At 41.5% G+C, this 72,089-nt stretch overlaps 2 protein-coding genes across 6 annotated transcripts in view; both read left to right on the top strand.

The window, feature by feature from the left end:
* The window catches only part of MINPP1 (multiple inositol-polyphosphate phosphatase 1), a 62,840-nt gene extending 54,404 nt beyond the window's left edge, over positions 1 to 8,436 (top strand). The window contains exon 5 of the mRNA XM_030570175.1: positions 8,216 to 8,436. Coding sequence (XP_030426035.1) covers positions 8,216 to 8,276 — 61 coding nt within the window. The 3' untranslated portion in view covers positions 8,277 to 8,436. The remainder of the gene's footprint in view (positions 1 to 8,215) is intronic.
* Positions 8,437 to 13,754: 5,318 nt separating this feature from the next.
* PAPSS2 (3'-phosphoadenosine 5'-phosphosulfate synthase 2) lies at positions 13,755 to 70,941 on the top strand. Of its 5 annotated transcripts, XM_030568294.1 has the most exons (14): positions 20,944 to 21,006; positions 47,872 to 47,986; positions 48,350 to 48,389; positions 49,637 to 49,872; positions 51,265 to 51,403; positions 55,174 to 55,292; positions 55,416 to 55,529; positions 56,707 to 56,818; positions 57,310 to 57,339; positions 58,396 to 58,601; positions 62,769 to 62,904; positions 67,008 to 67,276; positions 69,883 to 70,112; positions 70,700 to 70,941. In XM_030568294.1, the coding sequence occupies exons 4-14, from the start codon at positions 49,702 to 49,704 to the stop codon at positions 70,869 to 70,871; spliced, it is 1,698 nt and encodes a 565-aa protein (XP_030424154.1). In that variant the 5' UTR covers positions 20,944 to 21,006; positions 47,872 to 47,986; positions 48,350 to 48,389; positions 49,637 to 49,701; the 3' UTR covers positions 70,872 to 70,941. The 5 variants fall into 5 exon arrangements, with proteins under 5 accessions (XP_030424152.1, XP_030424154.1, XP_030424153.1 ...); XM_030568292.1 differs by lacking the exons at positions 20,944 to 21,006; positions 48,350 to 48,389 and adding an exon at positions 13,755 to 14,059; XM_030568293.1 differs by lacking the exon at positions 48,350 to 48,389.
* Positions 70,942 to 72,089: the final 1,148 nt, after the last annotated feature.

Raw genomic sequence — 72,089 nt, 5'->3', positions numbered from 1 at the left:
CTCTGGCACCCCTTCTTAGGATGTTTGGCCCCATGGCTCAGCTGCCATCAGCCCCAAGATGGGTGTTGAACCCTCCTCACAAGCTCTCCACTTACTTACACATGCCCTCCCCAGAGCTCCATCTTTGTGGGTACTCCACTTTACAGTTCAACTCTTCAGGGACGGGAAGGCCCTGACAACTAGGAACACAGAGGCTTGGCAAAGGAACTTCTTGAACACGCTTTACTCTTAAAATGCACAAGATACAGATGTAGGGAAAAACAAACATCTGAACATCCTTTCGTGCCCCTCCCCCAATTGATCTCACCCCTCAGATTGAGGTCCCAGCTCTGTCCTTATTCTGGCTATGTAAAGACTCCCTTGCCTCTATGCAGCAAGTCCTGCTTGCTGCTTTTGGCCCCTTTTGCATACACAATCTCTCTTATAAAGCCAGCCTTGGTCAGAATGCCCAGTATAAGACCCATACACCAGCCATGTTGAGTTCACATGCCCATACACTCTTGTTGAGCAGAGGGTGCTAAAGCAAGTCAACAGGCCTTGGCAGCCGGCCAGTTGACTCTTCCTTTATGTGTTGTCAGAAAGTGAGAAACTCCCCCTCTAGCCTTGTTTATCTACCACGTTAGGCTACACCACGCCAGTTCAAACTCCATCTCGGCACAGGACCCAGCATCATACACAGGTTGGGGGTTCTAATTCTCAGTGAAAGTTCACAGTCAAATGGTGCACACAAAACAAAATGAAATTCATAAGTTGATACAGATCTTTTCCTCAAACTGCCTTCACAGCTTGTGAGTGGGAACCCTAAATATAAAGCTTTCTGTAAGGAAGAGAGTTTTCCCGGTTCCAGGCTCAGAAATGGTGCAGATGAGTAATTGTTCCTTTCCCTGTAGAACAAGTAGTTTCAGATTGTTTTCTTTAACTGTTTTATAATATAATGGGGCTAATAGTTTGCTGCAGCATGAATGTAAATATTGTAAAAGCTGAGTTAGAGAATTCTTGGTACAGCAATGATACAACTGAGACTTAGGAGGTTCTGGTTAAAAAGGACTTTTACTGAAAATGGCTAAATCCTGCAGTCCTTAAGAAAATTTCTCAATGACAGACTGCGTTACTTGTCTGGCTCCCAGGAGTCACCGAGGCTCACAATTAGTTTTCCCTGAGACGTGTGTGGAGGTATAAAAGCAGTGGCTTGGGAGCAGTTACAGATGGACTGCAGGGCTCAGATGACATCTAAAAAAGGCAGAAAGTTTGGTAAGCGTTTTGGTTGTTTGAACTCAAGCCAGGGAAAGGGAATGATTTCATTTGAGCCTGGCATGTACTGTGGAAAGTTGGGGGCTTTTTGGCTGGGCCCTTTTTATGAATCAGGAAGAGAAGGAAAGCCATGTATTTTTTAATTTTGTAGGGAAGGAGGAAAGGGGCCATTCTGGTTCTAGTAAGGAGAACTTGTGATGCTCCTATTGCCTTTGATGGGAACTTTGCCTAAGTAAGGAGTTCAGATTTTATCCCATACAAATAACTTCAGTATCTTACCAGAAACCAAGAAAAAGTATCCAATTAACTATTGTAGACAGTATTTTAGATTGATTAAATGTAACAACAAAATGGTGGAGTGAAACTTAACAAAGCCCCCTTTAAAAAAAAACTATAGTTCTTTCCCTTCTCACCCATCCCTTTATTCTGACTATATAATCCAAAGAATTACTTTAATAATACATTCCTCCTGACAGTACCAAGACTTTCCACTTAATTATGTTAAAAAGCGATAAAACTACAATTTAAAAAGTCTAGCCTTTTTTTAGATGCTTTCCAGTGGACAGAATGGGCATCACATTTGTTGTTTGAATTCCAATTCATTTTCATTTTTACTAGGGAAACCTTCTTACAAATAGACTGAACATACATTACAGCAATAGAGAGAACTAAGGCAGGTCTTTGTAGGACAAAATGCAATCTTTATTTGAAGTTTCTCATGAACTTTTAAGCAAGACTTCTAAACGCAGCAATATCCTGCCATTCTGATACTTTTGTAAAATACCTTCAGCTCAGTGAATTTAACTCAAGTGAAATGTAACCAAATTAGCTGCCTGTGCTATTCTGATCAGAGCCCTAGCAGTACACAGGGGTGAGCAAATCAATAATTACTTGGCTAGGATATACTGCACCTTGATCAGGCTGTGACCTTTCTTCATGTAATGTGGGATAAAGAGGAGTGGCAACGACGTAGTATTATATGCCTCCTCATTCACAGGAACTTTGGTACAGTTCTTTGTTCTTGGCCGCAACTGCTAAAACAATGTGAAAGCCTAGTCAGCTGCATTCAGGAGCAGTCTTCCCTTGGAGATGCACTTTCTCTTCTTGTTTATTCCCTCCTGTTCATTTCTCTGTTCATTTGATATTTTAGTTTTAGAATAAATGGACCAAATACTGTCGCCCTTTTGCCAAGTGGAAGCAGAATTTTACATCATGAAGGTCAGTTTCCCATTTGTAGCAGAAAGCCATGACACCAAGTCAGTTTTTTGGTGTAACTTATTTACAGCTGAACACAAGTCCTGTTTCCTTGAACAGGCTGCCCTCAATCTACTCTGTTTTGCAGAAACCTCAGGTCAGACACTGCTGCCTTGTCCAAAGCAGCTGCGTTGGGCCTCTGTCTCTCTCCAGGAGACATACAAATCTCAAACACAACCAACTGCTTAAGCATACTTTGTGCATTTATTCCTTTTTCTGCCCCCGCACTTTTTGTCTGGGAAAGTCCCAGTCTAAGGCTCTCCTGTTACTGTATGCTCTGGAAAAGGTGACCTGGCTATTGTCCTTTCTTTTACACAGCTGCTATGTAGCACCAAGGAACCTGAGAAATGTCTAACGGCCCTCAAAAGCATCTTTTAGCCCATTCATTATCCCTAATTACTCTTTGGGTGCAGTTACTACAGGGCATCCCTAACCCATTCTATGGATTGTTTCGTCTTGGGTGTTTAAACATCAATGATCCCTAATGCGCAAGCCATGAGCATCATATGTCAAACAAATACAGCTAAAAGCCACATGCAATGCAGATATATAAAGGTCAAACTAAATAACAGCTACTTAATGTCTGCAATTCATCAGAATGGCCATAGTGGGTCAGACCAATGGTCAAATACTAACACATGAATAATGTAATAGATTCTACCTCTACACTGAATTCTGAGTAACCAAATACTTAAAGAAGAAAGAGGCACAACCACAGAATGAACAAAGATGAAACTGAAAAGAATCTACTGGTGTATGTAAGGAAAGATTAGAAACAGGCATTTTCAGAAACCCCACTCTTCTGTCTACTGTACATCGGATAATCAATAGTTTTCCTAACAATTTGATAGATAAAATTGTTGAAGGGTTAAAAGAACAAAATTTACACTAACTTTTCAAATTTAAAAATAAAAAACAGTTTTCAATGAAACACCCTAAACTGTGTGTCCAGGTATGCCAGAAGGACGACAGGGGATATTGGATGTAGTTTAATTCTGGTAACTTTATTCCTAAGTGTCTGGGAGTACCCGGCAGATCAAATTGTACCATGCAGGTAATTCCATATTCATTTACCTATATATACTCATGGGACTGCTGGCAGCCCTCTCCTTTTCCCTTCCCTGCTGTTAGGACCTCACCCCCCTCCTCAAATGAGAGCTAAGGAGGAGTACGAGGGAGGGGGATTTGACTCCCTGCAGTACCAATAGTAAGAGTGTAGAACCACCCCGTTTCCACTCCTTTAAAGAATATTTCTTTTAAATCCTTTACCAAACCATCTTCTCAGTGTATGGCTACACTTGCAGCCGAACAGTGCTGCTGCGGGAGCGCTCCCGCAGCAGTGCTTTGAAGTGCGAGTGTGGTCACAGCGCCAGCACTGGGAGAGAGCTCTCCCAGCGCTGCAGGTACTCCACCTCCCCGTGGGGATTAGCTTACAGCCCTGGGAGCCACAGCTTCCAGCGCTGGGGCACTGTTTACACTGGCGTTTTACAGCGCTGTAACTTGCTGCACTCAGGGGTGTGTTTTTTCACACCCCTGAGCAAGAAAGTTGCAGCGCTGTAAAGCGCCAGTGTAGCCAAGGCCTTAGATTATTGTATCCATTCCCTATGGAGTACCTGCGTTGGACATCCGCCCCAAGCTTACATAATGAGTTGCAACATCATAGCCTAATTCCCCCTTTCATTTTTGACACACTCTTTGAGAAAGAGTTAGGGTTTGGCTACACTTGCAGCTGTACAGCGCTGGGAGTTACAGCTGTCTTCGTACAGCTGTGTAGGGAAATGCTGCAGTGTGGCCACACTGACAGCTACCAGTGCTGCAGTGTGACCACATTTGCAGTGGTGTTGGGAGTGATGCATTATGGACAGCTATCCCAGCGTTCAAGTGCTGCAAGGTGCTTTTCAAAGGGGGGGGGTGGAGTGTGACAGGGAGCATGGGGGAAATTCCGACCACTTCCCCCACCCCCTCTCATTCGCTCTTAAATGCAAATAGCCTTCAGACCAGATAAGCATCTGCTCCAACGGACTCCCTCTCCCCCCAGCTGTGCTCTTTCTCTCCTCAAGCAAACACTAGCTGTGGACATTCCCTGCCTGCCTCTGCTTGAGCAAACAGTAGCTGTGTTTGTTTTTTAGATAAGCAGCTCGGGAGCCCCGAGTTCACAACAAAACAAAGAGAGGCATCATAACAAAACAAAGAGAGTTCTTTAGTTAAAAGCATTATGGGAAAATTCCAGAGGTCAGTTACAGCGTAGTAAGATTAATCACTGTTTACACTGGCACTCCAACTCTTCAGCACCAGCGCTGTTCTCTTTATTCCTCTCGTCCATGTGGAGTGCAACCAGCGCTGTAGCCAGGGAGATACAGCGCGGTATGTGTCTTGCCAGTGTGGATGGGGAGTAAGTTGCACTGCTGTAAAGCCACTACCAGCGCCACAACTCTCCAGTGTAGCCAAGGCCTTGGGGAGGGAAGTGACTGAGGACACAGCAGAGGCCTTGCACACAAACTTGAGAGGTTGTTCCCTACATAGGAAGCATCATTGAAATGGGAACAAAGATGGGCCTGAGAAAAAGGAATAAAGAGGTTAGTGAGGGAAAGCAAAGGAGGGGAGAAAAGACTCTGCCAGGAACAGCATCAGAGATCAGTGCTTTGCTGCAGGGCCTTGAAGGCAAGGCAAGAAGCTTAAACTTAATGGCTGTTTAAGAAGAAAAAGGATGGGGGGAATGCAGTGATGTGATTCTACGTGAATCATTATCAGTGCACTTTTTCATTAACTCTTTTGTGGGGGGAAGGCTCCTTCATGTGTTTGCGAGTCTGGCTGCAATAGCAATAGTTAAATAAGTGTAACTGAGAACCTTGTGAGTTGTCAAGTTAAAGCCTTAACTGCATGAGAGGGTAACATGCATGAGAATGTGTGATAATCAGAGATAGTTGTTTTAACAGAAGAGAGGAGCAAGTCAAGATTTCTGTGATTTCAGGGGGAGGGGCTCTTGTTTTTTAAAAACTGTGTGCTTCTGAATCAGGCCTTGGCTACACTGGCACTTTACAGCGCTGCAACTTTCGCGCTCAGGGATGTGAAAAAACAACCCCCTGAGCACTGCAAGATACAGCGCTGTAAAGCCTCAGCGCTGCAAGCTACACCCATAGAGGATGTGGTTTACGTGCAGCGCTGGGAGAGCTCTCTCCCAGTGCTGGTGCTCTGACCACACTCACACTTCACAGCGCTGCCATGGCAGCGCTTTTAAATTTCAAGGGTAGCCATACCCTCACTCTTAGAAGCAGGAAGGTGGGACAGTATGTGCCCATCCTTGGAAACTGCAAAGAATAATTTAAAAAAAGGCCTGAAAACGTTGATTAGAGTAATTCATAAGTGAGTGGCATAGACCTTCCTTCCACAAACAGACAGGAGACAATTGCTTTTAAAAGGTAACTTGTTTTGCTGCATGCACACGGGACTGTGCTCAAATGGAATTAGCAAAAATATAAAAGCTAATGAATTCTAATCTTGCCTTGGACATATCCTTGCTCTGTGACCCTGGGAAAGACATTGCTCACATGTATTTGTTTCCCCATTTGTAACGTGAGAATAATGCTTTCAGACAGTAAGCACATAGATTAGATGATTATACAATGCTTTGAAAATGCAAAGAACTATATAAGTGCTGCTTATTATTATTAATTATTATTTCATGGCTCTGTTTTATCTATTAATCTGTACTGTGGAGCCTTGGCAAACTATTTTTGAGTATCTAAAGTGTGTGTTTGTTCTTTTCGTAGCAATCACTGGTAGCAACAGGTACTGTTAAGGTTGCAAAATTTCTTTCATTATTACTTTTTCATGAGCTTTTAACTTTCCAAAGAACTGACCTTTTGGGATCAAAGTTTCGATGGGTGGTTTGTACCTCAAAGTTTCGATGGGTGGTTTGGGCTTTTTTGCTTGTTTTTAAATTTGTCCACAATCCTTTTAAGGTATTGTTGAGTTACAGGATATTAGGAAGAATTTTTTTCCCTTATTGTCATTCAAAAGCTCTAATTGCACTGTTCTTGAAAGGGGTTAGAACCAGACCAGCAGAAATTTGAAGTTTGACATGGTCAGCGTCTCTGATAAGATATGTGTGCTTTGCTTAGTTTCTGTTATTTTTTTTAAATTATACTTCATTTAAAAATCTCTTCTGAGCATGTAATTCTGGAAATCTTGTATTTCTGCAGAAGTGTGAATGAAGTTTTCACACACAAATTCAGATATGACTTTTAAAGTATATTTTTTAAAAACAGTGGATGGAAAGTAGGGTTGGTAAGCAGGAAATACAAGCTGGAGCAGTTCATTATCAGAGCTATTGGCATAAGAAGGCATAACGCTGCTGCCAAAGTTATTACATGCATTCAATTGTGGCATAATTATTATAGGAACACATTTCATGTGTACAGTATTTGAACTATAGACAGTGCCATCCTCTGTGACTGGAGGAGCAGGGAGCTACTATAACCAGCATGCCTTGGGACCCCCTCTAGGTCCTTTCTGCCAGCAAGAGCTTGTGAAACCTGGGAGAACATCAACTTTACCTATTTCACTCAAACAGCGTTTCTCTCTGGTGACTCCTCCATTTCCTTTGCCATCTCCTCATAGCCCTTTATATACTGTTTGTCTCCTGCATGATCTTTCCCTCTCCTAAAACTCCAATCAGCAATGACTTCCATGCCCTTTTACCACCAGGAGTGCCTCTCTTAGACCTGTCCTCCCTCCCCACTCACACTTTACTTGGATCTACAATTAACTCCCATCCCCTGCCTGCACATCTCAGAACTGCTGCAGATAGATTGATTCATGAGTGTCCTTTTGTGAATGGCATGGTGATGTTTTCCCTGGGGAACCACAGAATGTGGCTCTCTGTAGCAGGTGTTTTACTAAGTACAAAATTAAAGAAACTCAATAGAGATGAGCCATTTAATAGCAGTTTAAGTGTTCACAGATAACGCCTTCCTCACTTCAAAATTACAGACTATACAAGTCACTTAAATAGTGAAGCCTTTGATCAATGGAAGACTTGATGCTAGATAAACAAGAGTAGAGGGGGAATCACAGCTGTCATTGTTGTGGTAGTGTCAAAGTAATAGAGAGCATTCCCTCATGGTATTAGCTTGCCTGCTACTTGCAGCAGTGGTGGACTTCTGCAGTGTAGCAGTTTCAGGCTGCTGCCTCTATTTGTTTTCCCACTTCACCCACCTGTAGAAAACATCACCTTTGCTTTCACAAATGATGTGCAAAACAGACCAACCAAAAATAGCATAGGAGATGTAGTCAGTAATAATACTGCAACTGCTCTTCGGCTTTGTGCATTCCAAGCTGTGATAATTATTAAGGCAAAACTCTTTCCCTGTGGATATGATCAGGGTGAGGTTTTGTAACCCACAGAAGTGAGGAGATAAGCTTGGTCATAGAGAATCACTGTGGAAGTAGAAATGCTTAATGCCTGTCCTGTAGGGAGAACAGTATACAAGCCAAAGAGGGCAATTTGTGTCTTATGTACTTTTCAAGACCATCCTATGGAAACTGTCCTCTAAACCACTAGGGCTTTCATCAAAATGGTGCGTAGCATTCTCTTTGGTCGACGTACTCTGTTTCTGTGGGTGGAAAGAAAATGAGCAGGTAAGTTCCACCTGTTGCAGTGCTAGTGGTGGGGAGCCCTGCCAGAGATTAAACTTTTGTGTTTCCACAGGGCGCTCTGTGTGTTCCGCACATCTTTACAAGATGCTATTCCTTGCACACCTCAGCAATAGTGACTGTTGCAATGGACTTGCCAAGACCAAACAAGTGTGCATGTGAGTAATAATCAGCATTTTTGGCCAGCTTCCATCGAGCAATACTTACACTCCTGACTGTAGATATAAGAACTCGCCTTGGGATGCTGTGAGAGCATTCACTTGGCTGACAGTTGCGCAGCATTCTATGGGCTACCTATTTTACTTTGTCCTGTCTAAATGTCCTGTTTAGTTTAACAATAAAAATGTTGCATATTAAGATTCTTATTGAGTTCTTTGCCTAGAGAACTATAGCTGTAACATTGGCCTTTAAGGGTGGGGTGTTAAAGCAACAGAAAAAAATTGGATGATCCTCAGGGTTGCAAGAGGGAAATGAAGAATCGCCCTCCCCAAGAAAGAGATCTCACATTGACAACATATCAGATGTGTAACTTTCTTTGCTTACTACTTGTAACCACAACAAAAGAGGTGCTGAGAATAATTTTAAACAATTACTGTGTGAGAAATCTACAAATGTACCCAACATTCTTTTAATCCTTCAATATCTTTGTCTGAAATGCACCTTAAGGCATCTCCCAAATCTATATAACTACTTTTTAAACAAACAGTGGTTGCATGAATCCCCTTATCGGGATTTTTGATCCACCCATGCAGTGTCACTATTCCAATACCTGTTCCACTACTTGTGCTGCTCTGTGGCTATGTCAAAGCTTGCTTCAGGGCTCATCCAGACTAGGGGGGGGAAATCGATCTTAGATACGCAACTTCAGCTATGTGAATAATGTAGCTGAAGTCGAATATCTAAGATCGAATTACTCACCCATCCAGACGGCGTGGGATCGATGTCCGCAGCTCTCTGTGTCGATTTCGGAACTCCGTTCGGGTTGATGGAGTTCCGGAATTGATATAAGCGCGCTCAGGGATCGATATATCGCGTCTAGATTAGACGCGATATATCGATCCCCGAGCAATCGATTTTAACCCGCCGATACGGCGGGGTAGTCTGGACGAGGGCATAGAGTCTCTGCAAAATTCTGTATTACATAGATTTAGTATTGCTGAATAAGGTCTCTGATATATGTAACTTGTTTCTTTTTTTAGGAATTATTAATTCTAGTGTATCAATCATAAAAACACCTTTTTTGCTTAATAATTGTACAACATTTAAATCCTGATGCAATATCTCTAACAATGTATTTTTCAGGCACATATTTTTTTGCTATAAAATCAAAAAGAGTCTAAATTATTATAATTAATGGCAAAGAACTTCTTGCCACTTTCTGTGTAGTGTTTACAGAAATGGAGGACAATACTTGTTTAAGAAAGATAACACTTATGTCCTCACACAAACTCTCAGGCAGGTTGCTAGTGGTCAGTCTAATTCCTGGCCTATTACCATTGAAGGGGTAATTTAAGGAGGAATTCAAATGATCATAGGTGAAGTATACTTGAGTCAACTGAAGTGCAGAATGATGCAATGAATGCAAACAGTGTTGACTTCATAAGCAATCCCTCCTTCCAGCTGCATCTCTGAGGGGACCTCCAGGTAATAGAGAGTAGCTATATGTTGAGGAACAAATAAGCTGTCAGTATTTCATATAGATGTCATTAGTAAGCCATCTGAAGAAAGAGCAATAGAAGATATTTTTATAACAGCAATGCCCATATTTTTCTGTTAAGGTATGAGTGACTCTGTAAAGCAAGCATTACACAGGTATGAACCCAGTAGGCTAGGGGTAGGCAATTTTCAGTGGCACTCGCACTGCCTGGGTCCTGGCCACTGGTCTGGGAGGGCTCTGCATTTTATTTAATTTTAAATGAAGATTCTTAAACATTTTAAAAACCTTATTTACTTTACATACAACAACAGTTTAGTTATATATTATAGACTTATAGAAAGAGACCTTCTAAGAACATTAAAATGTATTACTGGCACACAAAATTTTAAATTAGAGTGAATAAATGAAGACTTGACACACCACTTCTGAAAGGTTGCTGACCCCTGCAGTAGGCTATCAACATCTATAATTTCTGTATGTACAGTCAAGCCACCTCTTAGGGCACTTAGTTCTGTTAGCAGAATCCTGCAGGCATCAGTAGAAATCCCATGATTTCAAGATTGGGCCTATAGCTAATAACTTAAGCAACAGTTTAACACTCTCTTTTCAGTGACATAGAATCACTACAGCATCATTCCAAATGGTTACATGATAAAATCAGAATTGTCACATGTCTCATGCATGGCACAAGAGCTATGCATGCCCATCCATCCACTGTCCATACTGAATGTCATGCATTTGGAATGGCTTGCAGTTGCAGTCTCACAGCCTACTGTCCAGTCCAGTAACCTCTTTCTCATTACTTCATTTGTTAGATTTGAGCTGCAAAAGAGCAGCACCACAGATGGTGCTAGGGACAGAAGATAATGGAGGACCTCTACTGGCCTCAGGCTCCCTCACTCAGCACTAAACTGTCCCCCCAGATACTCCCATTTATCTAGCCCTTAGACACCCTCCAGCTCCTTTACAACACTTCCTCACTCACTTTCTCCATGACATTCATGATTTCATAGACCTCTATCATAATCCCCTCTTAGTCATCTCTTCTCCAAGCTGTGATGCTTCTGAGGGAAATCTTTGTAAAGCTCAGAATTTTGTGAGCTTTACAAATATATTGTGAAATCTCTGACAGTGGCCTTCTGCCAACTTCTAACACAGGGAGAGGAGGCCCAAACTCAAACCTCCCTCAAGCCAACAACTGTCGAAGAAGAAATTCTTTAAAATCATTATTACATCATAACATTTTTTCCCGTAGAGTTTTTTTATATTATGTTTTTACTTCAAGAACAGAATTTACAATCAGACAATTAATACATTTTCCTTTGATTAATTTTTGTATGACATATTAGTGAGTGCTGATTCCTGAAAAACTTATGGTCAAATTCATCCTGACAGCATGGACTTCACTGGAATTATATCTGAGGTGAATTTAGCCCATAGTCAGTAATACATACTAAAGGGTTGCACTACTTGTTGCTTCTATAAGCTGAGCACATTACACACAGCAGGACTCCTTTCATTTCTCCTTTTTCCTCAAAAGTTCCCATCTTATTCTGTTTCAGAGACTGCCTGTAAGCCCCCACCCATTCTCTCCCCTATGTCAGCCTCTCCTAGGGTGACCAGACAGCAATTGTGAAAAATCGGGATGGGGGTTGGGGAGTAATAGGAGCCTATATAAGAAAAAGACCCAAAAATCGGGACTGTCTCTATAAAATCAGGACAGCTGGTCACCGTATCCTCTCCCCATGCCAGGTTCACCCCTTCTTTCCCCATCATACCGAGTGGGACACAGAGCCCCTACCTACCCCTTTCTGCTTCCCTCCCATACCCTCACTTTCTACCCCTGCCAGGGGCTGTGCACTGTGCACCCACTTCCCACTATGTCAGGGTCTTCCATTCTCCTTCATTTCCAAGGGCTGTGTGGCTCCCCATTCCTTCTACTCTCCTTTCCCCATCATTCTTATTTCTTCCCTTTCTGATTGGGAGAAAAACCATTCACTTTTTAAACTCTTTTGGGAGGATGGGCAGAGCTGAAATGAGGTGGTAATAAGTTGTTTAATGGTTGCCATCAACTGGTCCTTAAATCTGTAGACAGTTACAGACCTGTTTGAAGTTGCTGGGTCTACTAACTAGATGCTAGGGGCTCTACACTTTCCCCATTTCCCCTTCCAGTTTTCTGACTTTCACCAGAATTAATAGGGTTCTACTCATTGACACCTAGAACATCTCTGAAATGTTGAAATTGAATAGATGTGGTTTTCAAAATCTACCACATTACATCCAACCAGCCAGAGAAATGTCATCAAGTTGAGTATAGGTCCTTAGTTTGCTCACCCAACAATGGGCCAAATTAAATTATGACTTTGAGAAAGGTTGTGATTGGGTCAGAAAATATGTGGAAATAGTAACAATACAAACATAATTTAGAAATTGCTATACTGGATCAGGCAATGGCCAATTTAGTCCAGTGTCTTGTCTCTGACGGTGGCCAGTACCAGACACTTCAGCAGATGTCCTGACCAGGCATTCATTGAATTATCTGCTGTTTGGGAAAATGTCTTTCTAATCAATTAGAGGTTGGCGTTTATCATAAAGTATAAAGATTAATAGCCCACATTTCCTAACTATACATGTTCTCATCTATTCAAACATCCAGTCCATTTTTGAATCCAGCTAAGCTCTTGGCCTCAATGTTTTCTAATGGAAGAGAGTTGCACAGGCTACCTGTGCATTGTGGAAAAGTTAGAACTCATCAGACATGAACTGGTCATCCATATTCCTTTGTACTAATCAGGTCAATGTTCTCTGTTAGTAGCCATTGCATACTGCTATCTGATTTCAATTTTGAGGCATGTCACAGCCCTATGTTACCAGTTCATTTGTATGATCAGTGAGGGAATCTCCATTTTTTCCCCCTCCCAGGTGAAGGGTGAGAGTGGGATAATGAAAGAAGCAGAGCACTTGTTCCTTTGGCTAACACTTTGTTAGAGGGAATGGTTTCAGCTAACACAGGACCACAAACCTGCCAAATACATGGAAACCTCTAGACAGGATCTCTGTGCAGTTGGGACAGGTGAGCAAGGAGCCAGGCAAGGGGACTGCTGCTCTCTGTAGTATCATTCCCTTTCAAATCTGTAGTAATTTCCCTGTAAAAGACAACTCTGACAGTCTATGTTATCTTCCTTTACACAGATTTCTACTTGCAGGAGGTGGCTTGAGCCTGTAATGCCTTTGCCAGTGTCTTTCATTCCTAAGTCTTAATTGAAAACACTATTGTGGATCTGTAACTTTTCTTCTCCAACATAGGCAAATGGCAGGGCACAAAGGGAGTGCAAGGAATGTGTGTGAAAAGAAGCCTCCTTCCCTGGTTTTTCCAAAGAAGCACCTGGCTGTACACATGCAGAACAAGAAGAAGCCCTAGATTATAGGTAAAGGCTCATTTTCCCAGTGCTTTTACAAACCTGCCAACTTTCCGGGGGCACAGAGATGAATGAGGCAGTGAGGGCAGAGCCTGGGAACTGAGAAGCTGGGGGCTATGCCCAGCTGCCCACTGAATATGGGGTCCTGTGTCTTACTCATTTGTCCACTTCAGGAGGCGAGCAGGAGTGGGAGGCAAAGGGCGTGATTCTGCAACCCGCACTGGGGTGAGTAAAGAGGCTCGCAGGATCGGGCCCGTAATGGGGGGAGCTGCAGCGAAGTGCGGTCCCAAGCGCACCGCTGGTTAGCCGGGCTGGCTGGTTTCCAGCGTGAGCTGGGCGCACGGGGGGAGGCGGGAGGTCTGTTTGCCTCTGGGACCCGGGGGCCCCTCCTGCTGCCTTTGCCTGTCAGGGACTTTTTGCCGTTTCAGTGAGCCCTGGAACAGCTCTCGGCTGTTCTGAGTCCTGGCCGGTCGCCGCCGCTGGGAGCAGCCCCCGGGGGGAGGGGAGTGTTCCTTTCGCTGCCGCGCGGCGGGGGCCGCTCCCTCCCTACGGCCCCGTGGGGCCGGCGGGGGAGCCGGGCAAAGTCCCCTCTGCTCGGAGCCCCGCTCGCCTGCTGCTGCTGGGGGGCGGAGGGCAGCAGGCGGGAGGTGGAGACGGAGGAGGGGTGAGACTTGAGGGGCCGGTCCCGGGAAGTGCTACGTGTCTCCCAAGTCTTTATACCGCCTTGACCCCAGCGCCAGTCCTTGGAGCGCCGCCTGCCTCGTCCCTCGCCGCCAGCGCCAGCGCCAGCAGCACCATGTCCGGGAGCAAGAAGCAGACGACGGTAGGACGCTCGCTTAGCGCCCGCGCCCTCCCCGCTCTCGGAGCCAGTGCGCCCTGCGCCCCCGCGGACCCGGAGCCTTTGCTGCCGCCGGGTCGCTCGCGCCGGGTCCCTCCCTCCCTGCGCCGCTGCCGGGTACCGGGCTTGGCGTTCCCGGCTGCGCCCTGGGAGCCCGACCGCCAGAAAGCGGGGCTGGCTGCAGGGACCCTGCCCGCCGCCACAGGGATGCCTGGCCCTGGGTCACCGGGCGTCAGGGGCCCCGTCTGGTTGGGCCGAGGGGGCTTGATATGCACGTGGGGATTGTGAAATTCCTGCCGCTCGCAGAGGAGGGGAGGGGACAGGACGCGTGTCTACACTGAAGCGTTTGAAGGGAGCAGCTAGAAGGAGTTGGGGGGTTAAGAGCTGTGGGATTCCTCTCTGCCCCGTCGCTGTGGTTAACGTGGGGCTGGCTCCTAACTTGAGTCCGGTTAGCAGCCGTCCGCAATTTACTGCTCAACTATCTGCCCGGGTTGGACACTTGAGCCCGGGAGTAGGCGGTGGGGGCAGGGATGCTGGAACAATTTGTATAGTGGGGGTCCTGAGAGCCATTTCACCAAACTGTAAACCCTGTGGATGATGGAAACCACTTCAAGCCAGAGGGTGCTGCAGCACCCCCAGCACCCGGAGTTCCAGCACTTGTGCTGAAGACCAGTGTGCCATGGCAGAACTGAAGGTGGGGTGTGCTTTGCCTCCTCTGGCCAAAGACACCTGTTAGGATTTAGGCCACAGATTTTGTGGTGGATAAAGTCAGTAGAAACACATAATATGATTTTGTGTTTTATTTTCACTATATCCTCACATGATTTTCTTTAAAATGTGAATCATGTCTCTCTCAGACCAGTGTTGCAAACTTTCTACATTTAATTTTAGCATTTGCTCCTCACTTTTTTTTTTTTTTTTGCATGCAGGAGAGAGCTAGAGGATAAACCAATTACAAAGCTTTATTCTCTTGTATGCCTTGGATATTTACCAGTATAATTAAAAAGGGAGCCTCTCTTGAGAGGTGAGAGTGTTTGAGGATCCCTTCAGGAAGAAATTGAAAGCTACAGGGGAATCTGTTAATGCCAGTAAAAGAACAGCAAAGAGTCCTGTGGCATCTTATAGACTAACAGAAGTATTGGAGCCTGAGCTTTCGTGGGTGCATACCCACTTCATCGGATGCATGTAGTCAATAAAAAAACAACTATTTTTGTAGCGATTGTAACAGTTTGATTTGTAATTAATAGGAAGAAAATCTCTGTTGGGAGTGCCAGTTTATTGGCCACTAGGAAAAGTGGCCAATGTTAGTGGTTGATGATTAGCACAGTTTCCACTATATTGATTTTTAAAACTATACCACTTTAATTATGAGTGATTACAAACTGAATTTCCATATTTTTCCTGGTTTAAATCAGAACTGTACAAGTCTTTAAACTAAACTACTATTAATTTCACTGGATGATTTCCAGGTATCTTCTCATTATTTGTCACTTTATAAATAGATTCACCATATTGTAAATGTGATGCAAGTGCATTCAGACCTTGATTAAATCAAACCCATGCACATCAAGTTCAACTATATAGTAATATTAGCTTTCTGTTCATATTGTAATAAAACTGGTGATGCTCTGTTTTAAAACTCTTCCACGTGAGGTAATCCATTGCTTTGCTATTTGCAAGCAGATAGTCACAGGACAACTCTTTTGAGTGGAAATAAATCTTTGGAGAGGGGTCCACATGGGTGTGATGTAATTCTAGACGTCACAGAATTTGGTTAGTTTATGCAATGTATATACTGGGGTAGGCAACCTATGGCACACATGCTGAAGGCGGCACACCCTCTGATTTTCAGTGGCACTCACACTGCCCATGTCCTGGCCACCGGTCCAGGGGGCTCTGCATTTTAATTTAATTTTAAATGAAGCTCTTAAACATTTTTAAAACTTTATTTACTTTACATACAACAATAGTTTAGTTATATATTATAGACTTATAGAAAGAGACCGTCTAAAAACGTTAAAATGTATTACTGTCACGCAAAACCTAAGTTAGAAAGAATAAATGAAGAGTTGGCACACCACTTCTGAAATGTTGCTGACCACTGGTATATACAATTGTTTTTTTTACGGTGTTGAGATGGCCATTAAAGAAACCTAACATAACAACAAGGGCGGCAGGTATAATAGGCCAAGGAAGGCTAAGCCCTCCCAGGCACAGCTGCCACTGACCCACCACTGGACATGTGGGCCGTAGTGGTCCTGTCCCTTCCTCAAAGCCCCCACTGCCTGCTATTGCTTGCCGGTAAGTCCTTTACTACAGCACCATCCCTCTCTGGAAGTCCCCTCTACTCGTTGCGTCCCTCCTCCTCCTCTGGGGAGAGGAAGTGAGGAGGGATGCGGCAAGGCAGAGGTAAGCAGGAGCATCTGGCGGGGGAGTGAGGTGGCGGGGCCAGCCTGGTGCTGCGGGGGGTTGTGGCTCAGACGAGGGGGCCTTCAGTGGTGAAGGGGGCAGGCAATTTGGCCTGGCGCTGGCCCGGCGTTCGGGGGGCCATCAGCTTGGCCTGGTGCTGGAGCCGGCCTGACTTGGCTGGAGCGGGCCTTCAGGGGCAGGGGAGCTGTTGTCTTGGCCCAGTGCTTGGGAGAGGCGGCAGCTTGGCTGGGGAGGGTGACTTCGGGGCTCGGGGGTGTTGGCAGCTCGGCTGACGCTCAGGGCAGGGGTCTTTTGTGGCAGGTGGGCCGGGGCTCCTTCGGCTGAGGTGGGAGCTCTCAGAAAATTACATATCCTAACAAGGTCCCATGTAGTGTGGTAGTTGAGACCTTCCCCTCTTCTTTTACTCCTCACTTTCTCTACTTTTCTAGGAGTGTGAATTCAAATTTGTCTGTGTTTTAGGCATTAATGAAATCCTGATTTCTTCCTGCTCTTCCATGAAAAGAAGATCCTTACTGGCGACAATGATGCATTAACTTTTCTCCAACAGACTATATCTTGTGGGGCTCTGTGAAGGCATACTCATGTAGCAGAATAGACGTTACCATGAATATTGACAGTTTGAGAATGTCAAAAAAAGGAATGTATACATGATCTTTAGTAATTACGAATTTTAAATCATTTGAAATGCAGTGAGTATTAACTACATTTTGGTCAGTGAAACAAATTATTTGGTTATGTGACTCTGTTTATTATAACTGGGTAGAGAGTTATATAATCCAAATATTTAAGAAAACCAAGATGTTGCTTTTGTGTTCATAAAATTCTAGTTCGGTAGTACTTTCATTTTATAGCCATTTAGCTGTTTAGGCAACAATAAGGCAATTAGAAGAACATCACTTTGACTTCTAGACTGTTAGCAGGGTGTGAACTATGTCCTTAATAAATAATCTGTTTTAATTCAGATTAAGAACAAAATATTTTACATACAGCAATCTGACTTTTGCTAGTTAGCATGAAAATTTTCTCTAATTCTGTATATGATACTTGAGGAGGTGTGGAATTCTAATAGTAATTATGCAGAGAAATGTCTCATTCAGCATGCTCTGTTTTACTGAATCTGAAAATACATCATTGATTTCCAGAGTTCTTTTCTAAAATCAATAAATATTAACTTTGAGGTGCTAAACTAGTTTTTTAGAATAGTGGTGTTTAGTAATAGCTTAACATTTAATCTTACTTACTTAAATAAAACTTCTGTGTCCTTATGAGTGAACTCATACTTTTGAGAATAAATATACTTGAAAATAATGGCGGTGAATAATGTGTAACTGTAGACCTAACTTTGTTTATTATGTCCGTTTTTGCACAGTGCAGCATTCATGACTAAGTATACCTCACAACACCCACAGGCTTCAGACTTGTTCTCTGTTCACCTGAGGTTTCACTGGCATTTCCTTAATTCAGTACCAAAGTTATATTTCATAATCAATTGGCCTTTTCATAACATGCAAAAGAATACATAAAGTACAATATTTTATTGAGAGAGAGCTTTTGGTAATACAGAAATATATAGATATGGAGGATCTTTAGATGAATTCCTCATTGACATGACTGTTTATAATGATCATTGGATACTCTCATCCACAGAGATTGAAATGTCATCTCAATGGAACTAAATGACTTCATTAACATTATCTTATTCTGTTTCAGTTACATTGAAAATACTGCATTTTTCCCTTTATTTACTGATGGATTAAAAAAAACCTCTCCATGTTTATAAATTATTGAAAGTAGTTGACTAACATCTAAAGAGGCTTGTTTAAACTTGTTCCTTGTTTAAACTACACTGATACATGAAAGAACATTATATGGTTAACTCATATATAATTAGCCTATACAACTTCAATGTATTCTGATGTTGGAATAGCCATCCAACCGTAAGACCAGAGCTCACATCGATAGCAATATCACTCAGTACCTTGCAGTGTGTATCAACAGCCTTAAAAGTGTTTTTTTATTAACTGAAGGACAACATAAAGTTAAAAATGTATAAAAATCTTATATAATGCATACTACTAAATCTTTTGTGTGTTCATTTTTGATAATCTTATATTACAATAAGAAAAAAGCTTAATGTGTGTATTATTTCAAGACAACTGATAGTTCACTGCAGTGGAATCTTGACATTGGGATAAACTGATTGTAGTATATTGGCGTATTGCAGTCCCATTAGCTGAATTGCTCAAACATTTTTCTGATGTTTTGTCACACCGTTAAAATAGTCATAGTTTACAGCTATGATTACTTCACAGTTGTAAAATAGATTGGTCCTCTTATTGCCTCATAATGGTGAAATATGACTGTTTTTGCTATCTAGGAGTTGGACTTTGCTATCTAGGAGTTGCTCTTTCAAATAAAGAAATGCAGAAATTTACATCTGCATAATTCCACAGACAGTAATATTGTTACAGTTCTTCCTCCAGTAAATATATCCAAATACGGGTATTGGAACATGACAGGCATTTTTGCAAGAAGGATCTTTATATGGGAGTATCATCTTGCTTTTTAACGATTTCTTTAGAAGAGCAGTTAGTTTGTCAAGAATAACTCTTTCAAAGATGTACTTCAAATTGAAATTATACTTGGTAACTGTCAACTAGGTAGCTGTTCAGTTTCATTTTTTTTCCATGTGCCGCTCCCAAAATCCCTGCTATTACCTTTAGTAATAGCCTCGGTTTCTACACTGTCAATGCCTCAACTTTCACAAGCACTAAGGTCAGACAGAAGACAGTCTTGAAGTTTGCTGGCATTATTCAGAATGTCAATAAGAAATCTATATCAACATATTAACTTCAGATATAGGTTTCTGCCTCTAGTTGTTCTTGAGATGGCAGCCCCTGAAGTGAGATGTTAGGGAAGGCATGATGATAATTAGAAGGCTATAATTGTAAGGTTTAATGTTGCATGTTGTGGCATAAAGGGAACATGGCATGCATATGCTGCTCATCAGTGATTTCTGGTTTCATGGGTGCATCATAATGTGGGCCTGGCCCTAGTCTTTGATTTGCTATATCTTGCTTGGTACTTACCAGGCCACACAGCATCCAGCACTGCTGATAGCAGTAATGTTGTCCGCCAGTGTCAGATGGCATAGTGACACCCCTGCTCCTGATAGCATGGTCCTTGTGGAATGGGAGTTAGGGAGCAATGCCACAATCATTCCAGGCAGTTGATGTGAGTGACTGTTCTGCAATGCATTGCAAGTGTAGGGGGGCAATTCCAAAATTGTCTTCTGTACTAACTCAAAAGTATGACCAGCCACTGTTGTATCTACAGCAGACAACAGGGCCTCCCAGAGGATTCAGGGGGTCTGGGGTCTTCCCCGCTGCTGAATTGCCACCAAAGACCCAGCACTTCAGCGGTGGGTCCCGGAGCAGAAGGACCCCCCGCCACCGAATTGCCGCCGAAGACCCGGAGCGGAAGAAGCTCTGGGGGCCTGGGCCCCAAGAGAGTTTTCTGGGCCCCCAGGAGCGAGTGAAGGACCTCACTCCAAGGGCCCTGAAAAACTCTCATGGGGGCCCCTGTGGGGCCTGCGGCAAATTGCCCCACTTGCCCCTCCCCACCCCTGAGCGGCCCTGGCAGACAAATGTGTAGAGAAGGGTCATGGTTTGAAGACTACCCTCCTCGCTTGACCATGCTGACATGCACACAGCAGCAATGGATGAGTGTTGTGAATTCACAATCTGGCCCTCAGTGATTGTTTTTGAGAAACTGGAGTGAAGGCATAGTTACTTTTATCATGGGGCTGATTTTGACTGTTGAAATATCTGTTTAAGTGGAAACAATGTTTATAGCTAAAATACAATGTTTTAGATAAGTTTGTATCTATACATCTGACCAGAATATAATGTCACTTAACTGTCTGTGTCATGAGCATGTTATTGAGTAGGATGACATTGTTTACCTTGAGCCAGTACTTCGATAACAGTCAAGAGCACTGAAAGTACATTGGCAGAGGCAGTGTGTATGACTGTGAGTTCATTTCAGGATATTATCTGTTAATGTATTACTCCCAAGTACATGATGGGCCAAATTTATCCCTGGGATAACGCCAAGTCATAGTTGCAGAAAGTGAAAAACCAGTTCACTACAGCCCACGTAATTCAATATTTTGTCTTTTAAAACTTTCTCAGAGTATAATATTAACAAAAGGAGAGCTATAAATGTTCAAAGTTCAGTGGTAGCATGCATTACTAGGCAAGATAACAGAAAAGTAGAAAAGTTTGTGGGTGATATCAAGCTGGGCGGGGTTGCAAGTGCTGTGGAGGCCAAGATTAGAATTCAAAATGATCTTAACAAACTGGAGTAATGGTCTGAAATAAATAGGATGAAATCCAATAAGGATAAATGGAAAGTGCTACACTTAGGAAGGAACAATCAGTTGCACAAATACAAAATGGGAAATGACTGCCTAACAAGGAATACTGCAGAGACGGATCCAGGTATTATAAAACTGAATATGAGTCAATGTAATATTGTTGCAAAAAAAGTGAACATGATTCTGGGTTGTATTAACTCGAGTGTTGTAAGCAAGACGCAAGAAGTAATGCTTCCACTCAGGAATGATAAGGCCTCAGCCAGGGCTGGCTCCAGGCCACAGCGCGCCAAGTGCGTGCTTGGGGTGGCATGCCACGGGGGGGGCACTCTGCCGGTTGCCGGGAGGGCAGCAGGCGGCTCCGGTGGACCTCCCGCATCTGTTCCTGCAGAGGGTCTGCTGGTCCCAGGGCTCCGGTGGAGCATCCGCAGGCATGCCTGTGGGAGGTCCACTGGAGCCACGGGACCAGCGGACCCTCCGCAGGAACGCCTGCAGGAGATCCCCTGGAGCTGCGGGACCAGCGAGCGGCAGAGCGCCCCCCGCGGCGTGCCACCGTGCTTGGGGCGGCGAAATGGCTAGAGCCGGCCCTGGCCTCAGCTGGAGTATTGTGTCATGTTCTGGGAATATCACTTCAGGAAAGATGTTACAAATTGTACAAAAATGATTAAAGGCATAGAAAACATGACCTAGGAGGAAAGATTTAAAAAATTGGATTTGTTTAGTCTGGAGAGGAGAAGACTGAGTGGGGACATAACAGTCTACAAGTACATAAAAGATTGGTATAAAGACACGGGTGATAAATTGTTGCCCTTAACTACTGAGGACAGGAAAAGAAGTAATGAGCTTAAATTTAAGCAAGGGAGCTTTAGGTTCCTCACTGTCAGGGTGGTTAAGCACTGGAACAAATTATCTAGGGAGGTTGTGGATTCTCCATCACTGGCGGTTTTTAAGAACAGGTTAGCTATATACCTGTGAAGGATAGTCTAGCTACTACTTTTTCCTGCCTTAGTGCAGGGGACTAGATGACCTATCAAAATCCCTTCCAGTCCTACATTTCTGTGATTCTGTAATATTATAAGCAGGGCTGGTAGCACCACCTATTATTAAGGTTGCCTGACAGTTGCCATCATAAGACTGTGTTTTCACTTGCTTCCACTTTGCCAGACTTTAAGCATGTGGGCTGAAATGTGTCATGTGGATGGGAGCTTCAGACTGAGTTATTTTGGAAGATCTCAACCAGAATGGTTAAGCTGTTTCCAAGAATGAGGGTAGGGAAAATACATGGTTTTGTCCAAGTTTAAAAAAAAAAATTCTGGTGACTTTTTCTTTGACTAGATGTGTATTAACTGAGCATCATCCATCCTGTGCACTGAGTGAGGCAGGGATTCTGGGAGGTGGGTGGGGGGACTAGTATATGATCTCAGATCTTTCCTGTCACATGAACAAAGGAAGACAGAAGGCAGAAGACTCTGGAAGTGAATCACTGGCAAGATTTAATGTTGGGTGACTCACTGGCAAGGTTTAATGTAGGGTGAAGGGTTTTGGTTTTGTGGAACATTGGTCCACCTTCTACAGGGAAAGGGGACCATCAATTTGGATGGTCTCCATCTCAGAAGAAGAGGAGTCAATCTCCTCAGGGATAGGCTAGTTAGAGTTGTCAGGAGGGGGTTAAACTAATAGCAAAAGGGGAGGGTAAAAAGAGGGAAGATATGAGCACCCAAGGCAAAATCAAGATACTGAAAACAAAATTAATCAAGAAACTAAAGAAATGAAGAGAAGAAATTCCTGAATTGCCTATACACGAATGCTAGGAACTTGGGTAACAATTGAGGAATAAGAATTGCTCGTTACGAGCATAACTTTGATCTAGTTGATACTACTGAAACCTGGTGGGATGATTCATACCATTGGAATGTTAAAATCGGTGGCTATAACCTATTTAAGAAGGATTGAGTGGTACTCTATGCCAAATTGGCATTACCTGATTTGGAGTCACTGACAATTCAGAAGAAAGTGGTCTTGAGCACTTAGGCATCAATGTCCTAACAGATAAAGCACAAGATGAGGAATTTGTTGGTGTCTGCTACAGAGCACCAAATCACACTAATGATGACTACCTCCTTACTCATCTATCTATATTGTATAGGAAAAAAACCTGTGAGATCATGGGGGACTTCAATTTGAGTGACAGAAGCTGGAGGTCTCATGCTGTTAGTATTAAAACAGCCTTGAAATTTTTAAACATTGTAGATGACAAACCTATGAACATATTCTAAACCTGGGACAATTATCTCCTTAACCCCCTTTCTGCCTTCTCCCCAAACAACAAACCAGAAGCAAACAAAAAAGAGAGCCCTCTGCAAAAGTTAAAAGAAAAAAAATGCAGGCAGAAGTCCAGCAGCAGAGTTGAAGCTATCCAGTTAATTGTACTGAATGCAGCACATATGATTACTTTCCCTGTGGGCAAGTGGCACCACGGACTGCACTGCACCCCAGAAGCAGCCAACAGTGGGTCCTGCTCCTAGGCGGAGGTGCACAAGCAGGTTTGCGTGACTATCACCTGCAGGCACCGCCCCCTCAGCTCCCATTGGCAGGTTTCCTGCCAACGGGAGTGCAGAGCTGGTGGTCGGGGCGGGGCAGCATCCATGGAGCCCCGTGGCCCCCTGCTGAGAAGCAGGATCTGCTGCTGGCCGCTTCCGGGGTACAGCGCAGTGTTGGAAAAGGTAGGCACTAGCCTGCCTTAGCTGGACAGCACCGCCAATGGGACTTTCAACGTCCCAGTCAGCGGTGTTGATCAGAGCAAGGCAATCCAGTGCCTTACATGCCGCAACCCAATACTGGGTCGTGACCCACAGTTTGAAAAATATTGATCTAAAGCATGCAACCAAGATATGCTTATTGTTGGGCAGTTCCATGAGATGTTTAAGAATGTACTCCTTCTCTATGGAGTCCCTCCAGTAAGCTTCAGAGCTATTTGGGGACTATTTTGTTAAAACAATTATTTAATCATCTTCATTATTCTCTTGCTCATCTTCATCCGCTAAGCCAGTGTTTCTCAGACTGGGAGTCCTGACCCAAAAGGGGATTGCAAGACTATTATAAGGGAGTTGCGAGATCACAAAAAATATTGCCAAGGACAGGGCCGGCTCCAGGTTTTTTGCCACCCTAAGCAACAAACAAACAAACTGAAGCAAAACAAATGAACGAAAAAAACCAAACCAGAGTGCTGGCCCTTGAAAAGTGCTGCCCCAGAAGGGCCAAAATGCTGCCCCTTGAAAAGTGCCACCCCAAGCACATGCTTGGAACGCTGGTGCCTAGAGCTAGCCCTGGCCGAGGAGAAGAGGGGTAGCTACAACAGTTGCCATTCTCCAGCTGACCAGTTCTATAGGCAGCGCGGTAGCCAGCAGCAGCACAGAAGTAAGGGTGTCAATACCATGAGTATGTTCTTATGAGTATGTATAGTAATTTTATATAACTTTTTTATGGGGAGGGGAGCAGAGGTTGTCACAGACTGAAATTTTTTCACAGGGGATCCAGCAAAAAAAAAGTTTGCATCTGCTCTAAGCTATGAATTGGAACAGCAAATATGCGATCTGGGATGTTTTTCAGATTCATCTTTGAAACAGTGAAGCATTGGAATTGGGTGATAAAGAGTCTATATGTAACAATGATGCAGTCAGAAAGAAAGCTTTTAAAATTTCAAACATGGTTGCAGGGCTGATCCTATATTAATATCTTATCAGCCAAAATTAAATAAAATCCAAAATAACATTCCTTATGGCGAAGTATTTACTGCAAGAATTGCCCAAAAAGAGTTGTCCAAAAAGATGCAAAAAATTAACACATATCTTTTAAATTTGTCTACAGAAATGCATCATAATAAGAATCCTCTTTGATCAAGTTTCTTTTTAACCATCTACCTTGAGGAAAATAACAAGTTTCATTTACTTATTTCAGCAGATCCAAATCCTGTATTGGATGAATTTTTTTTTTCAAACAATCTTCTCTACCAAGAGTTTAAGCTAGTCAGACTCAGAATCTAACTTGCATCCTCAACCAGTATGTTTATTGTCCCGGAGATGGGAAGGGAACTCTCTCTTGGAGCTCCCAGAATGAGGCCGTTAGAGCTTCTACCTGAGTTATGGTTAAGGCTCAGGAAGGCCACAGGTGTACCCAGTTTTCCTACATTGATCCACTCCAATTAGACTTAACAGAATCACCTGTCCACCAAGTAAATCAAGAGGAGTGTAGCTGGAGGGAAATACTTTTATTCATGGTCTGTACATCTGAAATATATCCCAAGTTAAGGGTCTGTTTTTGTTTGCTTTTCTTGACCTGAAGCATCTTAGTGGTTTGCAATAAGTATTTTCCTTGCTCATCTATTAGCTGACCTCTGCAGTTTTGCTTTATGTTTTGAGGAACAAAATTACATCATACAATGATGGTATTGGGCCAGATGTTGGTTTCATTGGAGTCAACAGCAAACTGTCATCCATTTCAGTAGAAGGATTTGACTCCTTTTGAATACAGATTTTCCCCTCATTTGCACTTGAGTTTTGAGAATTTCCATTGACTTCATTAGGAATTCTGCCTGTGAAATAAGGGTTGGATATGACACAAAGATGGGGCTTCAGCTGTGCTTGGTGCACAATTCTGAGTTTTAAACACAAAAGGCTAATTCTTCTCCCAATTACGATAGTGTAGTCCAACTGAGGTTAATTCCATTGAATTAAATTATTCTCTTTTAAATTATTGTTCCTACTCCAGATAGCGAAGTTCAGTCCTGAAGCCAGATATAGGAGAATAGCCCTATATAGGGCCAGATTTTGTAACCTGACTCATGCTACATTGGTATCTTATTCCATAAATAGCCTCCATTGAAATTTGTGGTTCTTAATGTAAGCAAGAATTGTACACTCTGGTCCCCTTCTGAGTAGAATCCAAACTGTTCAGGGTACCAGTGCTGTAATGGTTATTTACAATATATTATTATAGTGTAGTAAAATCAAAGAGATAAAAATACAACGTGGAAACAAATGTAATAATCTTACCAATGCAACAGGCTTAGCTTGTATTTTTAAAAGTAATTGTTTTAATTGAGATAAAGCATATGTATTCTCCTTTCATACTGAAATAGCAACTTTTTCAAGTTAATAGAAAGGATGAAATCCATTCCAGGGCTTCAAGAGGCATAGAGTGCACCTTTGCTTTACCTACTGAAAATGAAAAGATGGGGCATATGTAGTGTAAAATGCAGATGAATGCTCAGACCATATGCTGAAAATGACCAGGACAATTTCACACCTCATAAAAGGAGTAAAATATTCCTGTATTTCAAACTGAATTATGATTGAGGAAACAAATGGTAGATTGACAGAAATCTGCTCTGTGCAGTGTAGTTGTAGCCATGTTGGTCCCAGGATACTGGTCCAATAAAAGATATTACCTCACCAATCGTGTCTCTCTAGAAATCTGCACTGTCACTCTGCCTAGCAAAATCCCATACTAATAGTTTGATTAACCATTATATCGCTTTTTTTTTCTGATATCTCTAGTAGTTTTGATTTGATTGCTTACCTGAATGTTGTCATAAAAAAGTTAATCAGCTAACTACAGACATGCTGCCAAATGGATATAGCCTTGGAATAATAGTTTGTTTAATCATGGTCCTATGTATTATTTTCAAAGACGGATCAATCTATTGGCATGCTGAACTTCCCTCACTCAGCACTGAAATCAACAGGAGTAGAGGGCAGTTAGCATGATCAGGCCCTGCCTCTTTCTATTGATATATTTCTATTGATATATTTCTATAGACTTCATTTAACTGCTTCTGTTTTTTTACAGAAAAAAGAACCTTGAATAACAACTTGATACAACTGCTGCAAATAATAAAAAGAAAACTAAACATCGTAACTGCTCTGATAATAGTTGATCTATTCAGATTGCTCATCTCTCAACTCTATTCCCAGATATGATGATATGAAGGTCAAAAAAGAATCTCCCTCTTGTCCATAAACCTAAAATACCAAAGAGCAAGTATATAAAGCCCAAGCATTTTAAACATAAATTACATTTAAAATAATTATAAAATCACCCTAGAACATTAAGGTTGCAAAGTCAAGCAGTTGGAATTTAGGAAATGCTGCATTTAAGACTGCATGAACAACTTAATTCTGTCTCATTATGCATCCATTCTGACCACTGAATGAGGCAGGAGTTCTGTGGAAAAACACAGAGCGTGATTATGTAGTTACACTGTCATGATGCATATGCTCCAAGAAGCTTAATTAAGCTCGCCCAAGCAACCATAATTTTGGAGTGCTTGACTTACCAACCTAAATAATGTTCTTTTAACTCTTTTTGTATCTAATTTCTTAAGGTTTTTTAAATATGTGCTGAGTCTAATGGGTTCTTTTCATGGATCCTGCCCCCACGTTGCACTTCCAGAGATGGGAAGTGGGCCACTGGGACCATGTGTCAGATCCTGGATGGGTGGAAAGTGCTGGGTACGTATGGAGGAAGAACCCAGCCCTGCTCTCCCCACGCAACTGCTGCTGCAGCAGCTGCTCTCTGGGTTTCTAGGATTCCCAAGGCAGTGTCTGCTGCTGCTGTTCGGGTGGCAGTGTGAGCTTGGCTCATTAGAATGTTCACGTTCAGCTATTTTGGCAGGCTGTCAGCGTTTACCTGAGGAATGCATGTGAGAGAAGGGAAATAGTTATTTTTGTAAGTTTTTAATTTGCCCAAAACTGGACAAATCTAGACACTTGTCCTTGGGGCAAGTGATAGGTACAGCTTTAGCCCCATAGTTTTTTCCCTGCCAAATTCCAAAGACCTGCTGCAAAGAATGAAAATGTTAGAACTTGAAAACAAGTTGCACGAATATTTTTGTAATGGAAAGTGTTAGGCAACCTAAATACAGGAATAGCTATTGGCTCCCTCATGTAATGACATTCTTCCCCCTTTCTGCTTTTTTAACCTTTTTTCTGGTTCTTTCCCCATCCCCGCTCCAGCCATCCTTTACTAGTGCAGAATCTAACTGCCAGACAGAGTGGATCCAGAACCAGTGTCAAGGCTACTTTTATGTATTAACTAACAAGGCGTTGCATGTGCTTCCAGAAGAGTCTGAATTCAGCCTTTGAAAAAGATTCAGACTTGCTATTTAGCGCAACGTGGAGTTGGTATCTTGCCTGCACAGTTAGGTTTTTAAACTAGGGGCCAGCTTGCTTTGCTGTAAAACCACTAAGGTTAATGGAGTCACCTTGAAGCTGAATTTGGCCCTTTGTTTTTTTTGTCTTGGCAATATTGTCAAGGCAATTTTTTTAAAATAAATTAAATGACAGTAGTGAACAGTTTAAAACAGCATATTCAACTGTGCCTGCTTCTGCTGCTTTCTGAATTTCCTAATATTTGAACTCTGTTTTATATTTCTGGTCTCATTGTTCTTCATGGGGTTCATTTGTAATTCTCCTTTTTGTAAATAAATAAATAAATAAATAAAAGAAGATAGTGGACCATGTTAATATGGACGGCATACTGCTCACTCCCTTAAATCGACTAATGTTAGGACAGACAAATCAGTGTGTGCCAGTATAACTACACTGAGCTTTACAGCAGGTACCTATGGAGATAATATAGCCCACCCTACCAGAACAGGAGCACCAGGTTTTGTGGTAAAAACAAGTGAACAATCCTAACAATATAGCTTGCTACCGTGTCATAGTAATCAAAATTCTTTAGTGTATTTCTTCATAGTTCAAGCTTTTGAAGACTTCAGATTTCTGTCAGATTTAGGTGAGTAACTTTATAGTAAGGGATATAGGTGTTAGGCATGGAAAATAATGTGAAGCCACAAAAACTAGAAGCTGTAATTCAAATCTTTGGATGGATATAAAGGTTCCAATTTGAAATTCCAGTTTAAGTATGCATGTAAATTCAACTTCCCCTTTCCTCCACTTAGTGTGTAAGGTAACTGTGAAGTTAAAGCTTAGAAAGGAGAATAGCAAACAGTAAACTTACTACATCTTGTAATTAAACAAGGTGTAACCTTGTTTAGCAGCAAGGCATTTATCTCGATCTCACAGTGTATTATAAATTAAATGATCTTTAAGTGACATTTGATGCAGGGCCAAATTCTATGCTGTTTGTTCTAAACAAAGCAGTGCGTGCATAGCTATGATAAGAGATATCAGTGCTTTGTTTACAGTGGGATTGTGTAAGTCAATGGTTATAACTTTATATTAAGGGAAAGGTCTATTCACATAAATCAACTTCATTGTCTTAAAATCCTTAAGGTACCAGAATCACTTCTTTTTCTGTCTGATCCCTGATCCAAGACTACCCCTTTTGGAGCTGTAATACAGACCTTCCAAGTGCAGAGGACAGATTTTTTTATTTTATTTTTTAAGTTTTCACTTGAAATGTTTTTAAACCAAAAATTAACAAATAGCTCAAGTTAAAGTTAAAATTTGTACCTTTATCTTATTTATTTTGCCTACTAAATTGTGAAAGACTGATGCCGCTTTCTTAACGAGATGTTTTTCTTTTAGAGAAACTATAGCAGCTCAGTGACAAAGTTAGTGTTATCACTCTTAAAGTTTAAATCTGTTGCCTTTCATTTTCATTGGAAAGCCTCTTACTGCTGTATTATGTGAAATGTTAAATAGAAGTGCTTGACTGACCATCCCTATTTTATTTTCTATAGGTTTTTATGCTCATCACCATACAATCTGAGCACTTTTCACTAGTGTATTAAGCAACTTGATTAACATGTCCTCTCTTACTATGTGGTCACAACTTTAACATTGTCATTTGTGTCTCTGGACCAGCAGGGACTTATTGAAACTGATCCAGAATATAACAGGTTCCAGACCTTAAACTACAGCAGGTTTCAATTTCTGAGGTAAAACCTGTTATTTATGTGAAGGACATGGCGTATCTGTCAAAGTAGGGTTATTTGCAGAGCTAATTTTAAAGTGTTGCTTTTAATGAATAAGAAAAAAAGTGGCCCCATCAGAATTTACTGTGGAATTTGTCAAACACTTACACGGTTCTGTGTTTGGCAAAATATTCACTGGACACATCTTTCTATAATCTTCTTTCACACAGCCTCCTGTCATATTTTTGGGAAGAGAACAGAGTGTATTTATTAAATGACCTCTGTCCATTTAATCCAGTCTTGTGAAATATCCTGAAAATGAGAGTCCAAGTACAAAAGTTACTCCCAATTTTACCACATTAATGAAAAAAGTAGTGTTATTACTGTTTCATAAGTAAAAGTTATGTGACTTGGGAGGGTGAGATTTAGCAAGGCTGATTTTAATCTCCTTTATTAGACCAATTTCAAGAAAACACCACAATATGCTTTTGATTTGCAAGGTGACTGGAACATGAGATACTTTTTTATTTTTATAGAAATTATTTATGGATGCATGAACAAGATATAAGAATTCTTTTTACATTCAAAATTTGTGCCACGCTACAGGATCAGAAATTCTTGAAGACTAAAATATTGGAGAACACTGATATGAAAAACCCATGTGTTAGTACAGTAATGTTTGCATTTCAAACTGTCTGTCTCTAAGCTGAAAGACTTCTTATTTCAGGTAACCAGGATGTCTTTGTTGGTCTCTTTAAAAGCCTTAGTGTTACGTTCTTGGTAGAGGAAAAAGATTGGTGTAGTAGAGCCAAAATTAAGAAGCATAAAAAGTTAAATTATGCCAAAGAACAAGGGTGGGTCCACTCAGTTCAGAGCACTGAATAAAAAAATGGGATCCCAGTTCAGCAGTTTACCTTGCTGTTGATGAGTGATGCTAACTGAGCCCCTAGAATCAATTAGTCCTTATGCAGGGTTTGCTGTGGCAGATCACCGTGTGGCTCAGCTAGCTGTGAGGCAGCCTTTTAGCACAGAAGGGATTGATTGACAAGTAGTATGTCCAAATTATCCCCCCCCTCATTTAGGAGTGGAGGGAATGAGAGGTGCACATATACTAGCCGAAAATTATCTATTAAATGTGTAAGGGAAGCGGAGTTTAGAAGAATCTGTGCTACTAGGGAGGAGAAAGAAGAGCCTGGTAGGAACAAGGAAAAGCCTGTGCTCGTCAGGGCTTCCTCCTCCTTTGTAAATGTCCCGAGGTAAGTGGGATTTCCTCACAAATATTGGAACAACTGTGTGTTTGGAGGATCATGCCCTCTGGACCTGCAGCTCCTGTCCCACTGATAATGATGGAGCTCTGTGAACTGAAATTTGCAAAATTTTTGTTGTAATTTCATCCCTTCCCAAGGTTGTTTCCATGAGAGAGAATAAGTTTGATCCTGAAACTCTTACTCACTTGTGTAGTCCTTACGTATTCAAGTAGTCCCGTTGATGCTAGTGTTTTGGAAAACAAACCATAGTGAGTCTCCAGGATCTGATGTTTGGCCATAATGACTGATTACTAGCGAAAGATTCAGCCTACAGTTACAACAAGCAGAATTTACCCTTTGAATTTTAGCCCTTGTCACCCCCTTTGCTGAAATAGGTTTTATTTCAGCAGCACAGAGACATTTTGATTGTTTTGCTTTCAGGCAAAAAAAGTGCGCAAATGCATGGGCAGATGGTGTTTGTTTTTTTGTTTTGTTTTGTTTTTTGATATTGTGTAAATTTTTCAAAAAGCCAGAACTAGCTTCATTTTTTGAGCAAAACTCCTGTCACTGCTCATTTTTGGAAAGTGTTTAGTGGACGGGCTTTTAGATCTTGGAGCAGATTTAAGAAGCATAAAAAACTAACTTGGTGCTTCACAAGAAACTATGGACTCAATCTTGAAACCCTTGTTCCTGTGGGTCTGAGCACTTGAGATAAAGTGCATCTCCTGGGAGGTGCTGAGCTCTCTTGTTTCACTGAAGTCAATGGGACCACTCACAAGACAAGGGCTGAAGGAGTAGCCCTGTTGTAATGTTCTTAAAGGAAAATTATTTTCTTATAAAAATGTTTTATTAACTTAATTGTGGTTTTATTGGTTCTTGGATATTTGTGCAACATTATGAACACTCAAAGATGCAAATAGTTCTTGATTAAAAATAAATGTAAATATAGTTTCTTGATATATTTTTATGTTTAGTTTCCTTTTAGCTATAAATGTTTAAAATTGTTTCTAATGTTGTTGTAATGTTTTTCCTTATGATGTTGTGATACTTATAAAAATACCTATAAGGGTTTGAGTTCAGTAGTGCTTTGTCTCAAAAGGAAAGATACATTTTTTAGACATAGTTGTTGAGAAATTATACAAAATTTCAGATTCTGATTGAAATGCTAAAATAGATTGGAAAATATAATAGTGTTTTAAACAGTTTTCAACAAAGTAAGGGCTGAAATCTGCAAACACTCACATAGTAGTCCAATTTACATCACTGGGACTGATCATGTGACTAAGGAATATTTGTCTGAGCATAAGATGGAGAATTGGTGGCAAAAACAATTTGTTTTGCAGTTTAAATGAAAAATTTTCAGTGTACTTCAGCATTTCATTAAAACCTGAGCACTAAAACTCCCACTGACTGACTTCAGTGGGAGCAGGATTCAGGCTAAAATCTATTTTAAAAAGATCTTTCACATGTTAAAATGTTTTAAATGTTCCAATGTTAAAAAATTGGTTGTGGGATAAAATGTGAAATTCTGCAGTATTTTGAAAAGAATATTTCTAATAGAAACCTTGTGGGAAAAAATGCAACAAAAATGTAACTGTATTTGCAAAGTTAGGCTCCAGTTCTGCGAAAATTAATGTACTGTACATGCTTAACTTTAAGCATGAGAACAGTCTCGCTGGCTTTAGTGGGGAAATTCTCATACTTAAAGGTAAGTATGTGTTTAAATCTTTACAGGATTTGGAGCTAAACGACCCCAGCTGGAACTCCATCCGTTACTTTTGCTGAAATCATGGCCTTATCTAATTAAATGGGCTGTTTTTATTATTTGTCAATTAATACTGATTTGCTCAAACTGTTTTAAAAGCTTTTTTTTTCCTCCTTGAAAGTTGAAGACTGAAATGTAGAAAGGAGGTAAATGTAAAGAGCTTAATTGGAAAAAAAAAGTCATCATCTTATTAAATAACCCTTAAAGGAAAGATGCTTTTCTGCCTGAACATTTATGAATAAAAATGCATCTTTCTCCAATGGGGGGAATCCCTGTGGCTCTGATTCTGTAGGCTTTCTGTATTTCTATTAAAGACAATGTCAATTTCAAATGTCCACAAATTAAAGGAAATGAATCATTATGGGCTTAATCCAGCTCCCATTGAAGTCAGTGGAAATATTGTCTTTATCGCCAATTGGAGTTGGATCAGGCTCTGTCTGCAATATCCCATCCATTGTGCTTTATCAGTTTGCTTTTGAATAACATTGCAAAATTAGGCCCAGATCCTGCAAAGACTAATACATATGCATATCTTTATGCATTCCCAGTAGCTCTCACACATACTTGACTGTGTGCACTGTGAGTAGACCCACTGAAGTCAGTGGGGCTACATATTGTGCACAAAGTTAAGCATGAATATAGGTCTTTGCAGGATTGGGACCTTAAAACGTAGTTCTGCTTGTCTAATAAAAAAGCCACACAGTCAGTGTTTGCACTGGAAAATTTGCCTTTCAGTTTGCTCTCAGTTGTATGCATTACCAATTACCACTCGTGTTACATGTATTCTTACAAGGTTGATTCTTTTCTTCCCTGAGAGAGATGCACAACTAATGTGGTGTTAATATTATGCTGCAGAGAATATTTCTCTGCTAGCCTAGTTCTGGGACAGCTGTGTAATATGTTTTCATGTGGGAGAGCCTATTTGGAAGAGATTTTTTTTAGACTGCCACTGTTGTGGTACTTACTGTCTGGCTCCTTTCCAGGCGCTGCGCATGAGCCAGATATAACATGCTGAGATATGTGGGGGGGCAGGAATGAGGGAAATTATAGAACTGTTGGATTTGTGTTTTTTAATGTACTATCTCTCTAAACTAATGAAAAAAAACTGTATTCTAATTCCAAATATTTTCCTCCCAAAATGAAAAGGATTTTTGCCATGGAAACACTTCTGTTTTTTAGGTAACTAAATCAGTATTGGATCTAGGATTTTGTGATGGGGATGGCGGACAGAGAGAAGTGGGCTCACTGTGAGCCCAGTTATTTCTGACATTCCGACTCACATCAAGCAGTATCTTTCTTTGAGATGGGACTTCTCATGAAGTAAGGTACTATTCAGTGTGATTAAGGAAGGCAGAAGTGGGCCCTGTGCAGATTAGTTTATGAAAGACGAATTGTGCATCTAATGTTTCAGACCAGTAATAAGGTTCCAGGTCCAGGCTGCTTTGCAAAGCAGTTAATGCATTTTCTTAGTTGTTCATGCATTAGGTCAACACTCAGTAAATATCAGAAGACTTGTTCAAAGGTTCTCAGATATTCATAGATTCATAGATTCTAGGACTGGAAGGGACCTCGAGAGGTCATCGAGTGCAGTCCCCTGCCCTCATGGCAGGACCAAATACTGTCTAGACCATCCCTGATAGACATTTATCTAACTTACTCTTAAATATCTCCAGAGATGGATATTCCACAACCTCCCTAGGCAATTTATTCCAGTGTTTAACTACCCTGACAGGTAGGAACTTTTTCCTAATGTCCAACCTAAATCTCCCTTGCTGCAGTTTGAGCCCATTGCTTCTTGTTCTATCATTAGAGGCTAAGGTGAACAAGTTTTCTCCCTCCTCCTGATGACACCCTTTTAGATACCTGAAAACTGCTATCATGTCCCCTCTCAGTCTTCTCTTTTCCAAACTAAATAAACCCAGTTCTTTCAGCCTTCATTCATAGGTCATGTTCTCAAGACCTTTAATCATTCTTGTTACTCTTCTCTGGACCCTCTCCAGTTTCTCCACACTTTCTTGAAATGCGGTGCCCAGAACTGGACACAATACTCCAGTTGAGGCCTGACCAGAGCAGAGTAGAGCGGAAGAATGACTTCTCGTGTCTTGTTTACAACACACCTGTTAATGCATCCCAGAATCACGTTTGCTTTTTTTGCAACAGTGTCACACTGTTGACTCATATTTAGCTTGTGGTCCACTATGACCCCTAGATCTCTTTCTGCCATACTCCTTCCTAGACAGTCTCTTCCCATTCTGTATGTGTGAAACTGATTGTTCCTTCCTAAGTGGAGCACTTTGCATTTGTCTTTATTGAACTTCATCCGGTTTACCTCAGACCATTTCTCCAGTTTGTCCAGATCATTTTGAATTTTGACCGTGTCCTCCAAAGCAGTTGCAATCCCTCCCAGTTTGGTATCGTCTGCAAACTTAATAAGCGTACTTTCTATGCCAACATCTAAGTCGTTGATGAAGATATTGAACAGAGCCGGTCCCAAAACAGACCCCTGCAGAACCCCACTTGTTATACCTTTCCAGCAGGATTGGGAGCCATTAATAACTACTCTCTGAGTATGGTTATCCAGCCAGTTATGCACCCACCTTATAGTAGCCCCATCTAAGTTATATTTGCCTAGTTTATCGATAAGGATATCATGCGAGACCGTATCAAACGCCTTACTAAAGTCTAGGTGTACCACATCCACCGCTTCTCCCTTATCCACAAGGCTCATTATCCTATCAAAGAAAGCTATCAGAGTGGTTTGACACGATTTGTTCTTTACAAATCCATGCTGGCTATTCCCTATCACCTTACCACCTTCCAAGTGTTTGCAGATGATTTCTTTAATTACTTGCTCCATTATCTTCCCTGGCACAGAAGTTAAACTAACTGGTCTGTAGTTTCCTGGGTTGTTTTTATTTCCCTTTTTATAGATGGGCATTATATTTGCCCTTTTCCAGTCTTCTGGAATCTCTCCCGTCTCCCATGACTTTCCAAAGAGAATAGCTAGAGGCTCATATACCTCCTCTATTAACTCCTTGAGTATTCTAGGATGCATTTCATCAGGCCCTGGTGACTTGCAGGCATCTAACTTTTCTAAGTGATTTTTAACTTGCTCTATTTTTATTTTATCTTTTAAATCTATCCCCTTCCCATAAGCATTCACTATGTTAGACATTTCTTCAGACTTCTCAGTGAAGACAGAAATGAAGTCATTGACCATCTCTGCCATTTCCAAGTTTCCTGTTACTATTTCTCCCTCCTCACCGAGCAGTGGGCCTATCCTGTCCTTGGTCTTCTTCTTGCTTCTAATGTATTGATAAAAAGTCTTCTTGTTTCCCTTTATTCCCATAACTAATTTGAGCTCATTTTGTGCCTTTGCCTTTCTAATCTTCCCCCTTCATTCCTGTGTTATTTGCCTATATTCATCCTTTGTAATCTGACCTAGTTTCCATTTTTTATATAACTCCTTTTTATTTTGTAGGTCATGCAAGATCTCGTGGTTAAGCCAAGGTGGTCTTTTGCCACATTTTCTATCTTTCCTACCCATCGGAATAGCTTGCTTTTGGGCCCTTAATAGTATCCCCTTGAAAAACTGCCAACTCTCCTCAGTTGTTTTTCCCCTCAGTCTTGATTCCCATGGGACCTTACCTATCAGCTCTCTGAGCTTACCAAAATCCGCCTTCCTGAAATCCATTGTCTCTATTTTGCTGTACTCCCTTCTACCCTTCCTTAGAATTGCAAACTCTATGATTTCATGATCACTTTCACCCAAGCTTCCTTCTACTTTCAAATTCTCAACGTGTTCCTCCCTATTTGTTAAAATCAAGTCTAAAACAGCTTCCCCCTAGTAGCTTTTTCAACCTTCTGAAATAAAAAGTTGTCTGCAATGCAGTCCAGGAACTTATTGGATAGTCTGTGCCCCGCTGTGTTATTTTCCCAACATATATCTGGATAGTTGAAGTCCCCCATCACCACCAAATCTTGGGCTTTGGATGATTTTGTTAGTTGTTTAAAAAAAGCCTCATCCACCTCTTCCACCTGGTTAGGTGGCCTGTAGTAGACTCTTAGCATGACATCACCCTTGTTTTTTACCCCTTTTATCCTAACCCAGAGACTCTCAACACTTCCATCTCCTATGTCCATCTCCACCTCAGTCTAAGTGTGTTCATTTTTAATATATAAGGCAACACCTCCTCCCTTTTCCCCTGTCTATCCTTCCTGAGCAAACTATGCCCATCCACACCAACATTCCAATCATGTATTATCCCACCAAGTTTCAGTGATGCCAACAATGTCATAGTTATATTTATTTATTAGCACTTCCAGTTCTTCCTGCTTACTACCCATACTTCTCGCATTTGTATATAGGCATCTAAGATATTGGTTTGATCTTGCCTCCCATTTTTGCCCTGACCCTCTTTTCTCTCTGCCATTATAGTCCACGCTCCCTCTTGTTTCCAACCCATCTCCCAGGTCTTCATGTTCCCCACTTACCTGTGGGCTTTGCTCACCTGTCCCCGTCGAACCTAGTTTAAAGCCCTCCTCACCAGGTTAGCCAGTCTGTGTGCAAATAGGGTCTTTCCCCTCCTCGAAAGGTGAACGCCATCTCTGCCTAGCAGTCCTTCCTCGAATAGCATCCCGTGGTCGAGGAAACCAAAGCCCTCCTGGTGACACCATCTTCGCAGCCAGGCATTCACCTCCATGATGCATCTGTCTCTGTCCTGGCCCCTACCTTTGACAGGAAGAATCGAAGAGAATACCACCTGCACTCCAGACTCCTTCACCCGTACTCCCAGAGCCCTGTAGTCACTCTTGATCTGCTCAGCGTCACACCTTGCAGTATCATTTGTGCCCACATGGATGAGTAGCATGGGGTAGTAGTCAGAAGGTCGGATAATCCTCGACAATGCCTCTGTAACATTTCAGATACAGGCCCCCGGCAGGCAGCATACCTCCCAAGATGAAATGTCAGGGGAACAGATGGGCACTTCTGTCCCCCTCAGCAGAGAGTCTCCGGCCACCACTACCCTACATTTCCTATTTTCAGTGGTGGGAGCAGACCTCCCAGCCTTAGGGGTACGAGGCTTCTCCTCCTTTACTGTAGGGGGTGATTCCTTCTCTCTTGTATCAAGAAGAGCATAATGGTTACCTATTATCACGGCGGGAGGATTCGCAGCAGGGGTGGAGCACTGCCCGCTGCCAGAAGTAACCAGCTGCCGATGTCCACCCTGAGCCATCTCCTCCTCCACCAGTGGTGTGTCAGCAGTCCTGTGAACTGGGACAGCTGCCTCAGCTGTCTCAACATGGACACTGTCCAAGAATTGCTCGTGGATACAGATTCTCCTCAACCTAGCCACATCCTCCTGTAGCTCTCTTACCTGCTGCCTGAGAGATTCCACCAGTAGGCACCTTTCACATTGGATGCCCCCCCAGCCTGGATATCAGTAAGTGGAAATTGCAAGTTATAGTCTTTACAAAACCACACCAAAATCTGGCTAGAAGCATCCATGCTCTGGTGCTCTGTCTGGCTACAGGCGCAGGTGGAGGAGACAGAAGCAGTGCTGCCACGGGTGTTGCGGGTCTTCCTAACCATCGTAAGCCTCCCTCTGTCAAACTCCAAACTCCCCTGTCTGCAGCTTCCTGTCCTCTCTTCTCTGCTTTGTTTTGGATGTAGTTTGGTTCATAGGTTTTCACGGGACTAACAGGTCATGGATGGGACTGACAAGGGACCCCTGCTCCCTTCCTACTCCCCTTCCCAACTCCCTTGCGAAACTCCCTGTTAGCAGCCCCTGTTTAATTAATTGTTTGTCAGTTAAGAGAAGAAAATTATTCCATTTGCCCATCTCATATGCCAAGTAGAAGTTATCCTTAGCAGTATGTGAATATTGGAACATTCATGGCGGTGGTTTTTTTTGCCTCTTTTAACTATTTAGTTAAGAAGAGATGAAAGTTTGTTTTGGGGACATGAGTTAAGAAAAAAGACTCAAAATAATCAGTCTGAAACCAGCCAATTCTCAACTGGCAAACTAACAAGTATACTTTTAAAATCTAAGCCCACAGACATTTGGAACTTCGACATACAGTTTCCGCCGGTGGCTTCATGTAAAAGTTAAATAGAATGGGGGAAGAAAACAGAGTCTTACGGGTCTCCCCAAGTAAGTAGTTTGGTAACAAAAGAGAATTTTGCCTATTGGCACTCTGCAAACAAACACACCATGAAACCAATGATACACCTGAGATACATCAATGATATTTTCATCCTCTGGACAAACGACTTATACTTTCTCATAGATTTCAACTACAACTTCAACAACGACCAACCATTCGTTAAACTCTGTCTGGAACACTCCCACACCAGCATCAACTTCCTGGACACCATGATCAGGTTCAGTAATGGGACCCTGCACAAAATTATATTCAAGAAATCCACAGATCATCACACCTACTTTCATAGATCCAGTAACCAACCCAAATATACCAAGAAATCTGTTATCGACAACCAGGCAGTCAGGTACCATGGAATATGCTCTGAGGAGAAAGTCTAGGATATACACCATAACACACTCAAAACTGCCTTCGTCAAACAAGGACACTCCACCAGAGAAGTAGATCGCATCATGGAATGGGCTACCCTGTGAGAGAACCCGCTTCAAAAACAGAAATAAAATCTTTTCCGACCGCACATCCTTAGTTGTCACCTACCACCCATACTGGAACCAATACAGGGTATCATCAAACAACTACAGCCCATACTTGATGGGGATCCCATCTGTCAAGGTTCCTTCCCCACTATGAACTTTAGGGTACAGATGTGAGGACCTGCATGGACACTTCTAAGCTTAATTACTAGCTTAGATCTGGTACACTGCCACAATCCAGAATTCCAGTGTTTGGAGCACTCTCTGTCACCCCCAAAACTTTCCCCTCCCTGGGTTGCCTTGAGGGACTTCACCAATTCCCTGGTGAATACAGGTCCAAACCACTTGGATCTTAAAACAAGGAGAAATTAACCATCCCCCCTATTCCCCCCACCAGTCCCTGGTGAATACAGGTCCAATCCCCTTGGATCTTAAAACAAGGAGAAATTAACCATCCCCCTTCCTTTCCCCCCACCAGTCCCTGGTGAGTCCAGATCCAATCCCCTTGGATCTTAAAACAAGGAAAATCAATCAGGTTCTTAAAAAGAAAGCTTTTAATTAAAGAAAGAAAGGTAAAAATCATCTCTGTAAAATCAGGATGCAAAATACTTTACAGAGTAATCAGATTCCTATAGCCCAGAGGAACCCCCTCTAGCCTTAGGTTCAAAGTTACAACAAACAGAGATAAAATCCTCTCAGCGAAAAAAGGAACATTTACAAGTTGAGAAAACAAAAATAAGACTAAAAGGCCTTGCCTGGCTATTACTTACAAGTTTGAAACATGAGAGACTGATTCAGAAAGATTTGGAGAGCCTGGATTGACGTCTGGTCCCTCTTAATCCCAAGGGCGAACAACCCCCAAAACAAAGAGCACAAACAAAAGACTTCCCTCCACCAAGATTTGAAAGTATCTTGTCCCCCCATTGGTCCTCTGGTCAATTGTCAGCCAGGTTTACAGAGCTTCTTAACCCTTTTCAGGTAAAAGAGACATTAATCCTTAACTATCTGTTTATGACACCATCCTAGAAGAAATATTTCCTCAGCCCTCTCTTCTGGCCTTCAACACCCCCCAGCCTCTCCAAACTCATCATCAGAAGCAAGGTCCCCACAGACCAGGACACACCAACTCAAAGCCACACCAGATCCTGCCAGAATAACAGATCCAAAGCGGCAGACATCTTTCCACTGCTGAAGAAGAGCCCTGTGCAAACTCAGAAGCTTGTCTCTTTCACCAGCAGGAGTTGATCCAGTAAAAGGCATTGTCTCACTCCTCTTGTCTCTCTTAAAAAGATTGGAACCATCTGTTCTTTTCCATTAATCCCTGTTGCATCTTTGAGATTAGATTATCATCGATAGCATCATGGACAGATCTAGTTGTATGAGAATAGATATCCATGATCAGGAGGATCTAATTCATCAGAGTGAACGTTGTTGTTTCCATTCCATGTTCTGCCTGCAAGGGTGTTATCCAGAGATGTGAAGTTGGAGGTGGCACTTGCCAGCTTTTTTTATTGCCTTCCTCAAATGTATTCAAGTTAGTCCATGTCTGCATAAGAAAGTTTTGACATGTTTGGACATTACTGGAACAGGATGAATTAGATATAACTGACCCAGTGTTGAACACAGTTTGTCCTGATCTGCACTGACTATTCAGTCATAGGCAGCACTGTGTTAGCTAACTCAATTGTTTGCAACATTATGCAAACGTGGTAATATTGTTTAATTCAAGCAAAGGCCTAAATATGCTGTGTGTGTCTTCAGGTCCCAAACTTGGCTCCTTGAGCTCAGGCCTCCTGGGAATTAAAGTGAGAGGCTCAGGTCTTAAATCCTGCCTCCACTATCTAGGTGGTGAAATAAATATTTTACAACACTGACATTAAATTGTCCTCCTGCAGTAGTTAGAGTTCAGAGTTAACACTGCTTTGAGATGATGGTTGGAAGTTCATGCCCCTCCTACAGTTATTGTTCTGGACTTTCTATCTCAGACTCAGCCTGCACTGCATAGGTTAGCTCTGAGTCACATTTAAAAGGTTTACTTGGCCATTTTAAGAGCTAGAAATGAAAGTGTTTTTAAAATAGCTTATATTCTCATTAAACTGTCTCTCCCAGTCCCATCCCCCAACCCCAAGCTGCACCACTGACTGAAACATAAGTGTCAAGAAACATTCTTTTGTCATATGTCCACTTTTTGTGGCTAAAATTTTGGGTTTAGAATCTTTTCAAAGATTTGTTCTCAAGATGTCAATGTTTGACTTCTGGCGATGACATTCTTGGTTTCACTCTGGTTGTTGAATGTTTCAGATCTGACTCCCAAACCAGTTTTAAGATGATGAATCATTCTGGATTAAATCAGTATTTCATGGTGAACAGTCTGTCTTGTCATGTCCTCTCAATCTACCCAACAAAAAGTTTTGAATTGCTTTAATGTACTTCTGCTGTATTTATCTTCCATTATGTTTGACAGCAAGAATTTTAACCTGTGTGTGTTGAAACTCCAGAGGGAGGGATTACCATGGGGGACTTTAGGGGGAGGTTTTGAATTCTCTCAACTCATAATACAGTTTCTAAAAGTTTTTTTTCTCTTTAAGAATGAATCAGCTAAAGATGAACAAATAATATACAAGACAAAGTCAAACAGGATTTTGGTCTCAAGCTAGAATTTCCTGCAGGCTATAGAACTGTAAATGGGCTGCAGGATTTTCCAAGTACATTTTGTGGTGTTTTGGGTACACAGTTCTCAGAGAATCTTGTGGAGCGAAAAAATGCTGTTTGATGAGTATGCAGTAGAGATTAATAGCTGACCAACAAGCAATTTTCCCTATTTTTTGTTGTTACTTCTATAAGGTGTCCAGGAACCTACTTTAATTCTTGAGCCTCTCTGAAGTATAGTCACCAACAAGGTTTCTCTCGAGCAGGATAGTTCCACCAGATTAACATGTTGAAAAACTATTTTATAAAATTGTATGTAACAGACAAGCTGCTACTAAAGAGAGTGGTACAAAATTCTGAAGAACATATTCTATTTTACAAAGATATTCAACATATTTTTCCCTCACTTAACTAGCCCATGAAAACCATCTGTCACGTGTCCTTCAGTCTGCAAACAATCCCTCACAATATTGGCACTCTGGTTTTGGTGTAGGAGTGTTTGAAGTCTAGGTGTATAACAAGTTGGCAGAGTAGCGCTACATCTGTGTGTGATTCCCTGCTCATGCACATGCTTGTGATAACTCTCATCTGAGAATGTTAAAAATAGGGTAGTAGCAGTAGCATGAGCTGTGGCACCAGAGGCTAGCTGCCACAGAGTTTTTGCAGAGGTTGTACTTGAGGTGGATAACCTGTGCCACTGCCTGGGCTGACATGGCTACAGTATTATTTTTAGGATGCTAGCATAAGTCTGTCTATGCGAGCTGGGAATCGCAGCCAGCTCCAAGTGTAGATGTAGCCTATAAGAGACTGTATAGGAGTGCACGGTTTTCCCCCCTATCTCCCTAGGCTCTGTTGCAAAGTGCAGTTAGCTGCAGTGAGAATGTGCAGGTTGTGGAAAATTTCTTTTTGAGTAAGAGAAAACCAGGGTTCTAGAATGGAGGAGGTCCTGAAAGGAAACCATACTAACAGCCTGGCTTGAGGAGGAAGCATCAGCAGAGGTTTATGTTCTGGAGTTTTATTGTTTGTTTTTTCGTATTACCAGTAAAGCCAAACCTTGGAAAGGTGGTGACTTTGGACACTGACTGAGGATCTCTGTGCTCTGTAGGGATAGTCATTAGCAGTTTGATTCTGCATTTTTAAATTATGCTAAATCATAGTGTATCATAAATACTGCTTTTCATCTTTGGTAATAGTTGTTAATTCTGACAGACTTCTCTCTTGAATGCCTTGATGCCATGTCCATTTAGCACTTGCTCAAATGCTGCAGCCTGAAACTAAGGGATGACCAAAGTTGCACTGCTATGAAACATTCTCAGTACTGCCAAATGTTTGTTTATATATATATTCACAAGTAAGGCCCCCCAAAAATCTTGAGATTGGATTTAAAACCAGGATTTTAAAAAATACATTGTGACTTCTTATATTTTCCTTCTGGTTGTTGAGCCTTAGTTACACTCAGGTCACGTTTTCAAGCTTTTCTCCTCAAACATGAGGGCTAAGAATGAGTTTAGAAAAATGAAAACCTGAGATTCTCATGCATTCACATGACTCCAGCAGCTGGATCTCTGAAGAAAAAAACTAACTTTTATGAGACTTGTGCTAAAATCATGAGACAATTGCCAATCTTTGCCAATTCCAGGTGTTTAAAAATCCTGAGTCAGGATGACAAAAATCACAAGGTTGGCTTAGAAATCACAAGATCTTTAAAAATAAAAATTATAATTTTTTTTTACTTCTGGTTTCTGGGCTTTTTGTGTACACTCGGATCAGTCACATCTCATGCTTTCTTCCTCAACTCTGAGGGCTAGAAATTAACTTTCTTTTTAAATGAAAGCTGAGGTTCTCACATAATTGCATGATAATAGGAGTTTGGGCTTTAAGAAAAACACATCATATTATGAGACTCATAATAAAATTGCAAGAGTTGGCAACACTGTCTGTTTCAAATGCTGCCTCACCTGCCCAGCTAAAAAGCTCAGAATAGACTCATCCATAACTGAATGATTTTCTTCACTGGCACCTCCATACCTACAACTATGCTGAACTGTTACCTGTGTTCCAGGAGATGATGCTAGGTGAGGGCCTTATTTTGGAGCAACTAATGTGTGTCAATGTAGTGGGAACCAGCGCATTTAATTGGCCAGAAATTGGTTCTTGTCAGATAGTGGTGCTTGCTCGTTTGTCCCTACCATGGGGACATAGTAGCAGCAAAGAACCGCTTTAAAAATGGCAAATGTATTTAACCTGGCTAGTAGCAACAAAGAGAAAAAACTGAAAAAGAACCTATCCTAACCAATGAAATGATTGCTGAGTCAGTCCCTGAGAACCACCCTGCCAGCAGCAGCAGCAGCAGTTAAAATGGGAAGTGGGAGTTGAGGCAATAGAGACTTTGGATTCCCAGAAGGGATAGAATGTATCACCTGCTGTGGTTGAGACAGTAGCCCTCAAAACTTTTTAGCTTTGGGATTTCCCATCAAGACATGAAATGGTGACATGGATGCAAGAATGGGAATTTATTACTTCTTGTAAATCTGGACAATTTTTTTTTTATAATTGGGCCTGATTTTCAGTTCTACTTACCTTGGGCCACCCTATGTGAGGCTGCAAATAAACTTGGGGCATTTTTAGATTCACAATTGCATATACACTCAAAAGTGCATTATTGTCACTTGGATACTTAGATAGCTAATAGTACATGAAAATCAGATACCTGGAGATCTAGGTTTCCATAAGTAACTGAGAGTGCAAACTTGCAGCCACAGTTTTTAGACACAGAAATGGAGCCCAGTTTTTGAAAATTTAGATCAATACTTTTAAAATTAGCATGAAACTTGGAATACAGTAAATAAGTGTTTCCCTGTGAGGGTGATCTCCCTGGAAAGACTGACCTCTTCAGTGGAAGGCAATAGCAAGAACAGGGTAGCGTGCATAATTTTTCAATTAAAATTCTACAGAAGCCAAAACCTCCGTAGTTTAGTAAATATTGATTTTTTTCAATAGATGCTTATTTGTTTGCTGAGTGCTAAGAATGTTAATGACCCGATGAGCAGGAACAATATACAAGCTGCCTTGCCAATATGTTTAAAATACTCTTACCATTTTATTCTCTCTCCCATTCCTTATTCTTTTGTCTTCTCTTACAACTTTTCTGGGGCAAGTGAAATATTATTAGTGCCTTCTCTAACATCAGGAGAAGAGTAAATATTTTTATAGCATGGGGTGGAATTCATGGCAAAGTTTAAGAACCCATGATAGTTCATATACCATATGTTATCTCTCATAAACCCAGCTATTAGGCAAAATTTGTTTGGGCAGAAAATATTTGTACTGTTTTTCCCATCAGGCTCTTGAAGCCATTTCTTCAGCTGGATCAGTAGGAAACTAACCTTTGTGAGAAGGCAAAGCTCAGTGGTATCCAGACAGTTGTCTCAGATCTGTTAGTTTACTGTGAGCCAATTAATAGAACAGCAAAAAAGCAAGTTTATATGGGGGATAAATAAAGACTTAATTTCTATAATGGCTGCAACATAGCCTCTGATTTTTGCTTGAAAGATAGTATATGGACAGGAAATACTGCACTGTTAAATTAGGAGAGAGGTTCTGGAATCCAGAGCCCTATTTAGTTGGAGAGACATACATTACACACAGAAAAACTATGTCAAAAGACTATTATTAAGGTTGCAAAGTCAAGCACTCAAATATTAGAAAATGCCAGAATGAAGGATGCTGATACAACTTTAATTTCCCCTCTCCCCCACTGGTACCTATGCATTGTGATACAGTCTATGAGTACATGATCAGATACTATTTTTTCTCCTCAAGCCTCTCATCGTAGTCCCAGTGCTTGCCCAACAAGTCCTAGTCTCTCCACTCTGGATTCCCCATCCAAATCTCTGTCTCTCTCCCTTAGTCCCAGTTCCCATTTCATTACCACTCTTCCTTCCCCCTCCCCCTGCCACTTTGTCCCCAGTATTGCTACCTTCTAGTTCTAGTTCCAGTATTCCCCCCCCCCCACACACACACACGTCATCTCCACTTGCTTGCAATCCCAGTTTCCATCCCCAAGCTCTTTGTCCAATCTTCACTCCTCCTCCCCAGCTTCGTCCTAGTCTCCTTATCCAGCTGCTCCAGGTTCTTCCCCCATACCTGTTCCTCATCAGAGCTGGCTACCCTCCCTCTAACCTTCCCCTCCACTCCACTGGTTCCTATGTGTGGAACATGTGAGCCTAAATGGTTAGTTTGGCAAAGTTATAAGTAACCAAAAACAGGTTCTTATAATAGGAAATGTCAAGCAACTTTAATAATAGGCAGTGGTACCAGCTTATAATCACTGCTAGCAAAAGACAGTTTTGTGTGTGTGTGAGAGAGAGAGAGAGAATGGGTGATGTGAAGTGAAATGCTTCTGCAATTTAACCACAATTTGAATGTATGAATATTTCAAAACCACAATTTAAGTATAAATGTGATTTATGCAAAAATAAACATTGCTATTCAAAGTAAAACCCACCCCATCCTACCCTCTGAGCACAAAAGATCCTAAATGCAACACAGCCACTGATATTCCATGGTAAAGTGGGTGCAGTATGGAGAGGCTGAGCAGGAGAACTCTGACTCTTGACAATGGGAAAAGGGGTTTAAAGCATGGCCAGTGGTTTCAGGATTATACAGAGACACTGGCCAAAGCAGCGGCTCCCCTAGTGCTCTAGGGACAGAACAAGGAGGATTCTATCCTTTGACCTTAGCACAATAAAGTATTATTTTAATTGTTTACATAATGTAAACTATTGAAGCAGTCAATTTACTGGATATGAGTGTTAGCAATTTAAGCTGTCAGTTTAAGTTTAACACTCATATCCAGTAAATTGACAGCTTTAAATGTTCACATGATGGGTTCTCAAACTTCATTGCACCGCTACCCCCTTCTGACAACAAAAAATTGCCCTGCCACTCTGGGGGTGGGGGGGGAAGGGGAGAGGTCAAGGTCAAAGCCAGAGACCCTCTGCTCCTGGCAGGGGAGCCAAAGCCGAATCCCAAGGGTGGGGGGCCTGTAATCTGAGCCCCCACACCCTCGGGGCTGAAGCCCTTGGGCTTTGGCCCCAGGCAGTGGGGCTTGGGCTTCAGCTTTGGGCCCCAGCAAGGCTGATAGCGGTCCTTGGCAACCCCATGAAAATGGGGTCACGACCCACAGTTTGAGAATCGCTGGTTTACACTATGTAAACAGTTACAATTGTGCTTTAACATGCACAGAATTTGAGAAATGAGACAGAAAACATGGTGAGTGTGTAGTTTGCATCCACATTTCCTTTTTTATGCAGTGCATGTGCCTGAGGGCAAGTCAGCCACCTCAGAGCACCCTCGCTACAGCAATCCGTATGCAGATTAAATTTCATATCAGCTTTAACAGGAAATTCCTGCTGCGCTCATAGTCAGTGGCAACATATAACAGTGCACTAGTATGACAGGCTCAAGATGAGGGGATCAAAGATAAAAAGCAACTTAAAAAAAATTGAATTAGGGATCTTAGAAAAACAATTGAATTGAATTAAGTCCATCTGAAACCGAAGACACATCTTATTCGGTTATTTGTCCCGCTTTTTGAACAGTTGCCTGAGTTCCATGTAAAGCTGTCCACTATTTATTCAGAAACAGGTAGCACTGCAAACATACTTACTTTGTGCTTTACTGTAAATAACCTCCTTTTTCATTTTGAATATCCTGAATCTGAATTTTCTCCTCTCGCCAGTTCCCTTTGGATTTTTATGTTCTTTAGTATGAAACAATAAACTTTTTTGTTTTTGTTTTTGTTTGGGTGTAGAATATCCAGAGAGCCACTAATGTTGTATATCAAGCTCATCATGTCAGCAGGAGCAAAAGAGGCCAAGTTGTGGGTACAAGAGGTGGATTTCGAGGCTGCACAGTGTGGCTAACAGGTATTTTAAGCCTTATTGAGACTGCAAATGGATGTGTGAAATGTGTTGCTCACTGGTGCTGAATGAGTATAATTTAAAATTCATTTATGTATGTCAGTAATCCAAGTAGAGTTTAGTGCAAGGTGTAAAGAGGTCTATTTTAACTTGACCTGCATGAACTGATATTAATGGAACCTAGGAAACTCTGACCTGGATACACAGATGAAATAAAAACAGTTTCCTGGGATTTAAAATATCCTGCTATATGATATAACAGAATGGGCTTTGTATGTAGAGAGAATAAATAATGCTTACAACGTGAGTCACATTGTATTTGTTTCATGAAACTTTGGAGAAGAGATTACTTTTCCCCCTTTCTTCCAGTTTTTTCCTCTCCCAGGGGAAACTTCCCTCCCAGGTTAGGGTAAGTCACAACTGTACTCTGTGCTGTTCCAGTTTTATGTTTACACAATTCTCTTACTACTTTTAATCATTTATCATGTTTGCTTGCTTGGTAACTCTTGGTATATTTTGTTTGGCAGCTGGAATATGGGAAAACACACGTTCCATAATATTTGGAGAACCACTTTATCGTATGTTCATATCAGCTTGTGTACTGACCATTCTATTAAAAAGAGTTTAGTTTTAAAAAAGTTACTGAATACGAATCATTTACGTGAAAGACTAAATCAATTTAAGGTTATTCCTGAAGCTGAAAGTCATCCAGTGCTGTTTATTCCCTTTCATATATAATTTATATGTACTGTCTGTGAAGCGTTTTAATTTCATTTGGTGATGTTTCTTCTTTGAAATATACAGGGATCTTACCAAAACTTTCTATTATTTTAATTTTTTAAGGGTTAGGCAAAAATGGAAGTACATTTGAGGATTTCTAGATAACTTTCCTAGATTATCAGTTAGTGACTGACTCTGTTGTCTTACGTAAATTGAAGTGCTCCTATCCCTAGCTAGCCCACCTGTCCTAACTCCGTTCTCAGAGCAGTCTCCAGTGCATGGATCTGAACCCTCCTGCAAAGAAAAGGAGGTTGGATGCCTCCACAGAACTGTCTTTCCTCCAACGTGGACCTCGTGGACTGCTCTTTGTGCAGTCTAAGGTCCGTGCAGGGGGACTGGGACACGAGGTATGGCCAGTAATGGGGGTATGATCTCGGAACTTTGATTTTTCATAAGACAACAGGCTCCCAGGCCCTGTATCCCACCAACTATCACAGCCCAGCGAGGGTACAGGGGTCTCCATGTGACGGCCTGGCCTCCTAAATATCCCCTGGGATTTGCCAGGTTTGAGTGCATCTGTTTCACAGAAGAAAAGAGGGACCCAAACCCTGTGTTCTCCCCTGATAGAGCTGTGAGAGAATCTCCATGAGGATTTCCTCATGGAATTAGTCTGTTTGCAAAAATTCCCATTCTTCGACTTCAGTACAAAAGATTATCAGGGCCTAGGTATGCAACTGCTCTGCTATGGCTATTGTTGTCTGTCTCATGCCTCTAATCTACCTCAGATATGTAATCTGTTTTCTCTAGTCTAGATTTACATCTAGGAGCTAATGTTTAATTACTTGTAACCAGTAATTAATTAGATTACTGTTTAGTTTTCTGTTTTTTTAATACTCCGGATGAACCTTGGTATGCCTTACTTGTCCTCGCTAACAGGTCTTTCTGGTGCTGGTAAAACAACTATTGGCTTTGCTCTGGAAGAATATCTGGTGTCTCGTGGCATGCCTTGCTACTCTCTGGATGGGGATAACATTCGGCATGGTCTGAACAAAAACCTAGGTTTCTCAACTGATGACCGAGAAGAAAACATCCGCCGTGTTGCTGAGGTTGCCAAACTGTTTGCTGATGCTGGTCTTGTTTGCATAACTAGTTTCATTTCTCCTTTTGCAAAGGTAAACCTATTTAAGTATATTCTGATATTTACTTGACAAAATGGGGTCTCTGCAGAGAATCCATTGGCTCTCTCACTACTAGAATTCATTACTAAAATTTTCAGGAAAAGAGGCACTTTTAAAGAGTGTAATTTATATCTTGTATTTCAGACACAACGATGGTGTACTCACCACAACCCTATTTCAAGGTCTGATGCCACCGGGATGTTTCTCTCTGGTGTTCTCTGCAGGCCATCTGTCTTTGCACACCACATAGCCCTTCAGCTGAGAAGCAGCTAGTAGAACACTTTCTGGGGGAACAGGTGTGACAGTGTAATCTAAAGTCCTCAAGAATCAACCTGTCTTCTGGGTCTGGTGCTCATCCTCTTTCCCTGGGGTTCCACTGCCTTGCCTCAGCTCTGGTATCAAACACTCTTGATCCCATCGAAGTCTTACTGAGGCCTCCAATCGACAGTAGTCTCTGGCACTTCAGCTCTTCACATGAACTTGCCTTCCTATCTGCTCCCTCTAGTTTCCTCCTTCAGATTAAAGTTTTATCCCTTTTATGCGGCCTGAATGTCCATTAAGTTATCACCTGCTGCCTCCCAATCCTGCCCCCTGTGGCTGAGAAGCAGCTAACTAGGTACATATATTGTATCTCTCCCATACTTAATTATTAACCCCTTTCCAGCCTCTGATGGGTTTCACCCCATCACACATTCACTTTATTTTTTCCCCTATTCTTTTTCTTTTAATCACAAGTATATAAAATAAGTTCCCTTGGTCTCTATTGCTTGGATGCAAACTGGCATGACACGTTGTTCAAAAATATGTAGAAAACTAGGTTTCAGTTCATAAGTGTAAAAAGTTAAACGTAAAAATTTCACTCAAAAGATTCATAATCACTAGTTCCCTGAAAAACAGAAAACTGGAGGAAGCGTGCAAGGCTTTATAGTGCTGTAATTACGCTGATATACACTATTCTAAAAAGTTTTGATATGCTGTTATACTTGTGATTTAGTTTGCTTCATAATGACAGTAATCTGCTAATATCAGGTCAAAACAGTTGGTTATCAATAAAAACAAAATTTAAAGCAAGGATTAGTTAAGAAAATAGTCTTTCAAAATATAAGATTCTGCCATCCTGCTAAGTGAAGATAGATGTTCTAAACTGCTGTTAAAAAAGCTGAATCTAGATCGAACTAGTAATTTTTATTAAACATTATGTGAAAAGGAACTTCTTACTCTTAGTAAGAATATGTTTAAAATACATAACATTTTACAATGGATGAACCTTCTCTTAGAAAAATCCAACTCTAGGTAGGTGTTGGTGACTAGATAAAATATTTAGCAACACCCCACTGAGAATTCAGTTGTGGAATTGCTTATGATTTCTCCCCTTGCTTCTTACAGGATCGTCAAAACGCAAGGGAAATTCATGAAATGGCTGGTCTTCCTTTCTTTGAAATCTTTGTAGATGCTCCTCTAAATATTTGTGAAAGCAGAGATGTGAAAGGCCTTTACAAAAAAGCAAGGGCTGGAGAAATCAAAGGTGTGGTAAACAGTTTATGTTTAATGATATCTCAGTATCTTCTGTTTATCTGCCTCCCTTTTCTCTTCTCATCAACAGTAAATAATAATAATAATAATAATAATAATAATAATAATAATAATAATTAACAGTGAACAGTGCTGAGAGCCAGTGTTGCTACCTCTTTAAATAAAAGGAAAAAAACCCAGCCATCTGTCGGAAGGTGGTGGAAACAAGGGGCATAGAAACAGACTAATTTCTGCACTCTTAAGTGGTGCAAATCCCTTGTGTACATTTCCATTATTAATGCTAGCAGTATTCACTTACACAGAAACTTATTCTTATAAGTAACAATTTCAAAACTGTCAAAGTGACTTAGGGCTAGATTCACAAAAGGAACTTAAACTCAGCATTGCAGTGCCTAAGGTTTAGCCATCCTGCTGCCTAGGAGCATCCAGAGTCCTGAGTTAATCACTCAGGCTCCCTATACGATGCATGGGAAGAGTTAGCCGCCTAAGAATGGGATCCACAAAAGCTGGCACAATGAGCTGCCTAAGTTAGCTTGGAGGAAATGCCAAGGAAAGGGGTGAGGCCTAAGTTCTATACTTCAAAGGGACTTAGGCCTGGTCTACACTTAAAATTTAGATCAACATAGTTGTGTCACTCCACAGTGAGAAAAATTCACATTCCTGAGCACCACAGCTATGCTGACCTGATCCCCAATGTAGATGCAGCTAGGTCAACTGAAGAATGCTTCCGTTAACCTAGCTACCACCACTCTGAGTGGTGGGTTGTCTACAGCAATGGAAAAATATCCTCTGTTGTTGTAGAGAGCATCTACACTATGGTGCTACAGCAGCACAGCTACAGCACCATAACTATGCCATTGTAGCACTAGCAGTGTGGACATGGCCATAGACACCTAAGTCCAGGCTGTAGGGAACACCTCCCAGCAGTTTTGGATTCACAGCTGTGGAAATGGTGTTGGTGCTACCTGTTCTGCTCTACTATACCAAATAGCCCAATGGTTAAGGCACTCATCTAGGATGTGGGAAACCTGCGTTCAGATCCCCCCTCTGCTTGATGTAGAGTAGGGATTTGAACCAAGCCTCTCTGTTTCACCTATTGAAGCTATTCTGCTTTGTTTAAACAATTATTGGATCAGGAACTTGGAGATGGGTCTCCCACATCCCAGCTGAATGCATTAACCACTGGGCTATTGAGTCATTCTCATTCATTCTCTGACCCAATGACTAATTATTTATACATAGTGGAACAGCTTCAGTAGGAAAGACTGAGGGAAACCTAAATCAGAATATCTTAAAGCCCAGTGATTAGAGTACTCACCTGAGAGGTGGGGAGATTTGAGTTCATATCGCTGCTCCACATCAAGCACAGGGAGGATATGGATCTGGGTCTTCCACGTCCTGAATGAGTGCTCTAACAACTGTACTATTGAATATAACAGGACAATAGTACCACCACCACATTGTGTGAGAACTGATCAGATGACAGAGATGGGGAAATACCTAGTCTGAGGATTTCTCTGAGGTTTAGTATGAGCTAGCCACCCGAGTGTCCGGATGTAGGTGGCTGTGTGCATGCCCAATGGCAGATGCTTAGGCTCCATGGGGACTTCACTAGCGGAAATGTAGGTGCTTACAGGGTTGGCAGCAGCAGAGCAGGGGGTTAGGGGGATCTAAATTTGGACTTGGACACTTAAAGTGGCAGTTAAGCACATAAATCTCTTTGTAGATCTAGCCTTTAGTAACCTAAGTCCCATTTGCAGAAGTTACCCAGGCCCTTACACATGTATGTCTTTTTAAACTGAATGGGACTTAGTCTTCTAAGTGCCCAAGTCACTTTTGAAAATGGGACCTAGGTTCCTGAGTCACTTAGGTGCTTTTGTAAATTTTTAAATTGGAAAATTTAAATCCATTCAAGCCTGCCTGCTAGATTTGATAATGACACTTTGGAAGAAAAATATGAACACATCCTTTAACTATTGAAATCTATTGAGCTGGAAGAGGTGCTTTTTAATTTTTAATGAAGAAAGTGATAAATATTTCACTGAAATATGTGTTCCCGAGAGTTCCTTAAATTCTTTACTTACCAATGTACTTATTCCTATGTTATTTTAAAGCTGGGTGAAGTCACACAAGATACATTATAGCTAGTGTGATTGGGAATCTGCAATATTCTGATAAACTAATCTGGAACAGTTTTAAAGTCTCAAAGTTCTAACTTTATTTTTTAACTCAATCCCTCTGTGCAGGGTAAGGGAGAAGCTCCAGAGCATAGATCTGGAACTAGAGGTGCTGGGAGTGCTACCGTACCTCCTGGCTTGAAGTGGTTTCCATCATGCACAGGGTTTACAGTTTAGTTCTATGGCTCTCAACACCCCTACTGTACAAATTGTTCCAGCATCCTGCTCCAGAATGGAGTGAAAAGGGGGGAAAGACAATAAACCTCTCCCAAAAAGGAAAGATTCTCTTAAAGTGTGAGTTTTCCATAGCAGAACAAGAAATCACATAATATATAATATTACACCCTACGTAACATCTGTGCTTAGAATGAGGTAATGTTTTTTGTGGCAGAGACTATTGTTGAATTTTCCAAGAATGACACGCTGAGGAACGGAAACGTAGGAGTGAGGAAGGTGAACAGGATGGGCAGGAATGGTGTCACTAGCCTCTGTTTACCAGAAGCTGGGATTGGGTGACAGGATATGGATCACTTGATGATAACCTGTCTGTTCATTCCCTTTGGGGCACCTGGCATTGGCCACTGTCAGAAGACAGGATACTGGACTTGATGGACCTTTGGTCTGACCCAGTGTGGCCACTCTTATGAACAGGGGGTGAAACAGAGAACATTTGCATTCGGAAAGAGACCAATACTGAAAACAGGTGGATTTTCTACCTTGTGCTGAAGAGAATATGTATATAGTCCAAACTTAACCTCCTCCTGGCATTTGATTTTAATGCTGTCTCAAATAACAACTGAATGTAAGCCTCAGCCTTAGCTTTCTCCCTAAATTTTGTTGTTACTACAGTTTACCCTCTAGGAAAATTCTTTCCAAAGAAAGATACTCCAATATCTCTTCTTTCTTGATTTGAACTAATAAGATCCACCTGCTAGTATGACTCAGTTACACTTACACTGCCCTATCATTCAGGTATATGACATGAAGATTATTCAACACAGGAGTTGTTCATCTCTATGCAGCTTGCTAGTCTTCCACCCAGTTACAACTATATATCACAAAACAGCTGAATCTTCTCTGCAACAACACTGCTTTAAGGCCTGAAAAGTAAAGCTAATGTTGACAAGCTTCTGTATAAAAGTTGACATAATAATCTTCCCTTTTTTGAAAGGCAAATACATTCCCTTCCTCCACGAAACAATTGTTCACGGACCCTTGTTATTTGGAGACTACTTTTTTCCTTGTTAGGCTTCTTTACCCCTCGCTTTCTGATAACAAACACATCCCTTTTTTCTCTCTCTGGCTTTAAGGACCGTATATCTGGTATTTGCAGTGTTGCCAGCAACACATCTCGATATGTGGGCAAATAAAGATAGTTCCTGTAGCATACAGCATCATATTGCTGTAACCTTATTGTCAAGCCCATTATTGATAGACCAAACAGGAACTCTCAATGCCATTTCTGAGCATGGGTTCTCTGAATGAAAGAATGTTTTCTTGCCATTTGTGCCATAGATATTTTATTGATCCCTAGGCTGCTGACTATTACATTCACTAACTTTGGCTTGGGTTTCATTGTGTGTAGGATTCACTGGGATTGATTCAGAGTATGAGAAACCAGAATCTCCTGAACTAGTGTTGAAGACGAACATTGCTACAGTGAGTGAATGTATCCAGCAGGTTGTGGAGCTGCTACAAGCACAAGTAGGTAGTTTTGTACCAAAAAATGCCTGCAGTTTGTAAAGTATATTTTCTAATGTTGGCCTTTTGGTATATTTTGTTTAAAAATAGTGTGGTAACTAGGATCTTTATTTCTTTTCTTTTTAGAACATTGTTCCCAAAACTGTGATTAAGGATGTTCTCGAACTGTTTGTACCTGAAAATAAGATTGACCAGACCCGAGCTGATGCTAACATGCTGCCTACTCTGGAGATTACCAAGGTGGGAGAATAAAGAAAATAGCATTGTGTAATACCTTGATAAGCCCTTTTATCAAAATACTACACAAGTTACAATACAGACATCTCCAAAGTGAGTGGAACCTTGTTGTTTTCTAATTACTGCAAGCCCTAATACTACACAAATATGAATGATTCAAGGGTTACTATGAGTTAAAAACAAATGAAAAAGCAACACAACAGCAACATGTAAATTATACAGTGCTATCTACACAACATTTTTCCATTTGTTATGTTTTCTTTTTGACATTAATAAATCCTGTACCACTAAAATTGCATCATGAGTGTTTAGATGCCTTGCTCGTGACTGTAGGACTCCTTGTCAGATGAAATTGAGGACTTTGAAATCCAGATTTAGGCTGTTTATTCTGATTAGCATTATAGAAATGATTCTTATGGTAACTGTGCTCCAGTCTTAATTTTATCTTGTCCTGGGAGGCATGTATTATATGTAGAAATATAATTTTATATTGTCACATAATTGCAGTAAAACACAGTTAATTAAACTTACAAAATAAGACTTTCAAAGACCAGCATATATTTCATCCTCTAAAAGTTTAAAAATCACAGTTAGTATTATTTATAGCTAATACTCTTCTAGTCTTTCAAATAAAATTGAAAAATTGGTTGTCTGTAACAGTCCTCTCTATTAAGACTTATTTTTATATTGAAATATAACTGAGAGATTATCTTAAAGAATTTATCAGTGGACAAATATTTGTGAATAGTCTTTATCAGACCATACAATTTGCTGTGTTTGTGCTATGGCCTATGTGCAACATAAAACTTCAGTAAACACTGTGGGCAAAATTTTCATCTGGGCTCAGCCTAGTGTCTTATATTGGCTGCATTTTGTCTCTGCAAAATGGCACTCATTCCTTTTGTGACTTGAAGTGGAGTATGAGTGCAAATGTTAGCAACATCACTGAAGCAAATTAAGGTGCAAGGATGTAAGGGAGGTGAAGATTTCTGCTTAACACTTAAAAAGAAAAAAAAACACTTTGGGAATCCTTCTGAATGAAAGATGTGTTTATAAATGTACTATATTAAAGAAACTGGTAGCACTTATGCACAAGATTGTTCTTAAAATTCTTTAGCCTTCAGTTCTATCTTTGAAGCATTATCTGGTAATACAAGTAATATCTGATTCTTTTTTTCAGTTGGATCTACAGTGGGTCCAAGTCCTGAGTGAAGGCTGGGCCACGCCACTGAAAGGATTTATGCGTGAGACAGAATATTTGCAAGTTATCCATTTTGGCACCCTCAGGAATGGTATGATTTGCTGCTTTCAACATTTTTTGTTTTAAAACTTCCAAACAGCCTTAAAAATTGTTTGAAAAGTTTTAAAATGAAATATGACAGTTGTCAATTATATACCAAAGATTAATCTACACTTCATGTTTGTTTAATTCCTCTCTCTTGATGAATGTGGCACCTGAGCAAATAGCTTTATAAAAACCTTGAGAATGACAAGTGGATTCATTTAACTAAGTGGAAGAATTCAACATTTTGGGGGTGAAATAAGTGTTATGAAAACAGGTAGCAAATTAAATGAATAGCACTGAACCATACAGAGTAACATTTATGTTGACAGCAAAAGAGGAAAAAATATAGTCTTGATAGTGCAGGGAAATATCCAAACTAAAAATTATGCAATAGCTGTTTGAAGTTTCAGATTGATTTGGTTCCTGAATCTATTATTGTAAAAGTTACTTTTGAGGAAGTTAAAAACTTAGGTGTTAATTATGTTTTTATTCCCTTAGGAAGGGGTAGAGTTGGTATAGCTCTAGTTGGTATGTATTTAATTGTTTTCCAGATACTATGGAAATAATTACAATTAGAGATTTTAACATAAATTTTATAAAATGCCATAGAAAAATAAAATTTAAATTAGATCTGGAACTGGCACCAAGTTGTTTATGATCCAACCAGTTATACATACAACCAGAACTCCCATACGCATTAACTGTGTCCATGAGAATGCTAATCATGTAACTTTGCAAGTTGTATTTGCATATATCATAAGTGACTGTTGTTCTTTGTATTGTAATTAAAGCTGGAATACATAAACCAAAATGATTTATTTAAGAAATTATTCCGTGTTTTGTTGCCACTTTGGCTTTACTAATTGATAACTTTGAGTATTGGTTGGTATTTTTTAAATAAATAGACTTGCTATGAGGTTGCACTTTTGACTTTTTAAACATACTTCTGAATAATTTGTGAAAGCATGTTTCAGTCAGGAAGATTGAAACAAAGGGAAATTTACCTGGTTGGATCACACATGACTACATTTTAAGTACCTGATTGTGCATGAAGCTAATTTAAAATTGCTACACATAGATGAATGATAAACATTTTATAAAAAATGAAATAAAGAATGACAAAATCTACATAGTATTAAAAATCATAGCATGGAAGATCTCCAGGATGCTAAATTGGCAGAATCTCTGAGATCTTTTCAATATTCTATGTGGCACGAATATTACCTACATGTCAAACCAGAACAAAATAATTTGTCTTAGATGGCCAAGTAATCACTGTCACAGTTACAATTGCTAAATTGTTTAATGATTCTTTCTTATGAATTTTAATTCTTATAAGGAAACAATATGTATATTTCCAAGCAAAAACATGGAGAAAAACCTAACCCCAGAGTAAAATCAGTATGGTCATGTGATTAATTGAATGAGGTCATTAGACCAATTGATCCAGCATCTATGATCATTCAGTCAGTCCTGGTTAGGACTTCCTCTTTTGAAACATTTTCGTCAGAGCCATTTGTGTGTGGGAGAGAGATGCTCTAGCCTTTTAAAGTATATTAAAATATGGTGGTGTTCTCATCACAGATGGCGTTATTAACCTGAGCATTCCCATTGTGCTCCCTGTTGCTACGGAAGATAAGAAACGTCTGGACGACTGCACTGCATTTGCACTTGAGTATAATGGCCAAAGGGTAGCAATCCTCAGAAACCCAGAGTTCTATGAACATAGGAAGGAGGAGCGTTGTGCCCGTGTGTGGGGGACAACCTGTGTGAAGCACCCATATGTCAAAGTAAGTGTGTTAGTAATTTCCCTGTTTGCAATAATAAGTCTTTAGGAATTAAAAACTAAGGCAACCTGTAAAGTAGAGAGCATGCAATAGTAAATTTCCTATTGGGAATATACATGGTGATTTCTGTACTCTCTCAAAGTAAAACACAAGGAACCATTCACTGGAAAAAATCGCATTAGGATTCCAAAGAAGAATTGATTTTTTGACATGTAAACAGTCCGTGAACATCATGTTTATTGGTTAACGAGAGAGCAATTTATTACATCAAGCTCATGAAACTCAAAATCAAATGCGTGGGGTGGGAGTGGGTATAGAACACCACAAAAGAGCTGCAGAGTTTTATACAAAAGCTCATTACATACATAAACATGTTCACATTTATTTAATATTTACTCCTTAAATTTCCATGAATCAGTGGTTTGGTGGTGATGCTATTCAACATTCTAACACTGCAAATCATTGGCTGAGAGCTGGAATTGAGGCATGAAACAACACATAATTAAAATGAATTTTGAATGGTGCTTTTTACTTCTTTCTATTAATCATAGAATAATATTTGGATTGTTTTAATTTTCTGCATCTTATCTTTACCCACTTACTCTAAACAAAAGTACAAATAATAATTTTCATTAGTATGTGGTACCATATTAGTTTTCAGTTTGTCTTTGCTTAAAATGAGTAGTCAACTTTGTCTACTTTCAAAAACAGCAGCCATGTTAATTCTGCTTATGCATAATGAAAACAATAAGGTGTTTGCTGATCTGCAACTGCTATGTTTTATATTTGTGGGAATTTGTGTAATAATGCCAGTGACTGTGGGGACCGCTGTGAAATCGCCGAGAAGAAAAGAACCCCTGGAATACTGGACATTTAATGCAGAAAAGAGAAACAAAACATGCAGTGTGAAGGCCAACATCCAGAACCTCAGCTGATGCTCCAATTCACCCACGGAAAGCTCATGCTCCAATTCGGGGGGGGAGCAATGGAGCCCCAAGAGTTGCCTCCAAATCCAGAGAACAGAGCAGACAGCAAACTCTCTGCCACCTGCCATGACATCTCTCCAAGAACTGTGGCATCACAACACTAGTATCACAACATTTCTTCAAATACTAAGGTGTTTGGGGTGTCCCCACTCCAGGATGCTCTCTCCGCACTGGACACTTCCCTGACCCACTAATCATTTCATACAATTTAAAGCAAATACAAGTTGTTTAATTAACAATTAATTTAAAAGAAGAATAAGGAAAAATGGGAAAGGTTAAAAGAAAACACATCACCCTGCTCTGTGGCAGGGAACATTACAAACAGTGTCTCTGGACATCAGGGCACTTCAAAGTCTGTTTCTTGTAGGTCCCAGGTCTCCTTCTCAGGCCCTGGCTGTGCTGCACGGGTGCTGGGGGTTGGACACTTGCAATGGTGGTGGCCACACACCTCTGGGTTTTGGGTGGTGGGACCCTTCTACCCAGCGTCAGCTCCCCGTCGGGTAAGATCCCCCTCCCAGTCCGGCCTTCAAGGACCCTTGGCTGGGGGTGTCTTTCTGCACTGGGCCCTTTGCCCAGGGTCCCCCCTTGGCTGGCCCCAGTTGCTCACCACACCTGGCTCTGTGGCTGCAGCTCTGCTCCCAGCACAGGATCTGCTCTCCCTGGGCTCTCTCTGGCTCTGTGGCTGCAGCTCTGCCCCCAGCATAGGATCTGCTCTCTCCCTGGGCTGTCTCTGGCTCTGCTCCCAACTCTGACCTGCTTCCGAGCTGCTTTTCTGGCCCTCTGGATCTGACATGGCTCTGTTCCCCAGCTCAGCTTGGGCCCCTGCTCTCTCCTTAGCTTGGCCCCACTCTGTCTGACTCAGGCAATTCCAGCTCACACGGAGGACAGGGCCTCCTGACTCCCTGATTAGCCTGCCTGCCTTGTCAATCAGCCTCAGAGGTTGACCTGGAGCATTGGCCTCTCCCCAATCTTTTAGTGCTGGGAGCTAGCCAACCAAAACACTCCCACTGAATGTTAGTAAGGGGGCAAGAGTCCCCTTACACAATATGAGCAAGAGAAAAATGAGGGGAAGTGTAGGTTCATTACTTAGCAGGGAAGGAGAGCTGATAACAAATGACATCAAGAAGGCTGAATTGTTTAATGCCTGTTTTGTCATTACAAAAATTAATTGTGACCAGATACTCAACACAGTTAATATTAACAAGGGGGGAAGAACATTATCCAGAATAAGGAAATAACGGTTCAAGGACATTTAGATAAGTTAGATGTATTCAAATCAGCAGGGCATGATGAAATTCTCCTAGGATACTTAAAGAACTAGCTGAATCAATACTGGAACTGTTAAATATTATCTTTGCACGCTCATGGAGGATGGTGTAGGACCCAGACAACTGGAGAAGAACAAACATTGTACCTATAGTTAAAAAGGGGAACAAAGAGATCCCCGAGAATTATAAACCAGGCAGCCTAACTTCAATATCCGGAAAGACACTGAAACAAATTATTAATCAATTTGTAAGCACCTGGAGGATAATAACGGTTGTAAGGAAGAGCCAGCATGGATTTGTCAGGAACAAATCATGCCAAACCAACCTAATTTCCATCTTTGACAAGGGTTACTTGGATGGGGGAAGCTGTAGACATGATATATTTTGATTTTAGTAAGGCTTTTGACACAGTCCCAAATAACATTTTCATAAGCAAACTAGGGAAATGTGGTCTAGTTGAAATTATTATAAGGTGAGCACATAACTGGTTGAAAGACCATAAGTAAAAAGTAGTTATCAATGATTTGCTGTAAACTGGGGGGACCTATCCAGTGGGGTTCCTAAGGGGCTATCTTGGGTCTGGTACTATTCTATATTTTCATTAATGGCTTAGATAATGAAGTGAAGAGTATGTTATGAAATCCACAGATTACGGCAAACTGGGAGGGGTTGCAAGCACTTTGGAGGACAGGATTAGAATTCAAAACAACTTTGACAAATTGGAAAATTGTTCTAAATCAACAAGGAAATTTAGTGCTTGTCTATACTTAAAACACTGCAGCAACACACCTGTACCACTGCACCTGCACCACTGTAGAGCTTCCGTGAAGCTGCTGCCTACTCTGACAGGAGGGGTTCTCCCATCGGTATAGGTAATCTACTTCCCCAAGAGGTAGTAGCTAGTATGATGGGAGAATTCTCCCATCAACATAGCACTGTCTAAACTGGGGGTTAGGCTGGTTTAACTGGATTTTTCACACCCCTGAGCAACGTTGTTATACCAACCTAATTTCCTAGTGTAGACCGGGCCTTGGGAAAGCCAAGTGCAAAGTACTTCATTTAGGAAATTAAAATCAAATGCACAACTACAAAATAGTAAACCACAGCTGGGCAGTAGTACTGCTGAAAAGATCTGGGGTTGAATAGAATTACAAATTGAATATGAGCCAACAATGTGATGCAATTGTAAAAAAGACTAATATTCTGACATCTGTTAACAAGAGTGTTGTATGTAAGGCAAAGGAAGTAATTGTCCTGCTTTACTCAGCCCTAGTGAGGCCTCACCTGCATACTGTGTCCAGCCTGGGCACCACTCTTTAAGAAAGATGTGGACAAATTGGAGAGAGTCCAGAGGAGAGCAATAAAAATGATAAAAGGTTTAGAAAACCTGACCTCTGAGGAAAGGTTTAAAAAACTGGGCATGTTTAGTCTTGAGAAAAAGAATACTTGGTTTAGGGGCAGAGAAGAGGGGGGACCTGGTAACAACCTTTAAATATGTTTAGAGTTGTTATAAAGAGGACATAGTCAATTGTTTTCCATCTCCACTGAAGGTAGGACAAGATATAATGGACTAACTCTGCAGCAAGGAAGATTTAGGTTAGATATAAGGAAAAACTTTCTAACTATATGGATAGTTAAGCACTGAACTAAACTTCAGGGGAGGTGATGGAGGTTTTTAAGAACCGGATAGACAATCAATTGTCAGTATACTTACTCTTACCTCAGCCTAGATGACCTGGCAAAGTCCTCACTAGCCCTGCATTTCAAGGAGAGAAACGCTTAGGTGAGATGCAACCACTCAGTAAGTCACTGATAGTTGTACTGTGGAGGCATTTAATGAAAGATAAAATGAACACAAATGTTTTAGTATTTAGCAAATATTCCATGACTAATATGTGAATATGTATGATTTGTAGATGGTGATGGAAAGTGGGGATTGGTTGGCTGGTGGTGATCTTCTTGTGTTAGAGAAAATAAAATGGAACGATGGACTGGACCAATACCGCTTGACACCACTGGAGCTCAAACAGAAGTTTAAAGAAATGAATGCTGGTGAGCATATGACTTTGTGGTATTACATCCTCTTCACAATCTCAACTGGGCTAGTGCCTAATTATCCTTTGTCTCCCTACTAAAAGATCCTTACGTTGAGACAACTATCACAAGACTAATTACGATAAAGTGGAGCTGAAGCTAGATAATTGCATGCTGAAAATTACCTAGCTACTCTGAAACCTAGCAGGAAAACTACCTTAAAACATTCTAATAGATCTGTTCACATGTGTGATGTGAAAATTAGACATTTCACAGACTTCTTGCATTGAATTATTTTGCTGAGATGGATCAAAAAGTATGTGAATAGTTAACAGTTCTCTTTATTATCAGCCCAAAAATGAAATGATATGGTAGATCTAAATGTAAGGCTTGGTTTAGTCTTCTCTTCTACATTTCTGCGTCTCATAATAAACAACTTCAGGGGCTTTGCAATTGCATCATAGTGTTGATAGAAAATATTCCTATTAACACGAATAATAATTTGAGTAGATTAGTACTTATTGTTTGAGATTCACTAGAAATCACAGGCTTGTCATGTAGCGGCATGCTATTTGTGCCAAATTCAGTCTGATTTTCTTCTGCACATGCCCCCCTGGTTAAACAGGGAGCACCATAAGAGCAGACCCCACTTTCTTCCTGCCACTGGGATCTGTTATCACCCCAAATAGGAAGGGTGAGAGGATGGAACCAGTGGCACCCACAAGACAGAACTTTCTTGGCAGAGGAAGAGTGTTGCTATATTGAAACTCCATTGTGTTAGTGCCTGGAAAGCTTCACCAACATTAGAGAGACTAGATGGTGACTAGACTTCTGTGGGTGAAAGAGACAAGCTTTTGACCTGCACAGAGCTCTTCATCAGGTCTGGGAAAGGTACTCAGAGGGTATGTCTGCACTGCAGTTACACACCCGTGGCTGATCTGGGCCTGCTAAGTTGAGCTCAAAGGGCTGTTTAATTGCAGTGTAGACGTCCAGGCTCAGGCTGCAGCCTGAACTCTGGCACTCTCCCACCTCGCAGGGTCCTAGAATGCGAGCTGCAGCCCTAATCCAAATACCCACATCACAATTAAACAGCCCCTTTGTCCGGCAGGTTTGTAGAAATTTTGGTGGTGCTCAGAATCCACCCCTGCCCAAACTCCACCTCCTACCTCTGCCCCACCCCACCTGCTCAAGGCTCTGGGAGGGAGTTTGGGTGGGGGAGGAGGTCTGGAGTGCAGCCCCTAGGCTGGGGCAGGGCATTGGGGTGCAGGGTGCAGGCTCTGGGAGGGAGTTTGGTGATGGGAGGGGGTGTAGAGGGAGGGGGTGCAGGTTCTGGGAGGGGGTGTAGGGGTGTGGGGTGAGGGCTGTGGGGTGTGGCTGCAGATGAGTGGTTTGGGTGTGGGAGGGGCTCAGGGCAAGAGTAGGAGTGTAGGGGGTGAGGGCTCTGTCTGGGGCTGGGGAGGGTTTGGGGTGTTAGAGGCTCAGGGCTGGGGCAGAGTGTTGAAGTGCAGGGGGATGAGGGCTCTGGCTGGGACTGGGGATAAGGTGTTTGGGGTATTGGAGGGGCTCAGGGCTAGGGTAGAGCGTTGAGGGTGCGGTGGGGGGGTGAAAGCTCTGGCTGGGGGTGTGGGCTCTAGGGTGAGGCAGGGCTGGGAATGAGTTTGGGGTGCAGGCAGGCTGCTCCGGGACAGGGGCCAGAGAGGAGGACTCCCCCTAGTCCTTTCCCTGCCAGCAGCAGTGAGCTCTGGGGGAGGATCCCCTCTTTCTTGCCCTTCCCAGCACTCACCCCCACCACTGTCACTGCTTGTGCTCCTAGGGCCCCTCTCAGGCCAGGAATCTCCCTCACCTCCCCCATGGTGGGTGCTGTGGGGTGCTGCATGTGCCTCCTCCCCTGCTATTCCCCCTGACTGTAGCCTCCCTGGGGGTGAGGGATGGGGCTGCCTCCTTGCCCAGCATGGGGCAGGAGCGGTGACTGTGGGCGGGGGGCCCCCTGTGCTGCTGGAGAGTCCCACCGGAAAAGGAAAGGGTCTGAGGTGGAAGGGCAGGCTGAGTCAGTCTGCCCTGGCAGTCGAGATGGGAGGCACTAGCACCCTGCGGCAGCAGTTGCTGCAGGGAGGCAGCATGGAGCTGCATGGAAGAGACAGGACCCTCTGTTCCAGGGCCCTGGGAAGACAAGAGGAGCAGGGGGACACTCAGGGAGAGGGGCGGCAATTGGGCTAGGGAGGCACTCGGCCCCAAATATTGGTGGAGCTGGGCTCCGAATATTGCTGGTGCCCGGGCACCACATGGGAATATAACTCACCACCTATGCCTGCAAGCTGGAGTTAACTGGCATGGGCTATCTGCAGGTTTTTAATTGCCGTGTAGACATACCCAGAGTATCACAGCTAAATACAAGGTGGAAGAGATTGTTTAGCCTAAGTAGTTTACACATATTCTAAGGGACCATTCAAGATGAAGTGGTCCATTAACACCTCTGCAATCATAGGACAAAAAACAGGGATTAGCAGGTTACAGGTGGTTGTAATCAACCATAAATCTGCAATCCCTCTTCAGTCTGCGATTTTTTGTGTTTACCAAAGTTATTTAGGTTCCCAGGCTCATCTTTTGAAAGTGTTGGGCAGATTTCCTTTGAGAACGAGGACTGAGAGGGCAGATATGAAGTGATCATTTTAGGAAATGTTTTTCTTTTAACTTTCTTCTGTGTGAGTTCATTCGAGAGCATAGTGTTTGTCTCATTTCACCCACATAGTTGTTATTGGGGCATTTAATGCAATGGATGAGGCACATCACATGTTGTGATAGGCATCTGTAGGACCCCCAGAACTTGAAAGGTGTGGGGGGTTTTTTTAGGCGGGGGGTTGATCATCATAGCAGTGAAGATACCTCTGCAGGTTTTGCATCTGTTGTTTTGGCAGGGTGTGGTGCTGCTTTGGGTTGTCCCCTGGTTGGTGGGGAACTTGCATCTTATGAAATGCTTGATCAGGTTGGGGAGTTGTTTGAAGGCCAAAAGAGGAGGTTCAGGAAACATTTCTTTCAGGATGTAGTCTCCATCAAGTGTGAGTTGTAATTGTTTCATAATACCTGATGGGTTCCAGTGTTCCAGGACACCAAGTGACAAGTCGGGATGTGTGGTTGGAGGAACGTTTTTTTCCCCCCTCTTTATTGAAGCAGGTTCTCTTGGGGTATTTGGGTGGCCTGTTTCATGATGCAATCTACTTCTCTGGTGTGTATTTGGTGAAGGCAGGTTTAAGTTTCTTAAGGTGCTTATCCTGGGCTTTTATCCTGAGCAGGGCTTCCCAGAGGATTCAGAGGGCCTGTGGCAAAGCAATTTCAGGGGCCCATTCCATTAAAAAAAAGCTGCAGTACTATAGAATACTATATTCTTGTGGGGGCCCCTGAAGGACCCGGGGCCTTGGGCAAATTGCCCCACTTGCCCCCCCAGGCGGCCCTGATCCTGGAACCAGCACAGCTACAACACTGCAATCACCAAAACATGTCATACTGGGGAAAGAAGTTCCACAAGTCACCTACAACTCTGCATAACAAGTTTGGCCTTATTTTAGAAGGCAGAGGGTGCTTTTATTGTAGATTTTCCAAACTCCCTAAGCATTTCATTGAACTTTGAAAACAAATAAATACATATTTTCAGAAGTGAAATTTAGAGGATGTGATGATTTAGATTAGAAATACACTTTTTAATGAGAAGTGAAAAATACATTGGCCACAGGGGGATGATATAACCAAGATCAACCTCAGGGAAAATGTGCACAATGAAAAAATTTCAAAGAGTACTTAAGAGGAATAATACATATGTAATTTAAATATTGTAGGAACCATTCCATGGGAAGATAAGGTTGCTTATTTTGTTTTCTTGTTCAGTGTTTGTGCAGCACCTAGCACAATGGGATCCTGGTCCATAACTAGGGCTCCCAGGCACTATGGTAATACAGATCATTCATACAAATAATAATATCAGGGAACATAAACAGTAGAGGTTGTCATAATTTGATGCTCATGACTTACATAGTCTGTAAATGTACTTCCTGTTAGGTGTTTGGGTTAGTGCAGTTGTTAATCATCTTATCGGGCTTATGACACTGTTCTGAATCTTTCTTTCTTAGATGCTGTATTTGCATTTCAACTGCGCAACCCTGTCCACAATGGTCATGCTCTGCTCATGCAGGACACCAAAAGCCATCTGCTGGAAAGAGGTTACAAACATCCAGTGCTTCTGCTGCACCCTCTAGGAGGCTGGACCAAAGAGGATGATGTGCCACTAGAGTGGCGAATGAAGCAGCATGCAGCCGTGCTTGAGGAACATGTCCTAGACCCAAAGTCAACTATTGTTGCAATCTTCCCTTCTCCCATGTTGTATGCTGGTCCAACAGAGGTAATGTATTTCTTAAATGACAACCAACACCTTGAAGTATTCACAGAATTTTAAATCCATAAATATGGCTTTATTCATAGAAGTGACATAGTAAGTGACATCTGAGGTTCCCTATTCATTCTTCATCGGAAGCTTCCATATCAACTCTGCTAACAGTACAAGTTCGATAAGATTTGCTAACTGACAGAATTAAAAGATCAGACCAATATCTGAAGAAGTCCAGCTGTAAATTTTGCTTCATAAATCATCAGATTAGATTTTGCCATATTGGGTATGCAACCTGGTAATCCTGGTTCTGGACATAACCTACACACACATGACTGAAAAACAGGGAGTACATAAGAGCCACTTTTATTGAGCTACGATTGAGGCAATCATTTTTATTTAGTTACTTACACTTTTCACTGCTTGTGCTGCATTTGATATAAATATAAATACTTTTTACCAACATAATCTAAAAGCAGACTTCCTGAATGATAAACCTGTCCCACTCCTCTTTGAGAACCTGTGCTATACCTCAAAGCATCAGTGAATGAGTGACTTTTTAATAGTCATATAATATGTTTACATATTTCCTTCAGTATTCACCACATGAATGCACCTTTGTTGTATCATCACATTAGCCAGGGGTTCAAATTTTAAAAAGGCTAGACCTCACAGAAATGCCAAAGTCTGCCATCTAGGCCTCCATGAGTACTGGCAACTTGTTAAGTCTCCCATGAGTTTTCTCTTCTTCTACCCTGAGCCATCTGAATTTCCCTGGTAGGTCTCTTCTCATCCCTACCTAGAGTGACCAGACAGCAAATGTGAAAAATCAGGACAGGGGGTTGGGGTAATAGGAGCCTATATACGAAAAATACCCCAAAATCGGGACTGTCCCTGTAAAATTGGGACATCTGGTCACCCTATCCCTACCTGCTTGCAGGGTACTTTGTACTGTCCACCACTCAGTCTATCTGCCTTCCCTTACTGCTTCTCCATCTTCTCATTTTGTGCCGGACACTTTATTTGGAGGCAGTGGAGCTGCTATAGTTAAACCTGTGGCATTATCTCCTGAGAGGTCCGTGTTGGCAGTGGCTGCTTGGAGAACTGGCCTGTGCTGAAGGTGAAGGCTACACAGGACAGTGGAGATGTGATGGGTATCTGGGCTTTTGACTCCTATTAATTTCCTCTCCTTTGGGTCATGGACACTCATTGCTTCAATTTCCCCCAATAATTCTTTCCCTAAAGCTAGCGTGATCAGATGGCCTGATTTTATAGAGACAATCCTGATTTTGGGATCTTTTTCTTATATAGGCTCCTATTACCCCCCATTTCCTGTCCCAATTTTTCACTCTTACTATCTGGTCACCCTACCTAAAGCTAAGGAATAAATATCCCGAGATAGGCAAGTGTTAGGATAAAAGCATTAAAGAATCAGAATTTTCCTCACAATGTCATCTGCTTATGCAGCATATACGTGTCTCAGCTGGGCAGTCACTTGGCTACAGTGTAGGAACCTTCAGCCTCTGCCCTTCACAAGAGCTTTTACAAAAGTTTGTGCCTCATGGCTATTAAATAACTAGTAAATAGAACTACAGTATTATATAAGTCCTGAGAGAAAGGAACAGTAATTTATTCCTGGGGGAATTACTTAGCCTACTAGTAATTTCAGTGACACTAGCATTATTGACACAGCCCCCCAGGGGTGCAGGACATTTGGTGGTTATAAATTTTTTACTGGAGATGGACTGTCTCAATTTCTATTTAAATATTGAGAGAGTGACAAAGGGGAACGGAATACAGTTGATCAGAGACATTGTACAGGTTGTGAGGCACAGAGAGTACATATATCCAGCCACATTCTGTGCTGCCCGTTGCAGGAGAGACAAACCAAGAGAGGGCTGAGGTGTGAAAGTGGCTTTACCCTATCTTTGCACCTCTGGGATTCTTTCTAGGTCTGGCTGGGGTGGTCTGTCTGGCCTCCTGGAGAGACTAAGGCAACTCTCACATGTAATCAAGATTATGGCAGTCAGTTCTTGGTGGCCCCAATAGAGAGAGGAATTAATATTAAAGTAATTAAGGATGCCCTATTCTTCCCCATTTCACAAGAGGCCCCGATTATCCTGCCAGCCACACATAAATTATGGCATATATTCAACTATTAATAAATAAAGAGACTTGTAAAGTGTTCACTCTTCAGCCTTCTTCAGTTATGGCCTCTCAGTTTTCAGGCATCATTTCACTTAAGCAGTTCTGTGATCAGACAGAGAGAAAGCAAATGATCTCATGTACTCTTACAGCGGTAAAAAACAGAACAAAAATCAGTTTCTCTCTGTCTTCAACTTTCACTAGATGCATCCTTTGCAGAAATCTAATTTTGGACCAGTTTCATTTTATTTAAGTAGAGGAAGTGAAAGCAGCGGTAAATGAAAGTGAAATGGGTAACTCTATAATCAGAAACAACAAATAGCTTGCTGAAGAGTGTCATTCTTTTCATTCGTGTCCAAATAAAGACATTGCCTAGCTTCTAAACATTTTTTATTAAAGCAAGACAAAAATATTGACATGCTATGTCAAGTGTCGGCCTGCATTTAAATAATGGTATTTGTGTTGCACCTTCACAGGTTCAGTGGCACTGCAGGGCTCGAATGATTGCTGGAGCCAATTTCTACATTGTGGGCCGAGACCCTGCAGGCATGCCCCATCCAGAGACCAAGAAGGATTTGTATGAGCCGACACAAGGAGGGAAGGTCTTGAGCATGGCACCAGGCCTGGCCTCTGTGGAAATCATTCCCTTCAGAGTTGCAGCATACAATAAAGTAAAAAAGGCCATGATTTTCTATGATCCAGAAAGGTAACACAGTGAATGACAACCTGCTTTAAAGTAGCCCATATTATACTTAAATATTATTTAATATTTTAAAGGATTTCTTAAGGGTCACAGTTTAGCAGAAGAAAGGAAAAGTTTTGTAGTATTTTAGATAACTTTGTTGTAAATGAAATAAAAGAACTAAGGCATGAAAAGATCTATGTGAGGAGCCTGCCAGCACAGGACACAACACCCAGACAAAGGAGTTAGCGCATATGAAACTAACTCTATGCTTGATCTTTACCAAAAAGGTTAAGAAACAACAACATTTAGGAAATAACAGTAGAAATACTTCTCCTTATTTATAGAAAAGTATTTTATATTTAATAATATAATGTAATAGTGAAAATAGAGGTCCCTTTTATAGAGGCCCTGTTGCTTCTTATTGCTGCTGGTAAATTTGCACATGAAGATAAAGATTTGTGCCATTAGTGCTTACAGAGTTAGTGAAGACATCGTACCAGCAATTTTCAGATTAAATTCTGAGGACAGCAAAAAAAATACATTTGAAAAGATTTGGCTTTGATGCACTTAAATTTACTGATTTCACCCATATGTCTGTTCTGTGGTAGGCATGATGAATTTGACTTCATCTCTGGAACACGCATGAGAAAGCTTGCTCAGGAAGGCGAAAATCCACCTGATGGGTTCATGGCCCCAAAAGCTTGGAAAGTCTTAACTGAATACTACAAATCACTGGAAAAAAATATTCATTCTATTTTTCCTCAAAAATATGTGTATTAAGAATGAGCTCTGATTGATTGACTGTATTACAGATCACTTAGTTTGCATTTTCAATACCCTAATGCTAGGATAGAACATTTTCTAATATGGTCAAACTGTTTTTGAATGTATGTATTTTGGGCCTGGCCCTTCTCCCACTAAATTATTGGGAATTTTCCTTTCAACGTCAAAGGGAGCAGCAGCAGGTCTGTTATTTATAGTAGAATATGGCTCTATATGATGATTGTCCAAAGCCATATTAGGACTGGCCAGTTGGACATCTTTAGTGATGTCATAGTGGTACACCAACCCCCAAAGGTGCACAGTTTGACCTTATAGCCATGATGTAGTTACATATCCCTTATGCTCTTTAAATCAGTTACAAACTGGAAATAGGAAATAAATGATTTACTGTATTCCCCTTATTCCTTAAGAAGCCCATCTTCTGCAATGGGCAGAAGGATTTTCTTTAGCACATACATGGGTTTCTGTTGTCCACCAGAGACCCCTTTCTTTCTAATGCCTCCTACTGAAACTTGGACTTTTCAGTCAAGAAACTGAACTAAGCTTTATTGCAGCTCCAAGTTTAGTTTTCTACGTAAGAGATAATTTAAAGCAGCCCAGCTTGAGTGCCAAGGTGAGGCTGGGAAAAGTGGTGCTTTAACTTTCGAGTCCTGCACTGAGGGCTCCCAGTGGCACTTTCCCTCCCCAGCCAGAACTGAAGGGGAGCTGGCCTGCTTTGACTGCAGGAAGCTGTACTAGGAGATGCAGGAGGCCCTTAGGCCACGTCCAGACTAGGGTATTAAAATCGATTTTAGATACGCAACTTCAGCTACAGGAATAACGTAGCTGAAGTCGAATTTCTAAAATCGAGGTACTCACCCGTCTGGACGGCGCGGCATCGATGTCCGTGGCTCTCCGTGTCGATTCCGGAACTCCGTTCGGGTTGATGGAGTTCCAGAATCGATGTAAGCGCGCTCGGGGATCGATACATCGTGTCCACACTAGACGCGATATATCGATCCCCGAGCAATCGATTTTAACCCGCCGATGCCGCGGGTTAATCTGGACGTGGGCTTAGACTGCTCTCACTTCATCTGTTTTATACCAGTGTAATTCCACTGACCAGAGTGGAGTTATTTCTGATTTACACTAGTGTATGTGATTTGAGAATCAGGATCCCAGTTCAACTTATTGAATAAAGAGGCCAACTTTAGGTCGGGACAGTTTAAAATAGTG

The sequence above is a fragment of the Gopherus evgoodei genome, chromosome 7, assembly GCF_007399415.2.
Source record: "Gopherus evgoodei ecotype Sinaloan lineage chromosome 7, rGopEvg1_v1.p, whole genome shotgun sequence".
Taxonomy (NCBI): domain Eukaryota; kingdom Metazoa; phylum Chordata; order Testudines; family Testudinidae; genus Gopherus; species Gopherus evgoodei.
The sequence above is the reverse complement of the archived record's forward strand: the minus strand, read 5'-3'. Positions and strand labels throughout refer to the sequence as shown.

Coding starts and splice junctions, on each gene's coding strand:
- PAPSS2 (XM_030568290.1), top strand. CDS start 27,332: ATGGGAAGTGGGCCACTGGGACCATGTGTCAGATCCTGGATGGGTGGA. Junction 49,873..51,264: donor TCATTTCTCCTTTTGCAAAG/GTAAACCTATTT, acceptor TGCTTCTTACAG/GATCGTCAAAACGCAAGGGA. Junction 51,404..55,173: donor AAGGGCTGGAGAAATCAAAG/GTGTGGTAAACA, acceptor CATTGTGTGTAG/GATTCACTGGGATTGATTCA.